Source organism: Peromyscus californicus, unplaced genomic scaffold, assembly GCF_007827085.1.
Source record: "Peromyscus californicus insignis strain IS unplaced genomic scaffold, ASM782708v3 Scaffold_23__1_contigs__length_62951481, whole genome shotgun sequence".
Lineage (NCBI taxonomy): Eukaryota > Metazoa > Chordata > Mammalia > Rodentia > Cricetidae > Peromyscus > Peromyscus californicus.
The window spans coordinates 4,909,367-4,981,455 of NW_026294534.1; the positions used below are offsets into that span (position 1 = coordinate 4,909,367).

The window sequence follows — 72,089 nt, forward strand, 5'->3', positions numbered from 1 at the left end:
GAGAGATAACTTAGTCTTGTTTATTTCTTAAGAAATTCAATAGCCATAAATGTACCAGACTTTCTAGCTGTCTTTGACCTCTGTGGAGGTGGTACAAACAGTGGTGCCCACTCACCAGAGGCTCCCTGGTAACCTTTATTGGGCGAAGCTGCGGCCATTGATGCACAGTGATGCCACTTCATGAGCCAACATTGGATACTTATTCTAAAATGACCTAAACTCAAATTGGTCTGGGCTTTCTCTTGAGGAGTGTGGCTATGAAGCTCTTTGCCCAGTGGAGCAAAGAAGGCAAAGGATGCCCTTTAGCCGAGAGAGATAATTCCCTTTGGATAATTATGCAGGAAAACATGGAGGAAGGTGCTGCCTCTTGCTCTTGTGCTCCTTTGCATCATTTCATTTCTGTGTGTAATTAGATAATGTTAGGACATGATCGAGGTATGTGTTTGATTTTGAAACAGGCTTTTACTATGGAGCTAAGGCTAACCTTGAACCCACAGTCCTCCTGTCTCATTCTCTCTTGTGATGGGATTACAGTCCTATCATTCAGTCTCAAGAATGAGACTTAATCTCTTTCAGTTTGAGGTCTTTAGGGAATTCCCACTTTATACCAGGGGTCATTAACCACAATGCTTTACTCTGTGACCTAGAACATGGTAACACAAGGATTGTTTGATGCCAGACCTAAAAAATGTCACACACATACTTAATAGTCTACTTTCACTTGAGAGATTAGAGAACAGCTCATTTGGGGGTAAAGATTGCAGCAACTGTTTAAAGCAAAGTTCTGTAGAACTCACAGAAGTGAAAAGAAGAGAAGATCCCAACACAATGAAAAAGACGGATAGCATCTCTTGGGAGTGAGACAGGAAATGACCACAGAGGGTACCCTTTGACACCTTGCAAAAGAGAAAATGTGTCTTGGTGGGGGAGCCCCTACAGATGGTACCCATACAAAAGTACCAGTTTCAGAACCGACTATAAGAGCAAGAACACTCCATCTGTGGTTTGAAAGGAATGGATAAGAAATGGAAGCATGGTGAATGTGATCAGTTGATACCTCCTACCTTTTCAGCAGCCCCAGGGAGGCACACTGTCATCATTTGGTGTTACACAAGAAGAAACTGATCCACGCAAAGGTTCTGTAGTTGACACAGGGAGGGCAAGAGGCAGAAGCAAGGTTGGTACCTGAGAAGCCTACCTCTGGAGTCCTTGCCTCTGCGCTCTTTTGTTTCTGGGACTTCCTCCGGTTACAAGGGAAGGTATCATGAGACTTGGCAGTCAGGTTGAGGTGAATGGTGACTCTGCAGGCTTCTGCAGGCTTAGTGAGTGCTCGGTGGCCGATGCTGGAAGATGAACTGACATGGAGGTACTGGGTCCCCAACCAGCCTTCCAGACCAGGAAAGACTGAAATGAATTCGCAGTGACTGCATGTCAGCAAGTCCAGCCACGGATTCAGGTCATTCCGTGTCCACACCTGTGAAACTAGTACCATCAATGTGGAGATTGAGCATCAACTCCTTGTCACAGTTCATGGGGGGACAGAGTCTCAGAAGGCAAACGGGGAGCCATGCTTCCCGGTAATCCACCCCACGTTTAAAGAGCCCCCAGGATGGCCTTAAATAGATCCCTAGCATGTTCTCTATTGTGCTGTCAAGATGAGTGCGGAGAAGTTCGGGGGGGAGTTCACTCTGCTCTGTGGCACTTCATCTTCCACTAGGGAGACGTTACGTTTGTTGTCCTGCAGCCAAGAGCAGTTCAGTGCTCAAGCACAGCTTATCTGCCTTGCACATTAATTATCCTTTATTACACCAGCAGGCCTTCCGTGTCCCTCTCCCCTTCCTTAGAACCATGTGGCCCAAGCAGACAGAGTTCTCAAGGGCATGCTGAAGGGAAAGCACCCTCAGTAAACTCTCTGTTAAAAGTTCTGTCTGGGGTGAGCCAGTCTGAACCCCAAGCTTCCCCCTAGCCATGTCAGAGGCCTCACAGCTCCCACAGCAGGACTGTGTTGAGGTGGCCTGAAACATCTTACAAAAACTGAAAGTGAAATGAGGAAGGCGGATTGAGCAATCCTTGGAAGGATTGCTCTGGTCAGAGCCAGAGAACCTACTTTAGGATAGCGAGAGATATAGAAGAAAGTCAGGAGAGCGCTCCTAGGGGAGCCTCCAAAGACACAGAGGACGGAAATGACCCACCCCTGTGGTCACTTACTCCAAAGGCCCAGACCTTCAAAGTGCAGAGACCCAGCCACCGCGCCTTTCTTTTTGCCCTGAGAAAGGAGAAGAAATGAAAGTGGGGGGTGTTCCCATCACTCCGCAGAAGGAGTGTGCCTGGGTCGCGATCTGCAGGGATGGGAGGTTGCTGGCTGTTACCCTCCTGCTGTCCCTGCTGTCCAGCGGCCTCACGGTGGTGTCCTTATACCGGTTTGCTGCTCTGCAAGCCGACCTGATGAGCCTGCGCATGGAGCTGCAGGGCTACCGGGGTGCACTGGCACCAGCCGCCCCGGGGGCTCCAGGGGCCACCGAAGCAGCCAAAGTGAGTTCACCCCTCCTCTGCCCACCAGGGAGCCCCGGGCTTGCTGCTTGCTGCCCGGCTGCACGTCCAATAACGGGGTGGGTGTCTCTCTTCTCAGCTCCTGACCCCGGCAGCTCCGCGAGCCCACAACTCCAGCACCGGCCACAGGAACAGACGCTCTTTCCAGGCTCCGGAGGAAACAGGTATGGCCGGGGGCACAGCGATGAGGAGCTGGGGTGGTTGTACACACCTGCAGCCGCCGCCACGGTGGAGCAAGCACTTTGTGTGGTTTTAGAGCAAATGCAGTAGGCTGCGTGGCGTGCCTCGTCCTCCCATGAGCAGGGTATGTGCACAGCCGGACGTCTGTGCCGCCGTGTGGGAGATGACGGAAGATAAGGGTGCAGGGATAGTGTGCTCAGCGGCGGAACTGGCTCTTCCTGTCACTTCGGAGTGACGTGTACACCTGCATCTCAGTCAAGAAGCCGTTCCCAAGGGTGTGCACGACACACAGAGATAGCAAAGACTCTTTAATGCACACCTTTCTATATGCAGTATAGTTTCCACGTAATCACTCTAGTGACTGGCGATTCTCCGTCCACTCCCTAGTATTTTGCAGAGTTGGGAGTTTACTAAAATGATCTAATCTCATTGCTTTGAGAGGGAACAGCAGCAATACATGTTTGTTAACAAACACAGTTTAACACATCCTTGCTGTTGTCTACTTTTAATTCATATGAAAACATTTGTCCTGATAGCTGGAGTTAAAAATAACTTAAAGTCATATAAACAAACAAACAAAAAAAGAATTACTAAATTGCTAAGTAACATGCCAAAGGGTATGAAAATATTACATTCATTGCAGTGCCAAAAATCTTCCACAAATTTAAAATTTACTGTATGTAATGTGAGCTTTCTCCTTCATTTTTTGCTGAAATAATTACAGCTTATGTACTCCAATGTATATAATAATAGCACATATGCCTTGGTGCATGTAATAACAGTACATAAAGCACAAGGCATAGGATAACAGCACATAATTATAGAGCATGTAGTAACATCCCATATATCATGGTGTATATAATAATAGCACATAACCACAGTGCATATAGTAGCAGTTCATGTACTATGGTACAAACAGTAACAGGATGTATACCTTGCTATATTTTGTTTATTTTACAATAAGTATCTCACCAACTTCTTTGTAATTCCCTAGTCTTACTATTCATTTTTAAAATAATTTTAATTATTACTGTGATACAAGATGCATAATTTTTTTTATCTCTTGTTTCTGTTGAATTATGCATTCGGCGATAGAAGCATACATTCATTATTCAAGTTCCTTATTGTGAAATCTTTGGGGCGACAGGTTTCTACATGCTCGCCAGCATTTCGTCTTTAAGCTTTCATTTTGATACTTTTATACCTTCAAATAGCTTCTCAAATTTATTTTGAATGTGGACTCTGTTTACTAAGTATAGATATTTTCCACTTGTTTATACTCTTTATTTTATCTTCTTTATTTTCAGTTTCATCTTTGCTAATTTTATCGATTGATTATCCTAACATTTTACAGTTTGACATTGATGTAAATACTTTCACTGAATCTTGTGTTTCCTTCAAATCTGTACAGAAATGTTGCATGTGTATTAACACGATTTTTGTTTCCTCTGGTTTACCAAGTCCAAGTACCCTTGCCCCTGGCTGCCTGAGGAGTGAGTGGTTTTTGTCATGACTCCGTGTCCCTTGCTGTGAACTCATTAATCCTTTTGCCTTTTGTTGTGGTAAAAACCTCTCACACTGTCCCTATTTCCTCCTTTCTTTATTTCCCCTCCAGACCATTGTCTCAGACAAAAGTTTGCAACCGTTCTCCATAACTCTTGTGCTGGTGAACCTGCCACGTGGAGTTCTTTATACCTGACTGAATTTATGTGAGATCACTTTGTCACCAGCTTATTGTCTTGCCTGCGTGTTTTGGATGGATTAAGTAGTTTCACATTTTAATGGACATCAATGCATAGTCGGTTCAGGATGCCACAGTCTTAGTCCTCTCTGCTACCCATCCTGGCTTCTAAAGACGCGTTTTGAAAATAAACCACAACTTCACCGGTTCTAAAGAGGACGTAGACTCATTTCAAGAGCTTTAAGAACAAGAGAATAGCAGAGAATTATGATGTATGTTTTAATCCCAGCACTTAGGAGGCAGAGGCAGGCAGATCTTTGTGAGTTCAAGACCAGTCTGATCTATAGAGTTCCAGGCTAACAAGGAAAAAAAAAGGAGAGAGAGAGAGAGAGAGAGAGAGAGAGAGAGAGAGAGAGAGATATTAGGGTTCTGTAATGCTATATTTTTAAAAAGCCTGCTATTTGCATATTTTATAGATTTGTGATTTTATGCATCTAAATATTTCAGATTGATGCAATTAGAAGGCAATTAATTAATAATTAATTGTATACAATTTAGAGAATAATATATTGTTAATATATGATATATGTTTCGTATTTTATTCACATATATTTTTCTTACATTCATAAACCCAAGATGGAAGGTTGCAGACATTGAGTCTCAGGGACGAGAAATGTCTGTGTTCCCTGCCAATTAAAATATTGACTGTTGTTTTATATATTATCCTTTTGAATAGGGAAATTTTATTTTGTTATCAGTTACCAGAATGATTACCTACACACACATGAAAGTTATCTGAAACACAAGGATTTTCAGTTGGTGTTTAATAGAGTCTCTCCCTCTCTCTCTCTCTTTTTTAATTGAGAAAATTCTATGTATTTTTGTAAATTTTTGTTACGCATTCTTGTTCTGATTGTTTTCTCTGGGACTTAATATCCTTGGGGTGTTCCTTTTGTTTTCTAAGTGTCCATCAAGGCTCTTCGGTGTGATCTGCTGTGTCTGTTCCTGAGCTACTGCTAGGTTGTGATATCTGATATCACAACAAAGGAGAAGGGAGGTGAGGGCAGCCCTGACCTTCGGTCTGCTCATCAGTCCTCCCAGTCCTCCAGGGACAAATATTACATTTTCTTAATCTTAAAACTTAGTATTTTGGCAAGAATTTTGTTTTTTCAGTTACTTTGAATCTCAAATTACATTTTATTAATCTTAATGTATTTTATAAGGTCACTTTTTATTACAGTATAATAAACAGAAATGTGGGGAAATCCAGGATTAAAAAATGGCCAAATAGTTTATCATAGTCAACAATTCACTTTTCATCCCTTAAATGTGTTTGGATATATTCTTAATTTAAAAAAAACCTTAAACAATATGATTTGAAAATATTACATAATCCAGTTTCCTTATACATGGCATCACATTGGCCTGGGCTTTGAGCCCTCACCAGCTATGATTTTATTCATTCCACAGTCCAAATAAAAGCATCTTTAGAGCCGAAAGAAGATGAATTCTTTCAAATAACTTGCTGCCAAACAAAACACTTGGTCAACAGGGCCTGTTGCATGGGGCTGTCTCCCCAGCTATTCTGGAGCCAAGGAAGGAGGATCACAGATTCCAGGCTTGCTTGAGCTACAGAGTGAGTTCAGTCCCAGCCTGCAGCAATTTAGTGAACCTGGCCTCAAATCAAGCAAAAACAGGGGACAGAGGAGGTAGTTCAGAGGTATAGCTTTCCCCTGGCATGCACAGCACCCCAGGGTCAATCCCTGGCGTAGAGGTATCTATTTTAGATTCTAGAAAGACAAAATTCTTTAAAGAGTAATTGTGTTGATCATTTTATGGATACCCTTTAACAAACCTGCTTTAATGGTAGAAGGAAGGCGGTGGAAAGATGAACAGTGCAGAGACATGAGCCAGCATGCAAGAACCAGAGGGTCCAAAGACCACAAGAGTGCAAGGATCACTGCGGTTCAAGATCTACAACCGCATCTCCAAACAGTTATTGGATAACTTGGGCCAATCTACTTCATTTTTACACAGACTTCTCAGTTTGGAACTGGTTTTGAATTGTGTAGGTTTGCAAAGACAGTCCAGAGACTCGGGGACACCTCTACCCAGCTTCCCTTAATTATGTGGCACCAGGCCACAGGAAGAAACCCAGGCTAACACTCATCTAGGGACTCAACGGCCCATGCGACCTGAGAGTTCAGGGTCCATCCAGAATGCTGTACCGCATTTAATAATCTTAAAATTTAGAAATTTGAGGGGTAACACACACAAACTTAAGACCTAGTATTTCCTTATCCAAGAACATGGGTATCCTAACATGAGGATTTTCTTGGATAAAGGTTTTAGCTATTAAAAATAAAAATGCCAATACTCTTTTTGAGTGGCCTTTCTTGATCTCCATGATCCAGTTCAGGGGAAGGAAAATTGGGATGTCTGCCAAGTTGGGAATGTCCAGTGTCAGCTGAGCCTTCCTGGCATAGCTGTGACCTGAAGGCCGCACGTGTGTATGGAGGATGCAGTGTAGCACTTCACCTCTTAGGTGAACTTGAACCTCCTACCAGGCAAAGGCAGGCTCTTTCCTAGAACAGCTGGCTGCTGTGAGGTGATCTTTGACCCAGTCTTCTCTTCAATGTTTTTTTTTTTCCCTCCTCTCCTCTGCTTCAATGGTAAGGCTCCCCTCATCCCCCACTATGTGGGTATGTGTTGCAAGAGCTGGAATCTGTTCAGTTTCCAAAAATGTCTTTAAAATTGAAAATACCGAGCTGATAACCAAAACTCTGAACCCTGTTCGGGTTGAGCTTGAAGTTTTGGGAAATAAGAGGTAGGAAGCCAAGGCGGTCAGCTCAGCCAAACATGGCATTGAGTCTGTTCTCCAGAGTCATGCATTGTGGGGAAGTATACACAGAAAATGAATGAATCGTACGTGTGATTTGTTATTATAATACTGGAAAATGGTCTGTATGGTGAAACAGTCGGTAAGACAGCTTTCTGAGTTATTGGAACTCTGCATATGCTGAGGCAGGCTTCCTACCTCTGCTTGAACAATCAGTGTCTCTTCACAGTTTTAGCTTTTGTACTTTTCAGATGCAAATAATTACTTTCAAAATGATCTCATAATTTCCAACGGTGTGTTGTTTGGATTAATAATTCTAGACGGCTGACATGTGGGTTAGTTGTGACAGTCAGATTGACAGGACCTGGCATCACCTGAGGAGAGGGACCTTTGAGGAGTTAGCTGGGTCAGGTTGGCCTGTGGGAATATCTATGGGAGAGTGTCATGGCTGTTAATTCATGTTGAACACCCAGTCCACTCTGAGTGGCGCCATCCCCTGGGCGGGAGGCCCTGAACTGTGGGAGAATGGAGAAAGCTCACACCATGAGCAAGCGGTCCAGGACATGTGTGTCCCCTCTCTGCTCTCGACTGTGGGTGTGTGCAGTTGCTTGGGTTCCCACCTGGATTTCCTCCAAACAACGGCATGTGACATGGCATGGTAAGCCAAATCAGCCCTCTGCTCCCCGGCATCGCTCTTTGTCGGGGTGTTTATCACAGCGACATCAGTGACCCCACGGCAGCTCGTGATATTTGTCTCTATGTTTAGTTGTTGTTTTTCTAGGTGAGCTCCTACTTCCAAGAGCTCCTGTGGGCAGGTGCAAGTTCATCCCAGTGGTGGTGGGGGGGTCCTTCGAAGGACACAGCTGTTTCTAATGAGCTCAAATCCTGTCCAAACAGATGGATAACCAATTGTGTTCATACGCCATTGTATAGTCACTCTAGAGTAAAGAGAGGAACAGACATGGCAGAGTGTGTTCCTCATGAAACTCTGCAAGGAACTTTTCGTTCATTAGGCAAAAACATGGTTTTCATTTGAAATTAAGAATTAATGTATATTAACTAAAATGACAGGTTTCATTATAATGGCTTCATACAGTATATAATATACTTCAACCCAATACATAACTTCCCCTGTTCCCCCATTACCATCCTTTCTGTGTTGTGTAACGGTTTCCGCTGAGATTAGAACATTCCATCCTGCAGAAGCTACTTAAACAGGAAGGTAAACATTCCAAATAACTTCAGGAAGTCCCTGGGACAGACCAAATTCAGTAAACCGCTCCCTGCTAGAGTAAGCAACAAAAACTCAGAGTCCCTCTCAGACAGAGGAAGCTGAGCTGCAAAGAAGACTCAGGCAAGGCCAGCTGCCTGGAAGAGGTTTGGACCAACTGAGTCACTTGGAAAAGACACTCTAACATGCTGAGCTCTCTGCAGGCTGTGCAGTGTGCTCCAGGTTCCCAGCTTTGTGAGCTGTCCCCCATGCTGGGGTAGGCTTTGGGGATGCAGCTGTCTGTGAGTCATTTCTGCTCCTCTGTGTGACCCCAATAAAAACTCTCATGGTTCACCAAGTTGGACTTCGATGGAATTCATACTTTGGTCTGTCAAGAGCTCTTTATCTGGGGTGAGTAGGCCTGTGTGTTCATCTCCCCAGGAAAAGTTTTGTCACATAGCACTATGTGGGTTCTTTCCTCTTTCCAAATAATCCCCCCTTTTGTGTTACATGTGTTTGTGTGACTGTGTGTTAAAATGTCATAGATGTGTGTTGTATATATCATGCCATACCAAATGTGTGAGCAAACACTCATCCATAACTTCCTGATTCTGTCATATTTCACTTAATGATCTACAGCCTATCCATTTTCCTGAAAATGACACAATTTTTCTTATGCCTGAATAAAACTTCATTGTGTACACATACCATATTTTTTAATGTTCATTTTTGGATGGACATGTAGGCTGAATTCCACAGCTAGCTGTTATGAACAACTGTACAATAAATAGGAATGTGTAGACTTCTGTGTAGCATGCTCCACTAGATTTCTTGTAAATATTCCCAGGAGAGCTAACACATTTTAGATGGTCAAGGGAAGTCCAGAATCAGTTGGAGGAACTGAATAAAGTTAGCACAGAGTTTAAAATAATAAATTAGCAATCAAATGAGTTCCTTATGTTTACTACAAAGCACCTGTAAATTTCAATATAATTTGGTTTTGATAACACCACAGAATATATGTTAAGTAAGGATAGAACTATGGTCTGTTGGTTATATGTTCTGCTTTTTTCAATTACAGAAGCTGTGTGAGCTCCACAATTGACAGTGTGCTGTGATTCTACCATGTGATGTCTGTCTCCTTGGCAATAACAAAAATAACAGGACTAGTTAGTTATTTGAGGAATCAGTAATTATTTTCAAATATAGACTTTTACTTCACAAACAGGAATAGACAGCTTCTGTAATTGTCCCAACCGTGGACAAGAATAGTTTTGTTGGGTTTGAGGATTGTATAGATTTGTAAAAATGCACTCAATATTCCAGGTTATAGGAATGAGAAAAAAATAAGATGCAGAAAAATTTTCCGAGCTGTTCATGTTTATAGGCATGGAAACACACACCCACTCCATCTCGTAAACACTGAATTATGTGGGTGCTCATCGGTGTTTTTTTCAAGTCTGGCTTTCCTCTGTGCTTCATGTGATGGCCAAAGCTGTTGTCAGGACACACTGTGGAAAATTTGTTATAGGAGAAACGCTCCACATGTGACCTTTTTCCTGTGAACCAGTCATAACCATCCACAATTACATCACTTGCTTTGTGTTTATTAGACTTAGCTTTGCTGTGGTGATAGCCAACCAGATTCAGCTGGAAGGGGTTTGATTCTAACGCAGAAAGCAATGGCACCTGGTAGTGGCTTCCTTCTTGTTTCAAATTCTCTCGACTAAGAAGTGTAAGGATGTTACATGGCAAACATTAGGTTTTAAACGTGGAGACAAGTTTTCCACACGAGTAACATTTAAGAGTCTTGACTTGAAGAGTGTTGGCATTCCTTCCACCAATACTAAGTGATGGTGTTGTGTTCATCCTTTGGGAATTTCATTTTGTAAAGCTATTTTCTTCACTAATGAGATCTTTTTCATGTTAGACATGTTATGAGTAAATATCTTTGAGATCTAAAATGTGACCATCCTCAGATCAGTCATCATGGTTTTATATATCATTATGGCATGATTTCTAGATGTAAACAGTGAGAAATATCTTGTGGGCTCAGAAAGGCTTTAGTGAGTAATAGTGTCAGCTTAGCTGAGAAGGAACCCATGTTAAACGTCTTACATAATTTCAGTTGTGTGAAAGGGAAAGGTATTTTTTAAATCCATGAAATAGTAAACACTATCAATGAATTTCACAGTTGTCATCAATATCTGTTTCTTTCACTAGACTGTGTATCTTTAAAATGCTGTGGCTAGATATCTACAGTATTGGGAAACACTACAGTTGTCTGAGTTTGGTTCACTGTGCAGCAAGTCTTTTGTTGAACAACTATAGATATTATAAAGTAAGAGCTGTATAGAATGACTCCCATAAAATAATCGGAAAAAAATTTAATGATAGATTTCAAATTTCTTAAAAGAAAAAATATATTCAAAAGGCCCAAAGACCTTCTCTAGACCAAGCACCTCTGACGAAGAAACACACTTGGGTGAAAGGAGCTGAGAGGCTGTCACGGAACCTTTTTGTTCTCCAAGGAGCAGTTGTTGAAATAATTTTTTTCTTCAAATGATATTTTCTTCTGAAAGGGTTAGATTTCTCATGCTACATGATTAAAAAAATTTTTTTCAATGTGTAGGCAATAGCTGAGTTTTATTTAGTTTGGCTAGAATTAAATTACGATATTTTTCTATCAGTTTGGTGGTAGGTTTCAACAAATGCACTTGGTAGAAACCAAATATTAGGGTTGTGGCAGTCTCCTGCTTAAAGAAACAGTCAGGGAAGAAGAATTGCAGTAGGAAGTTCATGCATCTGGCCTTTATTAGCTTCAGTTAGGATGACATGCTCTACCAGTGTCTTTCTAGCATGTTCTGAGGAGATATCTGACTGGATTCTATGAAGATCAACAGTGCTCACACTCCTGACAGTGGGACTCTGTAGTTGCTCTGTACAGGGCATAAATGTTAAGATTTCATCAGCATTGCTTCATTTAATTGTCATATATGAACGAGCACGCGTGCACGTGTGTGCGCGCACACACACGCACGCACGCACACACACACACACACACACACACACACACACACACACACACATACACACACACCACAACAACAATGGAAAGACTAGAAAGTTGGCCATTTGCCTTTGCCTTTGTGTAACACCCTCCCTTTCCCAGCGTGAGGCAAGGGTGAAAGCTGAGCACACTCATTTGGCACAAGTGCTGCCCAGTGCCAGCTGTGGCCACTTGTGTACAGCACCTCCCTGAGAACATCCTCTGGGAAAGCTAGGAACAGATTCCACAGTTTTGTATAACTTGCCTGGATTCTCTGTAGTTTGGGCTCAAGGGCGGTAGACACTGTTCTTCCTGTCTTCCCTTCTTCCCCGCTGTCCTTCTTCCCACCGACTCAACCTGCCATGGAGCTTCTCCATCTTTCCAGTGAAGAGCTGCGCCCCTGCAGTGAACCTGGTTAATCCCTCTTTCCCCCTGGTGCAGGCCTGATTGCTTCATCTCAAGGATAGAAAGAAGACAAAAACAAACAATTCTCTGCAGCAGTTCAAGTGTGTGGATGCTACTTTCCAAGCCTTGGTGCCTTCCAGCAGGTTTGCCATCTCTGCTATAATCAGAGTCGTCCCAGAACATAAAAAAGACCTTAGAGATGGGTGGTCCTGGCCTTTCGTCTGCACTCGGGAGGCAGAGACAGAAGGATCTTGAAAAAAATAAGTTACAAAGCTTCATGGTTATAAAGAAATTGTAGTTTTTAATGTTATATTTCCACCTTTAAATGCCAAGGGAGGATTTCTTTCTTTTTGTTTGTTTGTTTGTTTGTTTTTGTTTTTCGAGACAGGGTTTCTCTGTGTAGCTTTGGCGCCTTTCCTGGAACTCACTCTGTAGCCCAGGCTGGCCTTAAACTCACAGAGATCTGCCTACCTCTGCCTCCCGAGTGCTGGGATTAAAGACATGCACCGCCGCCACCACCTGGCAAGGATTTCTTAATGTACTTTTTTTTTTATATAATTGCACTTAGCTAATTTTTATTTCAAGTTTCAAATGTAAGAACATTTTCAATTCAACACAGAGAGGTAGCAAGCATTCCGTACCATGATCAGTTCTTAACGTGACCAGTGTGTTCATCAAGAAGATGGGAATCAAGTATTGCTTCACTCGGACTAAAGACCTCATATATAGTGAAACTCTAAACTATCCCTTAAAAATCAGACATATACAGTGGAGTTTTATTCAGCCATAAAGTGCAAAATTATGTCATATGCAGGAAATTGACAGAAATGGAGATCATCATGCTGAGAAAAATAAGCCAGAACCCCTCAAAGATGAATGTCATATTTTCTCTTATATGCAGAACCTAGAATTTAAACACACACACATACAGACAAGCGTATGCACATAAGTAGAAGGGAGACTAATAGAGAAGAGGAGATTGACTCATAAGGGGACAGGAGAGGGTAATGAGGAGTGAATGTTGTCAGAGTGTGTATATATATAATATTCAATATTATATATATATTGAAGAAAAATACTTTATGGAAGTCATCACTTTGTACAATGAATATATATGAATAAAAAGCTTTATTATTAGGTATTTTGAGAAGGGGGGTCTCACTATGCAGCCTTGACTGGCCTACAATGCATAGAGATCACCCTGCCTCTGCCTCCTGGTACTTTTTATTTTTTTAATTCATGCTTTGACTTAGGAATTGCACTTGCACAGGCATTTACTGCTTCTCGTTGTTTTTTTAACATGTCAATGGAAAGGCCATCTCTGTTATTTCACATTTGTTCTTTGTTCCTTGGCCATGTGTGCTTGGACCTGGTGATTCCAGGAGGTCTCACTGACGTGTGTGCAGCCTCACAGAACTCCCACATTGTATTTTTAAGGTGGTTTTTAATTTTTCTCTTCCATCCAAAATATTCTGTCAAAAAAAACCTTGACTTTGGCTGTAGAGGGAAATGACAGAATTTAAACTCTGGCCCCATCCCTGGCATCCGCGAGGCCCTGAACAAGCAGTCTACACTCTCTGAGGCTAGCCTTCCGGTACCCGGTTTTTAGAGTTCTTGTGGATATCGAAGGACAGAATGCCTTAGGATGCCATTTACTACTTCAACCTCTCAGGAGATTCTGACGGGTGTTTTCATTTCCAGTCACGGCGAAAGTCATGTTTTTGGTAGCTAGTCTTTATTTAATGTTAGATTTTTTAAATGAAAGTTATCTTAGACATCCTTATAAACCTAACTTTACAAGTGTACGGAAGATGTAAAAAACAAAGAGCCTGCACCAGGTCCTCAGCATATATGTAATGGCATCCGGTTTCGTGTTTTAGGGACTTCTGAGTGTGCGAACAAGTGGGCCTCTGACTCTCGTGCCTTCGCTTGGTCTCTTTTCCTTCTGTTGGTTTGTGCTGTCCAACTTCAGTGTGATAGTTTCTGTTTTATCATACTATATTTTATTTTGTTATATTTTTAGAAAATGAATGAATGAATGAATGAATGAAAAAACCTAGCCACCAAGGCAAAGGGTAACAACTGAGCTGTCATTTATACCTGTTGGAAGAGGGAAGACCAGTTTTCTACAATGGAGTGACCTGGGGTTCTTCAACCACTCCAGCACAGGCCTCAAGTTCAGGAGCAGTCAGCCAACATGTAACAGACGCCACAGTTTTTCGTGTGTTCTTTTATTTGGTTAAAGTTTTTGTTTGTTTATTTGTTGTTTTCTTTTTGGGTGTTGTTTTGTTTTCTTATTTTTGAGGGATTCTGTTGTTGTATTGGGTTTGTGTATGTTTTGTTTTTTGAGAAAGAAATTAAAGTTTGGTGGGTAGGAAAGGGGAGAAGGTCTGGAAGGAGTTGGAGGAGGAGAAGAATATGATCCAAAAATATTTAAATTTAGAAATTGTTTTAAATAATAAAAATATAATAAGAAGAAAACACCAAAATGAATACATCCGCCTTAGAAATGTTTCAAAAGAACTCAGACTGAATGTTACAGACGGCTGCTCACTCCGTTCTCCAAACACAGAAGGCTCTCCTCGGGTGTCAGGGACTTGGTGTGTTTAGATTCCAGCGAGTGGGCAGATCTCACAAAGCCACTTGAAGGCGCCGCTCTGCACACAGGGAGACACTGTCGGTGCTTCTGGGGAGGCAGGTTTGTGTCCTCTGTCTCCTGCCAATAACTAAAACGTTGTGTTTTTGCTTTTCAGTCACTCAAGACTGTCTGCAACTGATTGCGGACAGTGACACACCGACGATCCGAAAAGGTAATGCTCGGCCCTGCTCTGTGTCTGCTTAGGACTCAGTCCAGTGTGGCTTGTGCTTGTAAGTTTCCAGTCTGACGTAGTGTTTCAACTACAGCTCCCATCAGCCACCCTCCAGACTTCCTATCACAGGAGCCTCTTCAAAATGACTACGGAATAAGCACACAGACTAGTGTAATAACACAGTAAACACATGGCCTCAGAGACACTAATATTACATTTTAGATAATCAGAACAAATTGAGTTTTGCTTTTATTGTTCGGGGAAGTGTTGGCTTCTGTGAGGACAGGCGACCATCTTCATGAGTCAGCCTGTGATCCTTGGCTGGAGATCTAAGATGGGAACAAGGTTGCCATGTCCCCAAAGCTGTAATTTTATCCATTTTTAATGTCCAGCTAGTACTTGATGATGGATTATTTACTCTTAAGAGTGGAATGCTTTCAATTTTATTGTTGCTTCCTTGAAATTTTGATAGTTTTAATTTTAGGAAGAAAAAAAAAGTATTTTCTCTAATAGTGGCCAAACACAAGAATCCACTTTTCACCCCATTTCCCAAATGGCACCACCCACAATTTTGAGCCAGAGGAAGGTCTGTGATGCAGGACTCTGTTGATAAACCCCTTGGAAGCAGCTTTCTGCTCCTTCCAGTATTTGGGGGACACACAAGGCTCTTTATCACATCACTGAACCTGATGCCCTGCTCCAGCAAAATCTTTTCTCTCCCTAATTTAGTCCGGTTTTTCATAGTCATGTGACCAGGCCACTCTTGCATGCAGCAGCGCCCTGAAAAGTCAAATATTTGGGGAACATTGATATGTTGCAGCTTTTGAGAATGCAAGATAATCAGTGGGCAAAAGCGTTCAAGAAAGGAATGCTGCGTCTGGTCTGCATGTTTTATCTGCAGTTAACTTGTCATTAGGGCGTGAAGAGATGAATCCTCAGTGACTTTCACACACGTATGTCATCGTGCTTTGCTCTCCCCCTCCCACTGCCTTCCCTACCCTCCCCGTCCTGCTTGATCTGTCCCCCCCTAAGTCTTCTTGCCTCATTTGCCTCTACTGGTTCTCCTCTCCCTTCCTAAAGACCTCCTCCTCCTTTGTAGTCCCTTTATAGTCTCATACATTCGACATGCATGCGCACACACATGCAAGTGAACATGTGCACACACACACCCCCACACATGCACACATGACTGCACATACATGCCACACATGCACGCCAGAATCACACCGTGTCTGTCTTTCTGGTCTGTGTTTTGCTTAAGACAATGACCTCCAGTCCCATGCATTTTCCTGTGAATGTAATAATTTCATTCCTCCTACAGCTGAAGAAAATCCCATTCTCTGCACCACACCGTCCACTCATCTGTTGAGTTTTTCACTTTACATACACTGATGAATAACATACAATGACTGAATCACTGAGGATACTGGAATGTCTGTATTGAAGAAAATATACACGTGTTTTATTTTGAAGATGTTTTACTGCTAGTGGGGAGAAAAGAAAAAAGAGGAAAACCCCACAAATTAATAGGTAAAGAATGTAAGAGGACAACTTGGAAGTAGGGGGAAGAGAGCCAGCTAGGGCTTGGGGATTTCTGAGTCCTTGGCCCACAGTTGGAGTTTGAGACCACACTTGATGACCAGGAAAAGAGAAACAAACCAGGACAGATGAGTGCAGGTTGGCCTCTGCGGTGAGTCTTGGTGTCATTGTGCATTTATACTTCTCTACTTAATAGTGTTAAATGCCAAACAAATATGAGACCATCCGAGAAGCTGTGATTGTTTATGGATTTCTGTTTCATGTCTGTAGAATTTAGAAATCAGCAACCAATTCCCTAAGACTAGAACTCAAGCCAGAAGAGCTTCAGAACTAAAGACAACATTTAAAACAATGCTTGGGAAAGATTTGCTGTACACATTTGTCAAAGGGAAAAAAAAACCCAAAATCCACATGAAACACTGCATTTTCTGTGCATTTATGCCACGGACATGGCTATGCCGGCCTGGGCTACTGCCAGAACTTCCTGGCCTTTTGCCTGCATGGGCTGATCTTGGCTGGCCATCTGAGAACAGGAACAAACACACGAGAACAGTATCTAACTGTGGCGTGCACTGGCATTTTAGTGAGGAGTCAGACAGACCCACGTGAAGAAAGTTTGCATGCCATGAACCACTGCCCCTTGCAAGGGGCAAGCGAGTCTTTCCCAAACAGATAACATATTTTTATCTCATTGCTCAGTGTATCATCTGGGGTCTTAGGTGAAGTCTCGTTCATGCTGGAGAGCCCAAAGAAAGGGATGATTTGCATTCAATGTGCTCACCATCGGTGATGACTATGTTCTGCTGATCTAAAACACCTCAAAAGGAAGTCACATTTATTCTTATTCCAAGTATGAGTGATGGTGGACCAGGAGCACAGATCCAAGCTGCCCCGAAAAACGTTTCAATATCTACAGAGCAGAAGAAAGTCACAAGTCAAAGCATTTTTCAAATGCATTGGTGCAAGTATCAGATGGTGGCGAAGAGGGGAGAATTGTCTGTTGATAACTGACTTTTGGGTTGGTGCAAAGAGTTATATGTTAACACATTCTACAGGTTTTTCCTGAGAGCCACAAGGCTGTGGTTTAAACACAGAAGTGGGGGATGAGTGAATAAAAGGGACTAACCAAAACGTGGTTTATTTATTGTTGTTGCTTTCCTGTGAAGGACCTCATTATAGTGCTGATTTACATTTCCCTTTTATGATCTTTTTTTTTTTTAAAGATTTATTTATTTATTATGTATACAGTGTTCTGCCTACATGCATGCTTGCAGGCCAGAAGAGGGCACCAGATCTCATTATGGATGGTTGTTAGCCACCATGTGGTTGCTGGGAATTGAACTCAGGACCTCTGGAAGAACAGGCAGTGCTCTTAACCGCTGAGCCATCTCTCCAGTCCCTTGAGTTATGATCTTAAGCATCACTCCAAATTCTTACTGAATATTTGAGTATCCTTTTTCGGGAAAATGTCTACTCAAAACCTTGACTACTGTACACTTTTTAATTGAGTTATTTTTCTTTTTGGTGTTGAAATATGAAACTATATTTTAGATGACACACCTTGACAAAAGTGCTTGGTTTGCAAATATTTTCCCTTACTTTGAGGATTGCCTGGTTTTTATTCTTTTGTTTTATCGAGACAGTGCCTACTCATGAAGTCTGAGATGGCTCCTGAGTGCTAGGATTATAGCCATTGTGTCACCATGTTGGTCAGAAGTACTCAATTTGATGAAATTCAGTTCCTTTACTGATTTTTCTTCTGTTTCTCATGCTTTGGGTGTTACTGTTGATGAATATGTCAACAAACTCAGCAGCACAGTTGACATCTTTGCCTTCTCCTAATGATCATATATTCCTATATTCAAGTCATTTGTATCAGCACTGAAGTCACTGGATTATTTTTGTCAGTTTTGTGTATGTTTTGGACAGTGGCACAGCACCACCCATAATATGTAGATATTCAGTTATTCTAACATCCTTTGTTGGAGAGGATCACACAGACTTGGACACTTGTAAAAGATCCAGTTGGGACTAGAATCGTGGCTTTATTTTTGCACTCAATATTCTGTTAGTTTATAGGCCTACATTTATGACAGAACACGACAGTATTTTGCCTACTGTAGCTTCTTGTAAACTTTAAAGTTTCGAGAGTTAACTCTTCGATATTGTGTGTCATTTTAAAGACTGTTTCGGAGACTCAAGTATCCTTGTCAATAATAAATGAACATCAGGTTGTCTTTTCCACTTAGAGAAAAAAAAAACCTTGAGTTTGTAGATAGAGAACCTGTACTGACTCTCTAGGTAGCATCAAGTAATATTGCCATGGTAATGACACCCAAGGTAGACTCCATGGACATGAGGCATCTTCTTACTTATGTCTATAACTTATGTCTCCTGTGTTTAGCAATATTTTATAACTTTTATCATTTATGCAGTAGTATATTGAGTGAATTTAATTTTAGGCATTTTATTTGTTTGAATTCAGTATTAGTTCCAGTAGATATAGTAAATTACCATAGACTGGATTATTTAAACAGTGAATTGTTTTCTCCCAATATTGGGGGCTAGAAAAGACCAAGACCAGTTGCCAGGAGATCTGTTAAACATATATTTGTGTTTTGTGGTGTTTGTCTTCTTTCTTTTTTTCTCTTTTTAATTTCTTCTCTCATACATTATATCCCAATCCCGATTGAGGTTTCCCCTCCCTCCACTCCTCCCAGCCCCCCCACCTCCCCTCTCCCCAGATCCACTCCTCCTCCATTTCCCTTTTATTGTGACCTTGCACAATGGATAAGAGAGCCAAGAGTAACTCACACCAGTACCATTCATGAAAACTGAACCTCTGTGACATAAAAACTCCTGGAGTTTCTGCCTCCCAACAGCATCGCTGGGACATAGGACATATGGACATATAGACATAGGACATAGGACATATGGACATATGAACATAGGACATAGGACATAGGATATATGGGTTTGGGGAAGACTTGAACTCAGTGCATAACAGATGATGTTAAAGATGGAACTGTGTTCTTCAATTCCACTTTTTCCCTTCTTGGTTGAAATGAAAGTGACTTTGGGGAGCTGACCCTGTGTGACACAACTTAGTTAAATTCATTTATTAGCTCTGCTGGGTTGATATCTGTTCCATAGATCACTGTTTTGTGTGACTATAAATGGTTCTACTTTACTCCTTCCAATTGGATGCCTTTCCTTCTATTCCCTCATCTCCTAGCTGCTTGAGCTAAAATTCCAGTGCACTGTTGGGCAGCAGTAATAAGAGTCCTGCCCGTGATCTTAGCATCATGCCAAGGAGTGTTGCATTTACCCTCATGATTAATGTTTGATATGGAGTTCATTGTGGTTTCTGGCTTTGGTACCAGGGTGATTCTGGTTTCACATCATGAGTTAGTAACTATTCTTTTTTTTTTTTTTTTTAGAAGAATTTGAGGAAGTTATTGGAAGTGTCTGTTTGTTTATATGTCACCATCCTGGTTCCCTTCAGTTGCATAAACATGTTTAATAGTTCCATGTCTGGCCTTTTTCAGGGATGGTTTCAGTTAAGGTCTATTCTCTCCTGTGGTTGGCTCATGATTTCCTTATATATTTGTATGTATTTTGACCTATTCTTGAAAATTAGGCAGTTTGGAAATCATAATTTGTTGATTCTGGAAATAAGGTGCCCCACCCATCCCAGAGTTTTCTGTGGTTTATTGTGATATTGTCAGAATAGTCATTTAGTTATTCAGTTACTTTTCACCCATCTATCCATTCATCCATTCATCCACCCATCTACTCATCTACCCATCTATCCATCCATCAACTTATCCAATCATCTACCCATCCACCAACCCACCTACCCACCCAAGCATCCATCTACCCATTCACCCACCCACCTATTCACCCATCCACCCACCCATCCAACCATCCACCCATCTACCCACCCACTCATCCACCCATCCATCTATCCATCTATCCACCCATCTACCTATTTACCCATCCTTCATCCTATCCAACCATCTACCCATCCACCAACCCACCTATCCACCCATCCACCCACCACCCACTCACCCACCCATCCACCCATCCAACCATCTACCATCCATCAACCCACCCATCCACCCAGCTATCCATATACCTATCCACCCAGCCACCCAGCCACCAATCTGCCCACCCATTCATCCACCCATCCATCTACCCACCCATCCACCCATCTACCCACCCACTCATCCATCTACCCACCCATCCATCCACCCACCCACCCATTCATCCATCCATCCACCCACCCACCCATCCATCCATCCATCCATCCATCCATCCACCCACCCATCCATCCATCCATCCATCCATCCATCCATCCATCCATCCATCCATCCATGTATCCATCTATCTATACATCTATACACACACCATATTGGTGAAGTCTGTTCTGCTCTCTGCAGTCAGCCTGGCAAATGCCTCCCCTTCTGTAGTCCTGGTCTTCATAGTTATTTATCATAAACACTGGAAGCCTGAAGTAAAATGAAGCCATTCCCCCGATCTTTACAAACTGGCTTTGAGCCTAAGCATCCCTCTCACCCTAACCATTTGGCCTTCACCGTCATCTCCTGCTGGCACAGAGCCCAAAGGTCAGCGAGAGGTGTGGGATGATTAGCTTTAGTCGTCACCTAGAACCCCTTGGGAAGAGAGTCTCAATGAGGTGTTGTCTACATGATGTAGAAAGACACAGCTCCATGTGGGCAGCGTCATTCCCTTAACAAGGGGTTTTGAACTAATAAGAACGAAGAATTTAAACATTCAATCAGGGAAGCAAAAAACATGCATGCACATACTGTTCTCTTTTCTTGAGTGTGGATATAATGGACTAGTTGCTTCAAGCTGCTGCCGTTATGACTTTCCTACAGAGGTGGGCTATAACTTGGAATTTTATTTGTTTTTTGTTTTTGTTTTTGTTTTTTTGTTTTGTTTTGTTTTGTTTTTGTTTTTTAGAGAGAGGGTTTTTCTGTGTTGTTTTTGTGCCTGTCCTGGATCTCACTCTGTAGACCAGGCTGGCCTCAAACTCACAGAGATCTGCCTGCCTCTGCCTCCCGAGTGCTGGGATTAAAGGCGTGCGCTACCACTGCCCGGCTTAACCTGGAATTTTAAATAATCCATGAAAGTAACCAACTTCAACATAGTCAGTTTTTGTTTGTTTGTTTATTTGTTTGAGGCAGAGTCTCTCTATGTAGCCCCGACTGTCCTGGAACTTGCTATGGTAGACCAGACTGGCCTTGAACTCTCAATTTGGGAACTAAGAGGTGTACACCACCATGCCCATCTAGTAACGATTTTTACATTATTTCTTCCTCAGGTTCTTTAGTACTCGGTGTTTTAAAACTCTTTGGGTACTTCATGTCACTTAAAGAAAATACAAACTGATTCATCACAGACTTTTCACTAGGATTATGTTGCATACAAACAGAAAAGAAAGCTTGCCTTTACTATTTTCAACGGATGTGACCTCTGTTTCTTTGAGTCTGTCATCTTAATTATCACAGAGGGATTTTCGTTTAAGAGAATCCTTGAAATTGTCTCTTAAGAAGAAAAGTGTGGTGATCAGTCCTGCCCCACCTCAGGGGAACACCACTCTTGGAAGCACATGCAGTGGAGGTGACTCCAGGGAGTGAGTCCACACACAGACAGGCTGAAGAGAAAGAGGACCATGATGCTTCTGTACCTGTCTGCTCCTCTCCAGCACCACCACCTCCCTCCCCACTCTCCCCAGCCGCCCCAGCATCTTCCCCCAGCCCCATCTATCTGTGGTAATGCTTACTTGAGGAGCCGACTTAATGATTTTCACTCACTATGACCTCAGTTCACAGTGGCATCTGCCTTGTTTTACTGCTGATGTCTTTTAACGCCTTTAATTAGTGCAGCCATTGTAGAAAAAAAAATGTGGAGTAGAGCTGCTGTATGAGTTAGCAAACCCACTTCTGGGTTTATAGATAAAGAAAACTGAATCAATCTGCTAAAGAGACGCCGGTTCTCCCGAGTTCGTTGCAGTACCTGTCACAGCAGCCAAGAAATCAACTGGCTGTCCATCAGCAGAGGAATGGTGATGTGGGGCATGAAGCGATGGGTACCACGTGGCTGTAGAAAAGAAGGGGGTACCCTGTCCTTTGTCACAGTGTGGGTGAACCTGTGAGACAGACGCAGTGATATAAAGGTGAATACAGTGTCTCTTTGGGACTCGTTTGACTGGCCTTTGACGGCTCCCCCTTTATTTTTTGCTGACAGAGGTGATGTTTAAGGCTGAATCACTGTTTCCCGTTGTACATGAACGTCCTGGCATGTTTAGACTCACACCACGGCATTGCTTACTATTCTGTCCTCACTGTGCCGTGGCCCCGATCTTCTGCCAGTTGCTCCCCTTCATTTGATTTATAGCTCTTCTCATCATCTAGCTTTGAGGTTCAGCCTAATGCTGATGTATGCACAATGCAGCTGTGCACACTCCTGTATGAGTAAGCTTTTCCTAGGAAATGTGTGCTCACACTCTCTTCCTGGGTGTGAGATCTAGGAAGCACCCTGCTCCATCCTGGCCCAGTGGCTTGGTTCCCTTGCCTTCTGCTCTGTCTGTCCTTCCTGTCTACCCTTGGTACAGCTTTGAGCACACCATCTCTGTATCACTCTGGAGAGGATGAGGAGATTCCATGGCACTAAACAGAACTGCCTTCAGCGTGTATGTCCTCCTCTTGGTACGCTGGTTCTGAGTACTTCCCAATGCAGGGTCCATCTCAGTTGCTGTCTGCACTTCCTAGTTGTGTTCTGCTGCCAGCTTGCGGTAGACTTACTTCCTCTACACACATTTCGCTAAGTTCTTCACCAGATCACTCAGGAGCTGGAAGAAGACACTCTCCGTGTGCTGTGCGAGGAAAGTCCATTCTTTCTTTCGGCCCTCCCCACCCAAACCAACCTTTGTAAGGAAATAGCCAATATACAAAACAAGGAAAGAAAACCCAGACATTCCTGTGGAGCGAGGTCTGTTAGGTGTCTCCATCTGAGGTCGCCCATGCTAAAATATGTAACGGCAGCTAGCCCAGTGGAGAACAGTCCCTTTTCTTCTTCTTCTTCTTCTTCTTCTTCTTCTTCTTCTTCTTCTTCTTCTTCTTCTTCTTCTTCTTCTTCTTCTTCTTCTTCCATTTTTTAGAATATACGATGTGCTATTTCAAATTTAGTAAAAAGGAAAAACCGCTTTTTCTCGGTTGACTCCCTTACGAGTACTTCTCTCTACTGCAGGATCTTACACGTTTGTTCCGTGGCTTCTCAGCTTTAAAAGAGGAAGCGCCCTGGAGGAAAAAGAGAACAAAATAGTGGTGAAGCAAACAGGTTACTTCTTCATCTACAGCCAGGTAGTGTCACCCCCCCCCCCCCTTCCTGGCCCAGTGCTTTCACAGTCTCGCACATCTGACAACACCCTGGCTTGTTTCTCAGGTTCTATACACAGATACTATCTTTGCCATGGGACATCTCATCCAGAGGAAGAAAGTGCACGTCTTTGGGGACGAGCTGAGCCTGGTGACCCTGTTCCGATGTATTCAGAATATGCCGAGAACGCTGCCCAACAACTCCTGCTACTCCGCTGGTATGTAGCTCGCCTCAGGCTCGCTTAGCAGAATAATGTAGACTGTGTGCTAGGGAATCAGATCCCCCAAAAGTAGTGCGTTGTGGTCTTCATGGAAAGACCTTCTGCTGTGGACTGTGCTGTTTATTTTGCCGTAGTTGGTGTCAATTGAGAAAACCGATATCATTACTAACGGTCGAACCATTTTTATAAAAATTGGGGTTGAAGAGACAGCTCAGCAGAGAAGAACACTTGCTACTTTCCCAGAGGACCGTGGCTTGATTCCCAGCACCCACGTGGCAGCTCACAACTGCTTGGAACTCCAGTCCTAGGGGACCTGATACCCTCTTCTGGTCTCCTTAGGCATTGTACATGCATAATGCACATATTGTCCACAAAGGAAAATACCAATACACATGAAAATAATTAAATGAGATAAATGTGTTTAAAAAAATTAGGAATGAGTATTACAGAGCTTGACATTGGAACAATTCTTATTTTTCTTCTCTTCTGTGATGAAGTCATGCATGTCCATAATGATTGTTAGTTCTTACCGCTGTTACACTTCTGTGGTTTCCCTTCTTCTTCTGAACAAGCCCCCTCCTGCTTTCCTGTCTTTTCCTGTGTTAGCCCCACTGAGCTTGGTTGTGGTGGCTTCGAGACCATGGGAGGGAGGTTATTTGCTGGAACCTCGGCAACTTTTTAGTAGTTAAACCCCTGAAGAAAATGGCACTCCTTCCCCAGAAGCCATTAGCTGTCAATAGTCTCTCAGGGGGAGGTGTGGCTTCACAAGCCCCTCCCTAATCCCCGAAGCAAAGCTGAGGGTCCCGGTCCTGTTCTGGTCTTGTGCAGGTTCACAGCTGCAGAGAGTTCACGAGTGGACGGTTCTAAGGCAGCTTTCCTTCCATCCTTTTTAAATCAGCGACAGGAACGATGCCTACTCCCTGTCAGATATAAAAACCTGAGAACCCTCTGGGCTTTCCTTTTCTGTTCAGTCCTCTGGCTGCTTCACCATGGGCCACCCAGGCTTCCTTACTCTTGTAACCTCATCTCAGGGAGAATCCAAGCCACGGAGGTAACACAGTAACTGCTCCCAAGTGCCTCAGTCTCAAGCTACAGCACGCCCGGCCCCACAGTGTGAGCGTGTGATGGAACGAGACGACCCCAGTCAGTCCCTCCTGCAAGGAAGGGCATATTGCAGAATGGCGGAGTTCGTTCTCATGGTTAAACAGGTGGCCTTGTGCCCATGGCGAGTTGTGAACTCAAAACTGCAGCAGCAGCAACAGCTTTGCATTGAGCTCAGGGACACAGAGGCACAGGCGAAGGCCGACTGTAGTTCCAGCCTGTCCATGCTGGAACTGCCAACATTTTCCTCACTGTGTTTCAAATTAATCAGCTGTTGGCCCCCTTACACACTTGTATCTCTCTCTTTTGGTCTTGACAAATCTATTCAGAACCCAAAGAATGTCTTTAGTCTCAGACAGTTACAGCAAACAGCAATGTGAAACCCAGGATTGTGAAATACCTCTAAAGTATTTCAAAGGCCTTTACAAACAAACACCCAATAAATCAGCTGGACGCAGAAGAGAACACAACCCCATCACAGAGGCCATGCCACGCTGGCCCCTAATGACTTCAGTGCCCAGGAGGAAGTCTGTCATGTTCGAAGTCCCTAATTTTCATAAAGGAGGCTGCCTCTGTACCCAGTGCTGACCAGCGTTTTGATATTGCAAAATATTTATCAATGGAAAAACCTCCACTCTGTTGCTGGCATTTCCTATAGAATGCCTCAGCCAATGCTCCCCAAAGATTCCAAATCACTTGGTTTCCTCACAGTTCCTTCTCGTGGGTGGATTCTGACAGACTCCCCAGGTCCCTTACTTTTTAAAGGCTAACTCCTTTGATGTTGAAGATACGTCTCAGTATCAGTAGGTCAGCGCTAGACATGAAAACCAGCTCCAAGAAGTCTCAGGCTTACTACTTTAATTTTGAGTTTGTGTTTTGATCCTATGCTAACTCGCCCAACCTCAAGTGGTGAGCTTGAGACACCCAGCATGGTACTGAGGAACGTTTGTATGTACTAAGATGAACCATGGCTTTGTTGGTGAGTTGAATAGGCTTCTCGTAGGAAAAATGTCACAGCTGATTTCTCCAGCCTGGAGGAACTAAAGTAGCCAACGACTCAGTGCTGGGATTTGAAATAGGAGCCAATAGCGGTTCACACTCATTTCTGTCGTTTGCCACAGTATTACACCAGGCTCAGTATCCAGGGCCGCCACAAATCCTTGCAACACACATGCTCTGAGCGCTTTTCACACTTTTTTTCTTTAATTCATAAGGTAACTAATCCGTTAATGCTTTGCCAGTTTCAAAACACACAGGCATCATGTACAGCGTGTCCATGGAGCATTGTCTGTCTGTGTCAGTCACCTGACAGACAGAATGTGGTCCCTGGGCGGTCTTTTACACTTCCAAGTCACAGAATACGTTGTTACAAATTAGGCGCCAACAGATATGTCTAACATTTTAAGGAGTTTATTACTTTGTTTCTTTTGAGCATGAAGAGAATCATGGGCTGTGAGGAGAAACCCCAAGTATAGAAGGCTATGAGGAGAAACTGTGAAACACTATAGATTGATATTAAATAAGGCTTTTTTTTGTTGTTTTTTTTTGTTTTGTTTTTTGTTTTTCGAGACAGGGTTTCTCTGTGTAGCTTTGTGCCTTTCCTGGAACTCACTCGGTAGCCCAGGCTGGCCTCGAACTCACAGAGATCCACCTGCCTCTGCCTCCCGAGTGCTGGGATTAAAGGCGTGCGCCACCACCGCCCGGCAGGTTTTTGTTTTTAGATATTTATTTACTTTTGGCTTTTTGAGACAGAGTCTCACTCCGTAGCCTGGGCTGAATTTTTTAATTCAGTGTGCGGTTTAAACTTATCATCAGGAGCTGGTGAAACACCTCAGTGAGTAAAGGCACTTGCCGTGTGAGCACGGCCGTCCGAGTTTGACTCCAGAACCTGTGTAAAGGTGGCAAGGGAAAACCAGCTCCCCACGCTGTGACATGTGTCTGTAGGCATCATGCATTCTCACTTGATAATAACTAGTACAAATTAATAAAAAGGGGCTACCATAATGCTGGGCTTCTCTCAAGCTACAAAAGGGTATTTTATATATATATAATATATATATATATGTGTGTGTAATTTTATTTTAATATTAGATATTAAGTATAATATATAATATATATTAAATATATCTTATATTTTTAATATTAGCAAAAGTTTCCTTTAGTAGCAAAATTAAGCAGCACCCACCCGTGATGATATGATAGTCTCTCAAAGAACAAGGTTTGATCCACCTGACACTGACATTTGCCGCCGGAATCCCCGTCTACGCACAGAGGACACACATCTGGAATCTGCTGTTTCTCCTCTTGAGGTCATTTTATTAATTTAAAAGCCAACAGAGTCATGACCAATTGAGAGGTCCGCTGTTGTGAGTGAGTGTGAACACTTGTGTTGACTTTGTGTGATAGCTTCCTTCAACGTGCCCTACTGAAAGCTCTTGTCACCCCCCCGCCCCAGGCATCGCCAGACTGGAAGAAGGAGACGAGATTCAGCTGGCCATCCCTCGGGAGAACGCGCAGATTTCCCGGGACGGAGACGGCACCTTCTTCGGGGCCCTGAAACTGCTGTGACCCACTCGCTGGATCGTGTGGCCCCTTCGCTCCTCTCCTCCGTACCTCCGAGGGGAACGTGAACAACTGGAAATACCAAAAGAGGGGGAGCCACCACCAGACCTTTGCTTGTGAGCTGTTTATTTTGGTTCACCGAATCTGGTCCAACCCAGGACATTTGAGAGACAACCACAATCAAAGTCTGTCCTGTGAATGACGAGAAATGGAGCCCGCACTCTTAAAGCCAGGACCCGGGAGGCGGGCTGTGCTCCGCAGTCTAAGCCAACACGCACCATGCCCTCGGGTCTTCTCTGGAAACACACAGTTCAGAAGGCCGGGAGATTTCCTTAGAGGTGGGCTTTCGTAATTCGCGGTGAGAAGAGGGTCCGTATCTGTGGGTCACTGAAACATTCGTGCAAAGTCTCAGGATTTATCTTCTCTTTTCACATTAAATAGACTCTTCTCTTTTCCAGTTAACACTAGGGAAAGTTTTGTTTGTTTTTGTTTTAATCTAGGAGTCTTGAACTAGTCGTAGACGAAAATACTTAGTAGAAGTTCAGTTTTTGTCAGTTTAAAATAAACTTAATTTAAAATGGTTAAGCATCCAATAATTAGAAAAGAACCGACTATTGAACTTTTCTTGGTTCAGGTCAAATGTGCAATTGTTTCTGACATCAAAGTCTTTTTCATGGGAGGAAAGGATTCCCTCATTTTGGATCACATGTATATTTTCTAATAACTTCCAGTTGCTTTATACGATGTTACTGCAGACACATCTGACGTGTGCACAGAAGCCACTAATGCGAAACTGTAGTCGCACTCACATAAACCCCACTTTGAGCATCTGTAGCAGGGGAATACATTTCGGTTGTGTCCAGTTCCACTGCCTGCTGCCGCGGCTGCAGGTCAGGCAGTTCAGCCCTGCAGGAAGCGTCGGCCTCATTTGCTCTACAGTAGTTGAGGTTTCGGCAGAGGTCATAGCATCTGGTGTCAACGCAAGGCACACACATGCTCCCCTTGACGACCACGAGGACACTGCTGCCCATGCATATTCCACGGCGTCCGTTTCCTGTGTATCATGTCTTCTGTGTTACTAGCTGACCCCACTAGATGCTTTCCTCCATTCAAGAGGAAATGGAGGAAGAGACATTTCCCTGTTTGCCTTACAGTAGTATAAAGATGACACTGTCACACACAGGAAAGCAGTCATTTAAATCTGTGTCACGAATCTAATGTTGTTTAGCTCTCTGCTTTCTGTGTCAAGTGAGGTTTTGGGGTTCAAGTGAGATGGACTTGGAAGTTTATTTTGTTTCATAAAACAATAATTAAGAGGCAGCAGTGGGAGGTAGGGAAGAGCATTGACCCGGAGGAATGGCTAGGGACTTCCAGAGTACCGCTGCTAAGGTTGGCTGACAGATAAAACCACTGTGCCTTCTGCCCCAGCGCCTGAGTGAGCCTGTCTGCCAACACCCACCTTTGATGCTTCTCTGTTCAACTGTAACTTTGAAAAAATCAGGTGAGAGCATTCCAGGCACTGTAAAATAACATGTCAGGGCAGTAATTGTAAAGTGTGGATAGTTTACACATCTCCAAGGGATCTTCTCATGTCAACATATCACCATTATTTCTTAGAGAATACAGTTCAGCAAAAATACTGGATTTGAATAGGGGTGTTTTAGGGAAACTCCCAAGTCTGGTGTATGTGAGTCATAAGACACCCACTTTGAGTATTCTCTGTAACCTGCACACTGATTTCCATAGTCTCTAGACTAGTTTACATCCCTGCCAGTGGAGAGTTCCCCTCGGTACACATCCCCACCAGTGGAGAGTTCCCCTCAATACACATCCCCACCAAGACTTGTTTTCATTTATCTTTTTTGACTAGGGTGAAATGGGAATCTCACTGTGATTTTTATTTGTATTTCCCTGGTGGCCAGTAATGTTGAATGTTGTTTCATGTTTATTGGCTATGCCTGATTCATCATTTGAGAACCTCCTGCTCATTTCATTAGCCCATTTATTGTTTTGATTGTTTGGCTTATTAGTACTTATTCACTTATTTTTGTTTGAGTTCTTATATTGTAGTCTGAGTCTGGAGCCTTTAGCTGCTAGGGATCTTGATACCTGAGTTCTTAAATATTCTAGATAACAAACCTCTGTCAGATATAATGACTAGCAATTTTATTCCCTATTCTGTAGACTGTTTATTCACTGGATATGTTGGTTTCATTGCCGTGAAGAAGTCTTTTAACTTCATAAAATCCCAGTTTTTAGCTGATGGGCCATTTCCTAAGCAACTGAATTCATGTTCATAAAGTGCTTGCCTGTGTTGATATTTTGAGGTGTGTCTTCCAATTTTCCTCTATCAGCTTGAATTTTAGGTGTCAACGTAATAAAGGGTACATGACAAACCTACACTTAACATCATGCTAAATGAAAAAAATAAAGGCCAAAGCTAAAACACTTTCAAAAACTCAGGCAAAGAAAATATGTCCACTTTATCCATACCTATCTAATATTGTACTTGAACTCTTAACCAGAGCAGTGTGAAAGAAGTGAACTGTCAGGTTTTATGTTAGCGAGCTATCTGAAAGTGAAGTTTGTGGGAATTTGAAGAAGTTTTGGGGTTTGGGCGTAAGCTGTTCCCACTCAGGCTCCTGTGCTGAATACCTGTTTCTCAGCTAGTCATGCTATTTGGGGAATTTGTGAGACCCTCAAGGTGGAGTTTCATTGTAGGAAGTGGGTCACTGGGGCTGGTCCTACACTGATTCTGGCCTAAATCTCCTCTTTGCTGAGATTTGAGGCTCTGAAGCCACACTCTAGTTGCCATGAACTCTGCCATACCTCTGGATGGACTTTGCCCTCCAGAACACTAGCCCAAATGTGTCCTTTCTCCTTCCTCTGCTTCTTCAGTCAAGAATTCAGACATAGATATCAGAAAAAATAAGCCATCTTGGGGGGGGGGTCGAATATTGCCTTTGGGCACCTTCAGTCACCTTGGGTAAGGAAGGGGTGGGGAAGGAGGGGATGGTGGGAGACAAGGAAGGGGAGAGGCAAAGCAACCTCCTGGTTCCAAAAGATCTCGCCATCTTCACGGAAGCGCAAATACCAGAGAATTGTCACCCATGATTAGGCTCACCTGAGGGCCCCCCTTCTTGTGATTGGCCAGATGTGGCGAGGACTTTGGTGTGTAGGTCAAGGGTTGCTTGGCATTTAATCTAATGGAAGAGAAAGAGAAGAGGGATTTTGGCATTGAGTGACAGCCACAAGTAAAGAACACACTGGAGCTGGAGGAGGAAAAGATGTCCAGGCACAGGGTCTTCTGGGGACTAGGGACTGTCCATATGGGACCAGCCTGTGGTGTAGGACCAGGACAAGGAATGTGCGCAGGCCTGCAATGCCTGAGCTCACCCCGACATGCCCTTCCCCAGTCTTTCCTCCAGATTAGAGGAATCCCCCCAAGTCTTCCTGAGGACTCTCCCTGGGGAGGGAGTGTGTGTTGGGGCCCAGATCACCAACGGAGTAGGGGCCACACTCCGTGAGAACCTCACAGCAGGGAGGGTGGGAAAGTAAGCTCATCCACATTAAATTCTCATTTCCAATAAAGTTATTGCACAATATGTTCGGTGTGACTCCTGGAAATTAAAGAGAAATAGTTTATTTTTTTCCCCAAGTAGAAGCCATGAAATTAAAAGGGCTTCCAGACCCTCTTCCAAATGTCACAGTAAAAACAAACAAAGCATTTCTAAAACAATGTATCATCAAGCAAGGAATCCCCTTGGCCAGCCACAGAAGGCTGCCATCAAGGATTGGCGTGGAGACCTGCAGAGGTCAGTCTGTTCATGAAGTGTGTGAAACCCTTATCCCCTGGGGGAACAGGGACATGGTGGCATCTGTGGAGTCTCATCTCACCAGATTCCAGATGCTGCTGCATCTTCATATGCTCCTTACTAATTATACAGTGTGTACGTGTGTGTGCATTGCCTGTGTATGTGTGTGTGTGTGTGTGCTGTAGGTGCACAGTGTGTTGTGTGTGTGTGCATGCATGTCTGCACTGTGCGTGTATTGTATGTGTGCATGCGTTGTGTGTGTGTGCAGTGTGTGTATACAGTGGAAGTCACAGACATCTTGCCCTTAGAACAGGGCAAGTTTTACTGAGAAATCTCAAAATGTGCAACTCTTGTCTTGATGACTGGCAAGATGCATCCTGCATTCCTTCTGAGGTGTGTGGTCCAGCCAGGACAGTGACACTGGAGCCCAAGCTCAGACAAGCAGGGAACATAGCAGTGATGGGGGATGCTGAGGGTCCAATTCAAGCCCTCCCTTGTGCTAAGCGGATTTTCTGCTACTGAACACCCCCAGCCCCAGATGCTAAACATACTGAAATGTGAATTTGAAGCAGATGCTAAACATCTTGAAATCATGTAGTAAGTAGATGTTTGGATTGTGTGTCCACAGTTTAAGGTCAGCCCACCCTATCATATTTCTGTTCCTGGCACTCCTTAGCAAGAGGCAGCAGTGGCTTTCTTTCATCTACTAGAAACCAAAGGACTTCAGCTCTGGGACACAGAGTTTCTTCAAGCACTCAGACGTGTCTAAGAGATAATAACACGAAAGTGAAAGGCATGGAAGCTGCCCGATCATGGCGTGGAGGGTGCCTGGGAGCCATTGTGTGAGGAGAAAGAAGGGCGTCTGTAGCATCGCTTCTGCTGGCCACGGCTTTTGTGTTGCTGTGACACAAACACAAGACAAAACCAAGGCGAGACAGACTTGTTCTGGGGACAGCTTCAGAGAACTTCCACTGTGGTGGGGACATGAGGACAAGGGTGTGTTCCTTCCCAGTGAGTACAGAGACCATAATTGACATCGAGCTCTTGGTTCCTGAGGGATTTACATTTACCATGGTGGGCAGGGCATGGTGGCTCCACTCCCTGCTGATGTGTGGCTGAGCAGGAGCAGAGAACTGGTCTGCACCAGAAGAGAGTGGAATCTTTGAAGGCTGCAGTCCTGCCGGTCCTAAAGGCCTCACCACTTAAAGGTTGCACAGCCTTCAAAACGGCACTGGAAGCAGGGGAGTTAGCATTCAAGATATGAGCGGGAGGGGGCACCTTTCAGATTCTGGCCATACTCTCCTGCCCCGTGCCTCTGAAGGCTCATGGTTGTCTGATAGTAAGAAGTTCAACTAGTCCAGATTTGTATTAACTACTCCAACTCATCCAAATACCCAAAGTTCAAAAATCTCTTCCGAGTCTCAAGGCAAAGTCTAAGCTATGAGACTTTGCAAAATAACCTTGCGGTATACAGGTCTGGGTGGATCGTATCTTTCTAAAAGGGTGGAATTGGAGGTAGCAAGGAAACATTGGACCAAGCAAAGAGAAAGCAGGACACACATTAACCCTTGCAGCCCCAGGTCTGGTGTCTGTGGCACACGTTAGCCCTGCTGCTGTGCGGCCCTTGCTTTGTGCAGCATGCTCAGCTCCCTTGGCCGAGCTCCACATGGCATCTGCAGCTTTCCATGGCAGGTATTGCACTTTGCCAGCATCCTCAGGTCTACATCGCAACCTAGATGGCATGGGCAAAGCTTCATGAAGATGCCGCACAGGGACCCCGGATGTAGGGACCCCCACTGCTGCTGCACACTGCCTGAAATTACGGCTTTTTTCTTGACCCAGTACCTCTAAGACTCTGTAACTTACCTCTAAGACTTGCATTCAGCGTGTCTGGAAAGCCACACACACAGAAGATGCCAGTTTCAGCTGCCATGCTGAGATGCAGCTGGTCCCCGTTGGATCGTGGCTGCACTGGGCTGAGTGCCTGTGTGTCTTCTGTCGAATGGTGCTGATCTCTCGGTCAGTTAAAGCCATTCATCTGCTCTTGTTTTGTCCACAACCTTCAGTCACTCTCCTCTCCTTGCCAAACTGCACCTTTTCCAGATCCTGTTCTGATCTTTGGTCCTGAATCTCAATGTCAACCCGGTTTAGAGCAACGAGAAGTAACAGTGCTGTAGCCTACAGACCGTGCACTATCAAACTTCCCTCTACAAAATCAATTCATTCCTTACATTTGAGTTCATAGTCACTCAGCTTTGAGGACTCCAGGCAACACATAGCTCGGTTCTTTGCACAAATGTGGCATGGTATGGGCTATAGTCCTGTCTCCAAGAAAGCTCTGTTCCCGCCTGAAGCCTCCTGAGTGCTGTCTTTGGGTCCACCTTTCTCCAGGCAGTCTGAGATTCCAGCCTCCCAGCAGAATCTTCCATTAAGTGGAGCCTCGTTTATCCTAGGACACCTGTAGTCCCCAGCTGCAGTCTCTCCCAAGTGCCTCCTGAACATCGTTTCCAAAGGTCTAGACATCTCATGGTCACGCTTGTTTTTGCAACAACCTCCCTTTTCTGACATTAATTTCTGTGTTAGTTAGCCGTCATCGTGGTGACAGAATGCATGGCAGAGACTACTTAAGAGTGGAATGGTTTATTTTGACTCCTGGTCGAGGAGAGACTTCAGTTCTTCATGTTAAAGGTGTAGCAGGGAGAGGCTGAGCGAGGTGACTGGTGCTCACACAGCACAGGCCAGCAAGCAGAAACCCTGGCCCCAACCAGGGCGCATGGCCTGTAAAGACCCAGCCCTAGTGGCCTGCTTCTGTCAGTCCCGTCTCCCTAAAGGCCCCATGACTTTCAGTATAGGAACCCAAGCTGTGGACAGTGTTCAAAACATGGGATGGAAGGCACTTTACAGTCACACCATGATGCCTGAGCAGAGAAACCAAAAGGGAAGGAGAGGGGAGGGGAGGAAGGAAGGGAAAGCATGTTCAATATTTAAAGAGTGAATTAGGATCGAATGTAAAATCAGCAGAGGAAGACAGAACCTCCAGTCTTTTTTTTTTCCAGAATATTTCTTGGAATACAATATAAATCCCATCACATTTTAATTTTAAATTTAATTTTAATATATGTGCCGTGTTGTGCATGATGCTACATAATTGATTTAAAGTACTCAGGACTTAAGGTCAAAGTACAGGATGGGTAGGGATATAGAGGAAGATATTAATGAAACTTTTGTCTTTCCTCAGATTTTGCACCTTCAGTTTTTTTTATTAAATTTTTAAAATTTATTTTACACATCAACCACAGTTTCCCCTCCCTCCTCTCCTTCCCTTCCCTCCTCCCACCTTCTTTCTACTCGTGCCCATCCACTCCTCAGAAAGGGGCAGGCCTCCCACGGGAATCAACAAAGCATGGCTTATCAAATTGAGGCAGGACCAAGCCCCTCCACCCTGCATCAAGGCTGAGGGAGGCATCCCACCATAGTGAGTAGGTTCCACAAAGCCAGCCCATGTGCCAGGGACAGATCCTGGTCCCACTGCTGGGGGCCCCCCAAACAGACCAAGCTGCACAACTGTCATCCACATGCAGAGGGCCTAGGTCAGTGCCATACAGGCTCCCTAGCTGTCGGTCCAGAGTCCATGAGCTCCCAGGAGCTCAGGTCAGCTGTCTCTGTGGGTTTCCTTGTCATGATATTGGCCCCCCTTGCTTATAGAATCCCACTTCCCTCTCTCCAACTGCACTCCAGGAGCTCGGCCCGGTGGTGCTTGGTTGTGGATCTCTGCATCTGCTTCCATCAGTTACTGGATGAAGGTTCTATGATGACAGGGTAGTCACCAGTCTGGTTATAGAAGGCCAGTTCAGGCACCCTCTATTGCTAGGAATCTTAGCTGGGGCCATCTTTGTGGATTCCTGGGAGTTTCCCTGGCACCAGGTTTCTCCCTAACCCCATAATGGTCACGTCTATCAAGATATCTCTTTCATTGCTCTTCCTCTCCATCCCTCCCCCAACTCAGCCATCCTGATCCCTCATGTTCTCATTCCCCATCCTCTCCCCTCTATTCCCCCCACCCTCAGTTTACCCAGGAGATCTCATCTATATCCTCTTCCCAGGGCGATCCATGTCCCTCTTAGGGTCCTCCTTGTTAGCTAGCTACTCTGGAGTTGTGGGTTGTAATCTGGTTATCCTTTGCTTTGCATCTAATATCCACTTATGAATGAGTACATACCATGTTTGTCTTTCTGGGTCTGGGTTACCTCACTCAGGATGATCTTTTCTAGGTCCATCCATTTGCCTGCAAATTAGATCTTGTTTCAGCAGCACACATACTAAAGTTGGAATGATATATAGAAGATTAGCGTGGCCCCTGTGCACCTTGACAGTTTTAAGGCATGGTGGTTGGATGTTTTGTAGAGTGGGAGAGTCAGGTAATTATTTTTTGTAGTTATCATGTGGCTGTGTCATACAGGTCCAGTGCCCTTTTTATCATAGCAAGCCAAGAAAAATTACCTGGACGGGCAGTTTGCTATATTCATGTGAAATGACTTAATTCTATTATATTATTTTTTCTAGACATGAAACTATATCCATGTTACATTCACTTGGGGACAAACTCAGATATGCAAAGTAGTTCCTTCCTTTGCCCTGTTGCACACATGTGCAACCACTAGAGGGCAGCATCTGAACACCTAATGGAGCCATCTGCATTATTAACTACAATTAGGCAAATGATAGAAACTATAAGACTACAGAAAAGAACAATGAACCACTAGATAGACACCATTAGTGTTTCTTCAAAGCGTATTCCACAGGCACTGAAAGTCTGAGATGTCGCCACAGCTCTTACTTGTGCATTTTGGGGGAAGTTCTATTGTATCAAACCACTTAACATCCCTGGAAGTATACACAACCATAACCTCCAGTGCAAAGGGAGTGTGACTGAAGCTTCCAGACATAGATAGATAGATAGATAGATAGATAGATAGATAGATAGATAGATAGATAGATAGATAGATAGATAGGTAGATAGATAGGTAGATAGACAGACACACAGATGATAGATAGATGGATAGATAGATGATATATAGATAGATATAGATAGAGAGATAGATGATAGATAGGTAGATAGATAGTTATAGATAGATAATATATGGATGATAGATAGGTATAGATAGATATATAAATGATAGATGATAGATATAGTTACAGATGATAGATAGATATAGATAGATATAGATGATATAGATAGATAGATAGACAGACAGACAGACAGACAGAAGCCACTCCTGTGTTAAAGGCCAAGTGACTAAACTTTGTGAGTATTGACATTTAATACTCTGCAGACCAGGGCAAAATTATCTTCCACTATTTCATCACACAGGAAACATTCATTGCCCACTCCTGTGTGTGACCTCACTCTTTGTGACTATAAAAACCTTAAACATGCATTCATAGCAGAGTATGAGCTTCCACCAATACAAAATTAAAACTAATGTTTCTTAAACTAGATCAGTTTCCCCTCTTTGCCACACTCTCCCATCTGTGGTCCTCACCAAGGCAAATGCCTTGGTTTATAAATGCCTTGGTTTGGCAGCTAATAGCATCCACAGTGGGTCATGTGTAAAGCAAACCTCAATGCTCTCTCTATATCAATTTATTAAGGGATTTTATGGGGATAACAGACTCACTGATACAGGATAAGGTAAATCCAGTTGCAGCATCCTTGGAAAGCTGGGGACCCATCACAAGCTGCTTCACACCACCTGATCCGGTCTTCACCACCCAACAGAGTGACCACATGCACCCTCCTCAGATTTAAGCTGTCACATAACCAGCCAAGAGGCCACAGCCAAAAAGTTGGTACTCCAAAGCTATAGGGGGAATGAATACCCACTACAGTCATGTCCATAGGAGTGACCCAAATTAGTATCTGTAGGCCATGGTCACTCAGATTGTACTTCTTAATGGACTCTTTCTTACTCCTGTTGAGGCTCATGAGAGCTATGATGTCGTCCATGCCTCTTGACCTTTTCACCTTTTAATGGTTTGTTCTAAAAGCTAGTTAGATCATCAGTCACAGTTTGACCTGTGAACATGTGAGCCTCATGTCTCTCCTTCCCACCCTTCCTCATCGGTCCAGTACCCAGGACCCCAGGACAGCACCTCCTTCTTAAGATTCTCTTCTCTGTAGCTGACCACTACCAAGCACCTAACACTTTTTTTTTTGCACCAAAATATTTCTGCAGTGTATCATGAGATTGATTTTTCCAGTTCCAACAAGTAATCCTGGTAGACAAATATGCATTCACACATACATCATCTCCAGGGAGCAAATATTAATGACACTTCTATGTGGGAAAGGTTGTCATGAGCCTGGTTTATGGGTGATGTAACATTTGTGGTTGTCTGCTGTGGGATGGTCTGTATGTCAAGTGTGTTGCTGATTGGTCAATAAATAAATCACTGATTGGCCAGTGGCCAGGCAGGAAGTATAGGCGGGACAAGGAGGAGAATAAAGCTGGGAAGTGGAAGGCTGAGTCAGAGACACTGCCAGCCGCCACAATGACAAACAGCATGTGAAGATGCCGATAAGCCACGAGCCACGTGGCAAGGTATAGATTTATAGAAATGGATTAATATAAGTTGTAAGAACAGTTAGCAAGAAGCCTACCACGGCCATACAGTTTGTAACCAATATAAGTCTCTGTGTTTACTTGGTTGGGTCTGAGCGGCTGTGGGACTGGCAGGTGAGAGAGATTTGTCCTGACTGTGGGCCAGGCAGGAAAACTCTGTTTTGAGGTGTACACTATATATCTTGAGATTGGTTCATCTTTGTCCTTCAGGAAATCACTTGCAACTGTGAACATGTGGATGAACCTCAATAAGTTACACTTCCCGGAAGTCACAGGCTTTGGCCCACAGTTCCCTGTCTGAGCCCCTTGAGGGCTCATTCTGGCTTGGGGTACCTATGGATTATTATTTCTCTTCCTGAGCATCTCCTTCATACGTCTGTTTGAAGATTGTTATCCCTCATAGAGACACAAAGTCAATGTCTAGGGATGTTTGAAGTTCTCACACTTAGGCAAATGCACTTACTATATTGATATATACTATATATATCAGAAATAAATTAAATACGATATAAACATCTCCCCATTATAAAGGACTCAGAAGGTCCTTTTTATTGACTATACACCACACAAAACAATCTGAGTAACCAATATAACAATATCCTCATATTGTGGACAGTTAAACATGTTCATCCTGCCATGGATATGAGTTGTTTAGATAGGAAGTATTTCTCCATATGATCTTGCTTACCTCACGTGTGAAATTTCAAAGTTGGTTATGCTAGAGGATGAATGTTTAATGACAGTTATCAGGGGCTGGGAGAGTAGGGCAGAGCTAGGCATGGGGAAGGCTGCTCCAAGGTACTAATTCACAGGTAGACAAGAGCAATAGACGTTACAGTGTGCACAGTAGAGTGACTTGTAGCTAATAATGGTCTATGGAGTATTTCAAAACATCTACACAAATAACAATCACACAATAAACATATGAACACAGTCATACACAGAGAGAGTTTGATTCAGGAAGGGGGAGCAAATGGGACATCTCAGGAGGGTAGAGGCTACGGGGCTCCATGTAAGATAATGAAGAGGGACTGTGAGCTGAATCTCCGGGTAAAGGACTTGTTGCCCAGCCCGACAACCCGAGTTCAGTCCTAGGAACCCACACAGTGGAAGGAGAGAAAAGATTCCATCATGTTCTTTTCTGACCTCCGCATGTGTGCCTTGGCACCCCCCTCACCCCCGCACACAATGAAGAATAATAATAATAAGTAAGGAAAATAAAAGGGACTGGGCATAGAACTGAGTATGAAGTACCCTAGAGTCACCTGCAGAGAGTTGGTGCGGTAAGCAAGCATGTGGAAGAGACAGAAAGAGCTCCCTGAAGGTGAGAGCTGACCACACTGGATCCAGGGCAGATGGCCTGATGGCCGCCAGCCTTCTGTTCCCTGATTGTAGATCCTGGCCCACATCGCCCCATTTTGCTGTCCGTGCTTCCTGTGGGTTTTGTGCCCAGCTGTAGCCCCGCCTTCCCTTCATGCTCCACCTTCTTCCGGCAATGGGATCTCTCCTCCCACCGGAGTCCTCAGCTTTCCCCACACAAGTGTCTCCTGGCCTCCACAATGCACTGTGAGTCACACTTCCATGGTGGCCTTCTGTAGCACTCCCCACCACTAAGCGCCTGCTGTATACCTGGCACTGGTCTGCTTCCTCGATTCAGCCTGTGAAGGAATCCACGGCTCCTCTCTCCTGTAGAAGCACACTTTTCTTCCTGCGGTGCAGAGTCTGGGGTGTTCTGGCCTTTGTGCTCTTAATTCTGTTTTCCCAGAAATTGTGCTGAAAGTCCAGAGCCCTGGTGGTCTGGCAGGCAGGCCTTTTTCTAAATTTCAGACCATGCAATGAAAGATTATACAGGAGAGGACGGGTTTAATTTTATTAATTCTCGAGGATGTCATACATGCCAACAATGTACTTTGATCCTATTCATCCCTACTCCTCTTCCCAACTCCTCCCAGATATACCCTTGTCCCTCCCAAATTAGTGTCCTTTTGATTATTTTATTTGAAAAAATTGCATCTTAGTCTTACAAGTGTTTTGCTGGCATGTATGTCTGTGCGCCACGTGTATGTCTGGTGCCCACGGAGATACAGACAGGTGTGAGTCTCCATGTGGGTGCTGAGAATCAAACCAGGGTCCTCTGGAAGATTTCTGGTCAGGACTGACTTGATTTATTCCTGCCCTGTGACCAGTGCATGTAGTGTTGTCAGCATTGGGTCTTACCATCGAGTTGTGGAGGGCAGTTAGGAGCAGTGGTAATACCCTATACTGTTTGGGGTATCTCTGGGATACCCCTGACCAACAGCTCAAGGGGAGGAACCCCACACTGGGCCTTTTATTCAGCAAGTGTGGTTTGTGGGAGAAGCAATATCCCTTGTGTGGGGTAACGCCAATTAAACTCTTTTTAAATGTATTACTGATACACAGACACATACATGGACTATATAATAATGATGTTGATATAAATACGTGTTATAACAACACATGTGCTTCATGAACATATAAATATATATTTATATGAAGCATATATGGCTTATAAAATGGTAATTTCCACATGTCTTTTGAAATATCCTTAGTGTTAATAATCCTTTATTTTGCTAATAAAATGAGCTATAATGAAAAGAAATAATTTTGAATGTTTCCAACACAAGAAACAGTCAATACAGAGACACTGGAATTGTTATTTAACCTGATTGAGTCACACACACACACACACACACACACACACACACACACACACACACACACAAGTGATTACATGTCAACTGGAAAGAGTGAGATATAATATGACCTGACGACTTCCTAGCCGTTACCACCCACTCTCCCTCTCCCGCCCTTGAGCGACCGTCCCGTGAGGACAGTCCCCAGTGTCCAGAGCCTCATTTTCTGCCTCTTGAGGGGTGACAGCGTCTGGACCATTGTTCATCGCGGAAAGAATCCAGGGCAGGGACTCAAGCAGGAATCTGAAGCGGAAGGCGTTTAGGAATGTTGTACATTTGTTTGCAACTCATGGCACAGTAGAGTACACAGCTCATGCTCAGTCTGCTTTTGTAAACACCCGGGACCATCTGTCCAGGGCGGTACTGGCCACAGTGGGCTAAGTCCTCCCTCATCAACAATTGTTCAAGAAAATGAACCACAGCCTGTTCACAGGCCAGTGGATGGAGACCATTTTTCAGTTGACATTTTCTCTTTCCAGGTGACTCTAGCTTGTGTCAAGTTGACAAAAACTAACCATTACAGCTCCCAAGTCTCACGGAAGCTCTTGAATGTGATGTTCCATGCATGATGACAGTCTTGGCTTTATTTTCTAAACCAAACTACCTCCGTTCATGGGGGAGGGTGCATCTACACTGCCTTTTTTTTTCATTTCTAATTATCTTTTGGGTTTAATAATAATGAATAAAGTTTAATAAGCCTTGAGCCTTAGAGGCGGCCCCATTAAATTCACTCATTGCTGAGATAGGCCAGCCAGGCGGGGCATCACTGGGGTAGAAGGATTCATCTGGGCTGTGAATTGACATAGACCAGAGCCATCCTTCTGATTCTTATTAACATATAGGACTATGTTAATGTTAATGACTGTGTTATTCACATTGACCTTGGAGCTGAAATCCATCAGTTCTCTTCTGGATGGATGAATGTACCAGACCACAACACTGTGAAAACCCAGGCCTGTGCTGTATTTCAGGAACTGTGCACATCTCAGATTTCAGCTAGGAAAAGCTTTCTGTAAATCTTCGCCCACACACTCTTCCTTGACCCACAAGCTGTAAGCTGGTAATTATAGAGAATGTATGTATATGTAACTGTGAGGTGGGAACACTTCTATTTTGCCTTCATTGTCTACGATGGGATGCCAGCATTTCTGCTTATATAGGCTCTCTCTTTGCCATGGAGATTTTGCAGATCTCTCTATTTAGTGTTGTCCATCTCTCTGTTGGAAATACTTATAATCTGATGTGTCTCACGGTGTGTCCTTGACAAACAAGGAGAGATGGTCCTGGGACCCAGAGTCCTGGGAGCTGACTGAGATTGCAGCTGTGTTCTTTTTAGATATGTGTCTTACTCACTTGGGCCTGAGTTATCTGATGTGCGGAGTATGGATGCTCATGTCGAGCAGGGTTGATGTGAGAAAAAGATAAGTAGAAAGAGCCGCTTCCATTGTGTCCGTGGTGGTGTGTGACAGGTGTCCATACAGCTGCGCTCACCTTCGCCAGTGGACTGGGGTTGATTGGGCAGACGAGGGTCCACTAAGGCCAAGGCTAGTTCCAGCGCAGTAGCCCCTTCACAGTCTCCATTGCTTAGCTCAGGCTTTGGCACAGAAGAGTTATTAGTTCATGTTTCTCAGTTGAGAAGTTGCTAAATAAATAACCTATTTCACAAACTGTGGAGGCCCACGAAGGTTTCCTAGTGAGATCTGAGCTTGCTTTACCCAGCAGAGCTGCACTAGAGGATTGCTTGACCATGTGCGTGGTTACTAGGTGATTGGAAGGGTCAGCACCTGGCTGAGCTAGGGGACGGTCTTTGCTTCTTTAGAAGAGACAGAAGGGGCTGGTGGCTAAGGATGCAGACCTTCCTAGCTATCCTGTGTGTCTATCTGTCTCTCTCCCCTCTATCCTTCTATCTAAATATTTCTCACTTCTCCCTCCTCAAGAGTACCCTGGGGTAAAAATGGGAGTGGGTCTCCCACAACAAACCCAAGCAAGATAGCTGGGGTGGGGCTGGGAGGTGGCTTAGATGATAAAGTGTTGTGTGCCAAAGAGTGATGACCCAAGTTTAATACTTAGTATCCACTTAAAAATCTAGGCATGGCTGTTCCTGCTTGCAGCCCTGCACTGGGGCGCTGAAGTCGGGTAGACACTGAGATCCCTGGCCAGTCAGCCTAAACCATCCAGTGTGCAGGACAGTGAGAGACCCCAGCAGGAAACGAGGTGGGCAGCTCCTGGGAGCAAACCAAGGTTGTCCTCTGGCCCCATGTGTGCATGTGCCCATGTGCCCAGGCACGTGCACACACACAGAGACACACACATGTACAAGAGAACTGGGAAGCTATGTGTCCCTGCTTTGGTCCCCTGTGCCGGTTTCCTCCTGTTTTGTCACTAGAGAGAACCTTTTTCCTTCACACCATGTCGGCGGCTCCTAACTACAAAAGTGAGGCAGAGACTGAAAACACCCACAGTTGATGATGTGCTGAGCATCCTACCTGGTGATGTGCGTGCAATCCCACTGTGTGCACACACCAACCCAACATCATCCTACCTGGTGATGTGCGTGCAATCCCCACTATGTGCACACACCAACCCAACATTAACATACCTGGTTATCTGCACGCAATCCCACTGTGTGCACACACCAACCCAACATCATCATACCTGGTAATGTGCATGCGATCCCCACTGTGTGCACACACCAACCCAACATTATCCTACCTGATGATGTGCATACAATCCCCACTGTGTGCACACACCAACCCAACATTATCCTACCTGGTTTTGTGCATGCAATCCCCACTGTGTGCACACATCAATCTAACACCACTTGCTGCCCATCAGCTTACTAACTGAAAACAATGCCCACTGAGCACAATGCAGGTCACAGCAAATAACTGTAATGGTGACGTTTCTTCATGCCTCGGGTAGGGTTTGTGAAGGATTGTGACCTCTATTTTGATACATATTATGTATGTTCTAATAGCATCCACATCTACATTTAATAAGGACAACTGTGCCTTTCACTCCGGTTCTTGGATCTAAACATCACAGAACAAGGCTCTGGTAAAGCAACAGAAGCACCTGCTTGTTTGTGTCATTGCACATTCTCAGGGTGTGAGCGTCTCACTCATCTGCAGAGTGTACGTCATCTTTCTTGGTGATCTGTAAGAACTGGGAGTTGGACACTGGAGTGGGAGTTGGAGAATGGCCTGCAGCAACCCCTATTTTTAGCATTACTGAGGTGCACTTACTCTTGGGAAATGTAGCATTACTCTTTGGGGAGGCTCTGGAGAACTGAACCTGGGCAGGCAAAAAGAGAACACATGGGGGACCAGAGGGTGAGGACACAGAGGCAAACCCTTTTTGCATGGGCAAAGGGAGAGAGGGACCGACTCTGTAGTGGTTTTCTATTGGGGTAAGGACGGGGCATGCCCTTGTATCTCTACAGAACCAGAAAAGCAGCAGTAAGACAGGACTTTGGAAGAAATCAGTAGACCCTTGGAGAAGCTTGGAATCTTCTGCTTGAGGGCATCCATGGCTGAGTCTCGACTCATGCTAAGGGCAGACCCCAACCACAGAAGCTAAGGCCAAAGTCTCCAAGCTAAGACCTGAGCCTCTCCTGAGAAACTGGGTTATCATAGCTCCATACACTTGCAGGAACCCTCCAGTCTGCATGCCCACACCTCGGAACACTGAGGCACCGACATGCTGCTTTCAAGAAAGAAAGAGTTGAAATATTTATGTGTAATACATAATTTGTCTGCCTTGTAGACCTACATGTTTTTAACCAAATGTTCTATTATTTAAAAAACAGACATCTTTCAGGAATCAAAAGCCCTGTTTATCTTTTTAACCTTGAACTTTCCATTCTGTGTTCCTGTGGGTTAAACATTTATTAAATTATCTTTATGTCTCTGTGTATTTGCGTTTTCATCCATGGGTGTTTGACACACTTCTCTTGGGAAACAGGTAGGCTTTGCTCTTCATTTCTGAGTTTGGCTGTGTTTCCCTCACTGTCCAACATCAGCATATACAACCTTTTACCTAACTGTCCAGTGGGTTAGGTCATTTCTGACACGTGGCTGCCTCTGCTGGAAACTGGCATGGCTGTGTGTGGTGCCTCAGTGGTGATTCCACTCTTTGTGGCAACATCATTGGTTTCTGACAGTTAGAGGTGGGCATCCCACTGCTGCCACCACAGACTTGTGACATGAAGGAGAAACGCTGGAGAGAGAGCTATGCTCCCAGGCAGCCCCACAGCCACTTTCCTGACGTCGAGGTCACTCTGACAGGTGCTTACGTCCAAAGGGAGGCTGCACTAGTGTTCTGAAGTCTTGGGCCGTGGGATGGACCCAAGATGGAGACTGCTGGTCAGCTTTTGGAAAGTTAACTGAGTGTCTATGCCAGAGTGGAGGGACGTCACCTGTACCGACCGCCATTCATTGCTCCAGCGTGTGCTCCATCCCCTCGAGACTAAGCAGCTATCTTCCAATACAGCGTTGAGTTGACTGTTCTGAGAGTTTATCATAGCTTCTGGACTCTGGAACATAGACCAGATAGGTCAGTTTTCCACCCATGATTTCTTCCAAACTCACGTCGCCATCCCCGGTTATAAAGGAAAGACAAATTACACACACATGTGCTTCACGGTCTACACAACATGTGCCAAGGGAAAAACAGATCACATCAGAGAATTACCAAACGACCCTGTGTGAGAAGAGCAACGTGTAAAGAGTCTTTGACTTCGCAGCAGGCTGGCAGCTGACTTCCTGAGAGAGTGAGGAAGATGAGTGGAGACAGCATTAGAGGCTAGTGTGCTCAGAAAACCTTGATTGGAAGCACAGCACTCAGAGCGGGAGATGTTACACGTTCTGGTTTCACTCTGTCGCTATGACAAAAACTCCCCGTCCAAAAGCAGTATAAGGGCATAAAGAGTTTGGTTAATAACTCCTGGTCACAGTCCATTATTGCAGGGAAGTAGTTACATTTACCACACCCTGGTTAGGGTTTGCACAGTAACAAAATCCCCTTGTTCTAGGACAGGGTACAAAGGATATCTAGGTAGGAGGAGAATTTGGTTTAACAAAGGCTAGCTCTGGGTGAGGAATTCCCTCACGATGTCTTTGTTTCCCTGGGGCAGAAAGGTGGGGTTTGTTCTGAGACAGTTTCTTTTTGTTTATAGACCCTCCATTTGCTTGGTAATATTTGAACAAATTATGTTAGCTCCGGGGAAGGTTGTTCGCATGTCAACCCTTTCAGGAGCCCCTCACACTCCTGATCCAGCCAATCATTCTCTTCCGCTCAGTCTCCAGACCTCTGTGTCCATCGCTCATGACCACAGGTGATTGGATCAATAGTGTTTAACAAAGTGTACACTTTGCCCCAGGACAATTAAATTAAAATAACACTCCCTTATTCTCGTAATGACAATTCTTCCAGTGTGCCACTAGGGTTTGTAATACCTTGTCTTTCATTATTCTCACATCTTTATCAATTTCTTAAATGTATTTTTATAATTGATTTGACTCTGTAATACACTGAAGTAGAAAAATTATCTCCCCTCCATATAATATCCATAAAAGTGCCCGGAGTATCACAATTACCAATGTTTAAGGACCTGAGTTTGTCTAAATATTTGTTGTTGCAAAGTAAAAAAAAAAAGCCAAAATAAATGAATATAAGTTTACAAAGAAAAGAGTGAGTAGAATCCTGTCCCCCAAATTCTTAGTAGCACTCAGATATTTTAACAATTTATTTAAGAAGCACTATGATTGAAAAAAAAAACATTTGCTAAATATTCATTTTCAATTAGGCCTTAAGTGGAACATCTCCTTCACCCCAGTTGTAGTGAGCCGAATCACTTTGGCTAAATTGCTTTCAGCCTAATCAGACGCAATTCCTTAATACAGAGCCTCCTGTAACTACGAGCAATTAATTGAAGCAGCCTTGAAGGTTCTCTTTCATTAGAGAGATTGTCTTCAGGGATCAGTCATTTTTATGGAGTCTGTGAGTAAAACAGAATACAGAACAGTTTCCAACTGTCAATTGTGGGGGCAATCCTTCCTTTCTGTTGCTTGTTTAAAAGGTCTTGGTGGGGTTGGGAATATGGCTGAGTGGTAGAGAGATTGGCTATCCATGTAGGAGCTTAGTAAATGTGTGTGTATGTGTGTGTGTGTGTGTGTGTGTGTGTGTGTGTGTGAGAGAGAGAGAGAGAGAGAGAGAGAGAGAGAGAGAGAGAGAGAGAATATAGAAAGCTGCTCAGAGCAAACAGCCTTGAGGATAAAGACTATTGACTATGAGTCTCCTTTCCAGCATTAGGGACTTATGTGAAAGCCACCTCTTCTCGGGAGAGAGTACTTACTTGTTTAAGCTCTTTGTGAGCAGTAATGCCCTTTGAAAATGATCTCTCATGTGATTTTAATATTACAAGAAACATTTTCTTTGCTAATCACGAGTTCAAAGCTTCACAGGATAATATTCTCACCACTAAAAAGCTTGTGTAATTTTCTGGTGCCTTAATTTATTACCGGGAGTGATTAAGACCATGAAAACACTGAGCTTCAGTCCCATCCTGCTTCTTAAGGCTGAGCACAAAAGGCCACTCAGTTTCTTCGTGGTTACCACTAGGTGGCGACGGTGGCAGCAGCTGCTTCTGCATGGAGCTAAGAATAGAAAGCTTTTCTCGGATATAGGGAGGACCACAATCCGGAATGCGCCTGCTAATTGTAAGCCGCCTCTTTAAAAGAGGAATTGCATTTAATTACAGGGACCTCTTGCCTCCACGTCACCTGATCTGCTCTGGGATAGCCCGTTGCAGGTCCCTACACCTTCTTCTCTCTATTGCATTCATTCTTCCGGAGGAAAGCTGCAGATGTCAGCCGTGCTGAGGCGGTGGGTGAGGGCAGAGCAGAAGACAGTGAGAGAGTGGGCGATCTTGGAAGGCAGTAAAAGGAAGGAAGGGGAGAACGTTAGCAGCTCAATGCTTTATCTCAAAGATGGGAGAGCTGATGGTTAACGCCCCCAAGACGCATCTCAAGCTGTGTCTCTGTTGCCAAGAAGGGAAAAGACAAACACAGGAAGCCTGGGTAGGCACTTAGGACCTGACACTTTTGATGAGAGTTGTAGAAACACAAACTGACTTAACCTTGTTTTTATATGTTATGTGTGCCCCCATCCCGGGGTGTGTGTGTGTGTGTGTGTGTGTGTGTGTGTGTGTGTGTGTGTCTGTGTGAACATGTGTGTGTACACATATATGTGGGTGGGTGCCCAAGATGCCAGAAGAGGAAGTTAGATCCCCTGGAACTGGGGTCACAAAGCAGTTGTGAGCTGCCTGACCTGGCGCTGGAACCCCAACTTGGATCTTCTGCCAGAGCAGCAAGGGCTCTTAACTGCTGATCCATGTCTCTCACCTTGTCCACGTTGGTTTTGATGTGACTAAGACAAGGGCCCAGCAGTAAGAAGACTTCACTGTGCAGTCTGCGACAGGCCAAAGATGGTGGTCACCTTTAAGAGTTCTGGTTTCCAGAATACCAAAGCTGATGATTTTTGACTATGGACTTCATAAAAAATGTTGTTCTCAAATTTTTACATATTAAACATTGTGAACATTATAACTGCTTGAAAAAAACCCCACTATTTCCGTCAAGAAAATTGTATGAAGCATGGTTCTTTACAGCTGTTAGAAAACATTTGTTGTGGGCTGGGCTTGGTGGGGGGTTTCTAAGCTTCTCAGTTAGAAGACAGACTTAGCACTGGAGCAATGGCTCAGTGGTTACAAACAGTGGCTGCTCTTCCAGGACCAGGCTTAAGTTCCAAGCATCACCCACACAATGGCTTACAAGTCCCTGGAACTCTGATTCCAGGGGAATCCAAGCCAACACTCTTCAGGCCTCCATGTGCACCAGGCACATGATGCAATACATCCGTGCAAGCAGAACACTCAGACATATAAAGTTAAATGAATCTTACGGCATTTATGGCTGAATGGATTGAAAGATTCAAGGTTTAACTCTTTAAGGTGAATTTGAGGAAGTCCACCATGCTCAGCTGAGAAGTAAGAGCATGGCTCTCAGAGTCTCCTGTGGACTGATGAACAGGCTGCAGCCTTGCGTTTTGTGGGTATACAATAATGAACCACATCTGTCTTTTACTGCCCATAACATTTGGGGTGTTTCTGAGTCTTCTAAAAGAAGACATAATCATGTTTTTACTCTAGTCCCCTGGAATGTAATCTTCTTTGGAGATTTAGAGATGGGTATTTACTGAAGCAGTCAAATCATCCTGAACTCACCAGTTTGACAGATCTTGATCTTGGAATCCCACGGGGAGAATGCCCTGCAAGCATGGAGACCCAGTCTGCAGTGAAGGGTCGAAGTATGGGGCAGTCCTTGCCTGCAGGCCTTCAGAGGCGGCTGGGGTGTGTTGACTTGACGGATCCCCACGGCCTCTACAACTGGGAGGTAGCAATTCACTTCTGTTCAGTCATCTAGTCTGTCTGCTTTCAGGGCAGCCCTTGCAGACTAATGAGAACCAGCAAGACTCATTCTGAAAACAGGGGTGTGGTGGCTTAAAAGAAAATGGCCCCCCAAGGGAGTGGCACTATGAGCAGGTGTAGCTTTGTTGGAGTTGGTATGGTCTTGTCAGATGAAGTGCGTCACTGTGGTGGTGGGCTTTGAGGTCTCCTTTGCTCAAGCTTCCCTCAGTATGACCCTGAGACCATTTTCTGTTGCCTTCTGATCAAGATGTAGCCAGAAGCATGTCTGCCTGCATGCTGCCATGCTCCCTGCCATGATGATAATGGATGGAACCTCTGAGCTGTAAGCCGCCACCTCAGTGAAATGCATTCCTTTGTAAGAGTTGCCGTGGTCATGGTGTCTCTTCACAGCAATAGAAGCCCTAAGACAAGAGGTTTGTGTTAAATGTTTCAAATGGATCCAACACAGGAAACCAAAGCTATGGGAATCACAGAACCTTCAGGGAGCACCCATGAGGAAGAAACATGGCTACTAGTCTTAGGAAGAGATCTGAGGCTGGCAGAAGCCTGGAGCCACTCATCTCTGATACAGATGAGCAGCAGGTCCCCACTGGCTGATGAAACATGTGGGCCTGCTCTCCATTGGGCTAATGCTCCCTTTTTGCTTCCACTGGCTTTCAGTGGGTGGACTCAGGAGAACACAGTGCTGGCAAGCTGGGGAGTGTGGTTTCTAGACTCCTATACCCCGTATATACAAAGAAGAAGTTGGAAGTAGTTAGGGACATTCCTGAATTGGAAGCTAGGGACATTCCTGAATTAGAAGCTTTTCTCTGTCCTGCCTGGTCCCAAAGCCACTTTTAAAATAATCATTCAGAGGGCTTAATATTAATTATAAATGTTTGGCTGGTAGCTAAGGCTTATTACTAACTAGCTCTTACACTTAAATTAGCCCATTTCTATAAATCTATATAGTGCCACATGGCCCGTGGCTTACTGGTTCTTTCACCTCTTGCTTCTCTGGTGGCTTGCAGCGTCTGCCTTGACTCCACCCTTCTCCCTCCATTTGATTGACCCACCTAACTTTATTCTGCTTGGCTATTGGCCAAAGCAGCAGTATTTATCAACCAACGAAAGCAGCACATATTCACAATGTACAGAAAGATCATCCCATAGCACATTCCTATGACTGAAACACAATATCCAACAAGTTGCTATTACTCACAACTAGAACCCATCATGCTTAGTGCATATTTTTACATGCATCACTCACAAACAGGTGTGCCCACCTTTATTATGTGTCCTTTTGGCATGTTTTACACAGTGTGGCTGTTAAGTTGTTATGGCTTGAATGTGAAATGTCTGCCATGGGCTTCTATGTTTGGACATTTGGTTCCCTGGTAGTGGCCCTGTTTTGGGAGACTGTGGAATCTTTGGGCCATTAGGGTGCCACTAGCAGTTGGGGACTAGGGGCCAGCCTGGGTATCGTAGCAGAGTCCTCCTTCTGGTTTCATTCTCTGCTCTCAGATCTACCACAACGTGAGGAGGAGGAGGCATCACCTCACACTCTTCTACTCTAGGCTGAGCCTCTCTGCAGCCACCACATCTTCCTGACCGTGATGGACAATTCCCTCTGAACTGTGTGCCTGAATAGCCCTTCTTCTTCCAAGTTGCTTCTGTGAGGTATTTTGTCACAGTGAGGCAAACGTCACAAGTCAATTTCAAGGGTATGTTGGGAGGCGTTGCAGTCAGCTTATGGTAGGGCTGAGTCCAGAGGCCGTGTTTCTTACTTACGTGGCCTGAGGATTGACGTGGGTGCTGTCTGCAGGCTAACAAGACTGTAAAATGCTGCCAACTTCAATGGGGCTGTTAACAATCACGAGGGTTAAGTAGCAGAACGTGTGCAGGCTGACTTCCCCTCCACCAATCCTTGGCTCAGCGTCCTTCAAACACCTGCAGGGCACTGTTAATCGCTTCAACACTCAGATGTAGAATTAGGTATTTATGTATTTGCTCAGTTCTGTGAGCTCAAGGTCAGGAACCTAGTATTTTCTTTCTATCTGACCCTAATACACACGTGGTTGGGACTTGCTAAATAATGCTGCTGAAGTTGTTCTTGTCATGTGACGTCTATAATTTTAAAGGATTCCAAGAGGTCTTGAGTCAGTTCTTGAGGTTAAAATGCCTGCCACCCACCCCAAAGACTACATTCTCTCATCTTTCTGTTCCTGTATGCAAAGACAGTGTGGTGGACAGGACCATACATAACTTGGACATGTAAGCCTGACTACCCAGACCTCACAGCAGGGGGTGGTGTGACAGGGTGAGAGGAAGCACTACAGGAGTCCTGGAGGGCAGGCAGAGCACACCAGGTCAAATTCAAGCCATGGGCTCAGAAGCAGCGGCCAGTGGAGGTACATAACCCACAGGGCGGACATAACCAATGGCAGACTCTGGTAGTCCTTTAGCTCCAGGGTATACTGAAAACAAAGAGCATGTCCGTGGGTGTGGCTTCTTTGGCTCATGCAGCGGTGTATACTCCCTTGACCATGGAAGGCTCTGTGCATCCATGAGGACCTAGGGAGGCAGACAGGCATCATGTCCACCAGAGCTCTCGTGTCTCTGCATCGTGTGCTGTTTCTTCCCTGGATCCACAGCAAGCACAATTGGAAACAACCTGACTCCATATCTCAGTTTTCACTTCCATCCCTCCAGAGCCCTGGCCATCGCTTGTGCTCGGTTCAGAAGTGCTCTTGTCACCTGAAAGACAGGCTAACACATCAGCAAACATTACATGCCTGGCCATCTCAGCCGTTGGGGTCACCATGCCTGAGCAGAAATAGTTTCACTTAATTCACTGAACTTGGCTGTGAAGGGAGGGTGAGGGGAGGCAGAGACATGAACTCCTGTCTCCCCATCTAGTCAGTTGAAATGCTCCTGCATCCCGATAGATGGATGGCTCTTTACAGTGTTCCTGCATCCTGATGGATGGATGGCTCTTTATAGTGTTCATTGCGTCCCATTGGATGGATGGCTTTTTATAGTGCTCCTGCATCCCAACGAATGGATGGCTCTTTATAGTGCTCCTGCATCCCGATGGATGGATGGCCCTTTATAGTGCTCCTGCATCCTGAGGGATGGATGGCTCTTTATAGTGCTCACTGCATCCTATTAGATGGATGACTCTTTATTCTAATGCTTTGCTATTTAACACACTGATTGCATGATTAAGTATGAAATGCTAATAGCCTTTGACTTTGTCTTGTTTTTTTTAATCATCAAATTACTTACTCTATAGCCACTGGTAATCCTAAACTATACAGAGCAATACTGAAAATTGAATTAAGATTTGGTCTTATACAAAGTCAACGTTGTTTTTGTTTGTTTGGTTTTGGTGTTTTTGAGTCAGGATCTTAGTATATAGCCCTGTCTTGTCCCATACTCACTATGTAGCCTATGTTGACCTCACACTCACTGTAATCCTTCTACCTCAGCCTCCGAAGTGTTGGAATTACAGATGTGCACCACTATACTCAACTGAAGTCAAGCTTCTTAAGTACATTAATAAGCTTTATTCTTTGAATTCTTTATAGTACTTATTTGTTTAGTGTTAGGGAACGAGGCTGCTCACTCAACAGGGCACATGTGGCATTCAGAGGACAACATGCGATTGTCAGCTTTTCCTTTCCACCGTGGGGGACCCTGGGATAGCACTCAGGTAGGGTTCTCACATGTTCTGTACTGTGTGCAGCTATCAACAATGCTATAGTGTTCTTTTTCTACTGTGCTTTTTCTGTCCCAGGAGCCCATCTAGGACATGCTTGTCTCACGCCATATTGTGCGGCTGTAACAGGACCACAGGCAGCCTGGTCCATAATGAGCAGATGGGTACTTGCTCACAATCCAAGCCTGAGAGGACACAGCTGCTGGGAGCCTTCTTGTGTGTCTCAGCATGACAGAAGACACCACGTGACCAGGAAGCACCAGTAAGAACGAGAGGATGGACTCATCTTTTCACCAGAAATCTACCCCAGAGGTAACTCACCTGGACGACAGTAGCATGAACACATTAGGAGAGCACAGCCTCTTGACATGATCTCTTAGAGGCCACCCTCGGGGAATGCAGTCAACTGCAGCATATCACACATGACCACCCATCTCCTTGAATGCTTCTTGGCCAGGTTTTTGGCTTCACTGTGAGTCAGGACCTTGAAAGCTTTGAGGAGTGGCCTGGATGCTTCATAGCATGGGCCTACTAGACTTTGATGTTCTCATGAGAAACTGGGACCTATAGGAAGGAAAGTTGCATCCAGAGTTCACAGAAACAGTATGACTTATGAGGGTTGACACTTGCTTTGAGTACTGCAAGGGAATCCATTGTGCACCACTGCTCAGGCCTGTGAAGACACAGAGCACTTCTTGGAGGGTAGGAGATTTTTCTTAATTGTTTGGGATTCTTCCACGTGGTAGATTGATCTTTTCTCCAATATTTGATAATCTATTCAGACATTTAGATCATGTGGACTCACACATATTTGGGTTATAACACTGTATTTCTTGTGTGTTTGCACACATGTGCATTCGTGTGTTGTTGTGTGCAGTTGTATGCCTATATGTGTGGAGGCCAGGAATCAACCTTCTATGTCGTACCTCAGGAACATCATACATTTAGTTTTTCTGAGACTGGTTCTCATCATGGGTCTTAATATTTTGGCTTGGCTGGATGGCCAGTGATACTGAGGGATCCACCCATCCCCACCTCCACAGCACTGGGACTAAAAGTGCATGTCACTTTGTCTGGCTTTTTAACCTTGGTTCAGGGGATCAAGCTCAGGGTGCCATACTGTGGAGCCAGTACCCCACTGAGCCACATTCCCAGCCCTTGTGAATTTTTTGTGCTTTAAATTGCTACACTGTTGGTCACTGGTAGCTCTTATGATATGCCTCCATTGAGGAGTATTTTCCTCAATTTTTGACTCTTTCTGTTTTTGATTCTCTCTCTCTCTTTCTCTCTCTCTCTCTCTCACACACACACACACACACACACAGAGTGCTCTTTTATGTATAATGATTTACTGTATATGATGGCTTGGCCCTGGGTTTTCTAGTGTCCTTTCTCACCTCTTATACTTGGATGTTGCCGGCACTGAGTTGTGTATCTGCCTGGTATGGACCCCCCACAGGTTCCACCTTATGAAGGAACTGATGCATTGGTTGGTATTCTTACTTCCCACATCTTAATATGAATTATATAAAGCAATTCATATTTAATTTGTCTCATTTAATATTTTGTGCTTAAAGTTCTACTTGTCAGGATCATCTACTTGACTCTCTTATTGATTCTATTTTCCTTCAGTGTGGTATTTTTTAGACCTGGAGTTCTTCCGTATTATTTTTTAGGTGAATTTTGTGTATATACCATGCAGTTGGCTCGCTCTTTGTGAGACAAATTGAAAATATTGATTTGACTGATCTCACTGATCTCAGCTTGGTCATATTATTATTGTTGTATGCCCCACTATGAAGTAGTGTTGCCAGCAGAGTATTTACATTGTTTTCTTTGTTCTTGGTGGTTTACATGGTATTTTAGAGGCTGTGTATAGTGATTTACAATTAAATGTTTGCTAGTTCCTGGTTGCCACAACTTTTTCCCTTTTAATTTCTTTCTATCCATGCTCTAAAAAATAAGCAAAATAGCTTTACCATGCCCAAACAGCTACTATATGTTAAGTTTGTGTGGGAAAATAATAAGGAAATTTAAATTTATCTGACCTTTGAAGAAGCCAGTTACAAAGATAAGCCATATTCATACCTCAATAGTTTGTTCTTTCAATATGAATATGCAAATCTAATAAAATTAAAATCAAACTTCCAAGAGAATTTATTTGGTTTGCGGTTGGATGAATGGTTTTAAAATTTGTGTCAAATGTAAGCCTTGGGGAAAAGCAAAGACATTCTTCTAAAATCTCTTTAGCAGATGTCAGCAAATACACTAAAGCTGCTGGATTGAACTCAATGTGGGGTTGGCACAAAGATAGATAAATAGATTTGTTTAACCACACAGTAAATCAAACAGCATTAACCACATAGAAGCCAGAAACAGGGTTCAGTTCCCACGGGGCGAAATATTAAACACAAATGGCAGTTAGCTCTTTGGGGCGGGATTGGCTTCTCTAACAAATGATGTCGGCCCTCTGCATTTCCATTCGAACAGGGACAGTAAGGCCTGTGCGGGAGCAGCTCTCAGCCTGGCCTCGTGGGTCTCTTCGCATGGGCAGGAAGGGAATGACAATGGTCATGGGGAAATTTTATTATATAGTGTAAAATTCTGTATTTGGCAAGCAAAGCATAAATTTAGTCTTGGAAAATTGCAGTGTGGTTGTTTGAATGTAATTGGCCCCCAAAATCTCATAGGGAGTGATATTATTAGGAGGTGTGGCTTTGTTGGAGTGAGTATGGCCTTGTTGGAGGAAGTGTGTCACTGTGGAGGTGGGCTTTGAGGTTTTAGATGCTCAGGATAAGACCCAGTGTCTCAGTCAACTGCCTGTGGCCTGTATATCAAGATGTAGCCCGCATGATGTCTGCCTGCATGCCTCCATGCTCCCCACCATGACGATAATAGACTGAACCTCTGAAACTCTGAGACACCCCAATTAGATGTTTTCTTTATGAGTTGCCATGGCCATGGTGTCTCTTTACAGCAATGGAAATCCTGACTGCAACATGGAGGATGCTTTTTGTGTCCCATTAAAAAGAAGAAAGATAACCGTGTGTATGTTTTAGAAAAAACACTGACCAGATATAAAGTAATTATTGGAGAAAATTAAGAGTTGAAGGCAGGGAGGTTGAGGTAGAGAGAAAAGCCCAGGTGTTTTAAGATAGGAGAAGGGTCCCAGTCCCTCAACTTAACTTCTCTCTTGACCCAGAGCCTTTCTTCTCCACAGCCGTTTTCCATCTTTCTTCTCCTCTCTGCCCTGGCTCTTTTCCATTTCTGGGAACAGACTCCCACTGTATATATACATCTTCCACCTCCGATGATTCCCAGGGGATACACAGCAGGTGTCAGTCGGGTGTAGCTGAAGACTGAGGTTCAAACCCCGCTAGCAGCTCCCAAAACGAAGGGATACTCATCGTGAAGACACTGTGTCAGCAGAAAGAGACATCAGCTGATGGACGGCATTACGTCTGCAGCGGCACGTCAGCTCTCAGACGTCCGGAGGGGTGAAGGCCGCCTGAGACACAACAGTGACTAACCAGGTGGCTGCCTTGAAAAGCTTGGAAGGAAAGACCAGCTTAGGTTTGTTTAAGTCCTTTCGAACCGTGGGGTACAAAATGTGTCTGGGGGGACTCGGAGCAGAGGAATCTGAAAGCAGGCGTGGACATACCTCCTTGAACTCCAAGACACCTTCTGCTTCCTGTTGGGCCAGTTCTTTCCTGACTGTGGAGCTGGAGGCGCAGCTCTGAGGAATCCTGCTGCTGATATCTCCATTGATTGTTGTGATTACATGTCCCATTCTTACAGTTGTTTAGTCAAGTTTTTGTTTGTTTGTTTGTTTTTTGGTTTTTGGGTTTTTTTTTTTTTGAGGGGGGCTGCTGAGACAGGATCTCTCTGTGTAGTCCTGACTATCCTGGAACTCACTCTGTAGACCAGGCTGGCCTTGAACTCACAAAGATCCTGCCTCTGCCTCCCAAGTGCCGGGATTAAAGCCAGCTGTATCTCACTGGCTAGTCAAGTCTTTTAAAATCAGTGTTTACCCTCCTTTTATTTTCAAATCATTTTGGTCTCAGACCGCTCCTCATTTTGTTTATAAGGACCTTGAGCTTTCCATAGGATTAAGTAATTTTCCCAGAGTCATACAGCTTGGAAGTTTAAAAAAAAATCTGTAATTTTACTTTTACAGATTGATTTTTATTTTGTGTTTTACCTGTATATGGTGGTTTGAAAGAAAATGACCCCCAGAGGGAGTGACACTATTAGGAGATGTGACTTTGTTGGCGATGGTAGAACCTTGTCGAAGGAAATGTGTCACTGTGGGGGTGGGCTTTGAGGTTCCCTATGCTCAAGCTATTCCCAGTGTCTCAGTCCACTTCCTACATATCAAGGAGTAGCTAGTACCATGTCTCCTTGTACATTGCCATGCTGTACCCCCTCCCCCCCGTGATGATGATGGATTGAAAATGTAAGCTACTTGTGGCAGTTAGCATGTAATTGGCCCCCATAATTTTGTAGGGAGTGGCACTATTAAGAGGTGTGGCTTTGTTGGAGTGGGTACGGCCTTGTTGGAGGAAGTGTGTTACTGTGGGGGCGGGCTTTGAGGTTTCCTATGCTCAGGATACTGCAGAGCATCTCAGTCAACATCTTGTTGCCTGCAAGATGTAGGACTCTCAGTCATTATCCCAGCATCACATCGGCCTGCACACTTCCATGCTCCCCATCATGGTGATAATGGACTGAACCTCTGAAATTATAAGCGAGCCACCCCAATTAAATGTTTTCTTTGTAAGAGTTGCCATGGTCATGGTGTCTCTTCACAGCAATGAAAACCCTAAGTAAGACACCTACACGTATGTATATGAACCATGTACATACCTGGTGCCCACAGAATTGTAGTTATAGACAGTTGTGAGCTGCCATGTCAATGCTGGGAACCAAGCCAGGGTCCTCTGCAAGAGCAGCTAGTGATCTTGCCTGCTGATCTCTCCAGTCCCCCAAGTTTGTCATTTTACTGAGGAGTGTGGTACTCCAAAGATGATCTACTCCTCACGTCATAGATCACCCCCAAATAGGCCCAACTAACTAGTTTAAGCAAAGAAGTGATATTTTAGAAAAACTTCTTCTTACTTTAATGCACATTACTTTGGGGCCTCTACACGTAATTTAGTTGAATGATTTAGCCAACAACTTTGATGTGAGCCTTGACTCTGAAGACAGGCAAGTGTGGTTCTGCTCTGGTGTTTTCCCTTATGCCCTTAGTGGCCAGGCTTTGGATACAATAGTCATTAGATAGCCATTTAGGAGACGCTGTTGGAGTATCTGACCCTGAGGGACATTTATAACATGGGGGCTTCCAGGCATTAAGTAAGAATAAATTAAACACAACTGAGATACGAACCACCAAGTGAGAGAGTCTAGATCACACACATGCTCTCAGAGCTCATGGGTTTAGACTTTCACATTTATGCATCCCATTTGAAATGAAGTCTGAGGTGAGGATGGCATTGGGCCCAAGGAAAATATGACAATGGGGCTTGAGTATCCAGATCAAGAAGGGGAGAGCTGTAAGCTCTTGGTACAGTCTCAAAGCTCTGCAAATTGATTCTATTTCTCTACAAGGTCCTGTAAAAACCTAGGTACTGACTGTAGTCACTAAGTCTGGTACCAAGAGGGGGAAGGGTGTTTATGTGGAAGGGCAACAGGACCTCACAGAAAACTTAAACCAATCCAAACATGAAAACAGACGAACACTATGAAGTGAGACCTGAAATGATGTAAACTTTCTGTTTAGGTTTGTCTTTTTCCTCCTCCTTGTCCCCCCCCCCCCCCCCCCCCCCCCCCCCCCCCCCGCTTTGAGAGTGTTTCTCTGTGTAGTCCAGAGTCACCTGGAACTTGAGGTCATCCTCTTTTGCACCTCCCCATTGCTGCTGGCATCACGGGCATTCACCACCATGCCTGGCTAAAAGTAAGCCATTTTGATAAAACCCTGTTGAATACTCGTGTTTAGTGCTGCCCCTCTAATCCTTGCAGTGGCAGTGATAATAATAACCGTCACCCTCTTGGTTCTGTGTGAACCCAGAAGTCACTGTGGACTCCTAAACTGCAGTAGCAGGGGTCAGCATGAAGACCAAGTCCATCCTTCCACAGGCAGGCATCCAGCTATGGCTGCTGAAGGAACAGACTGAGGTCACAGAGGATCCACTGCTCAGCATCTGTCTTCCCTGCACGCGATGACGGGCACTGTGATTGGTTGCCCATGGAAATTCTGCTGTTCTCCCCTTACAGATTTTGGCATGGTTCTGCCAGGCAGTAATGTACAACCCACTGTCATTATTCTTCCTCAGCCCCTCCTCTTTTCCTTTGGGGATATAATTCTTTAAAAGCCTGGATTTCTTTCTGCCAAATTTCAAGGACTCTGGAGTTTTGGGACATTGTACTTCTGGAATTTGTTAGGCTGACGACAAAACTCAATCTTGGCTGAGTGTACCTCTTTGTGCAGCAGTCCTGACTGCATGAGGAATGTACTTCACCTTCTCACGAGTGAGTCCAAGAGGTCGCTCAGCTGAGCAACTCTCTTATGTTCAGAGCGATGAAGGCAAATCTTCACAGGTCCTGGTGTCAAAGAAGACAAATGGTGGGAAGTTGCTGACATATTTTGAAATTCAACATAGAGGAAATAGCATAGTTTAAAAAAATGTCCTGTCATTAGGACAAGGTAATTGAAAAATCACCGAGCTGAAGTCTGTGCAGACAGAAAAACCGGACGATGAATGTCGTACCCTCTCTATCAATATGGTATTGACAGAGACGCTAGTGACACAGCCCTTGGGTGAAAAAATGTAAGCCAGGCTGACACATGCACGGGGATGGATACTGTTTGCTTTGTTAGAGTGGGCCTGCTGGGATAAGACACCAGCTTTCGTTTTCATATATATATATATATATATATATATATATATATATATATATATATATATATATATATATATATATATATATACACACATATATATATATTTATATTTAATATATATATAGGGTTAGAGTTTATATATATATATATATATATATATATAGGGTTAGGGTTATATATATATAAAATGGTTTTTTTTTTAAGACAGGGTTTCTCTGTGTAGCTTTGTGCCTTTCCTGGATGTGTATGTGTCTCTCTATGTGTGTTGGAATGTGCAAGCCATGGTGCATGTATGGAGGTCACAGGAGAACTCAGGGGAGTCAGTTCTCTCTTTCTACCCTGTAGATCTCAGGGATTTTACTCAGGGGGTCCCAGGAATTGAACTCCTGTCTTCAGGCCCCAGGCAGGAGTTTCCATCCATTGAGCCAAGTTGAGTGTACACTAGTTTTCTCCTAAAAGCATCTGGTCCCCTGCTTCTACCTTTTAAAGATTTTCTATGAGGAGGAGAGAGGAATAAAAAATATTTTAGATAGAGATACCTAGATGATGAGAGGAAAACAGAAACACAGGATAGCCTCAGGAGGGCCTGGGTCAATACTCAATGGCCCAGGACTTTATTCAAATGGGCTTTTTATAACAATGCCAAGGGGCAAGGCAAAAGACCTCCCCCTTGCTGGATACAGCCAAGTGTAGACCCTTCCAAACACCTCGTTCCCAGGCCCATGGTCCAATAGTCCTCTTATGCAGTCCTGATGGGAAAGCAAGCTCAGATCTCACTTGAAACCTCTGTGGGCTCCCACAGTTCTCAGCCCATCAGCAATCATCTAAGAGCTTGTAAGTCACATGGCAGAGCACACACAGCACTTCATGATGGAAACACATGCCTCCTCTCAGGGAACACTGTCTCGGGGATTACCAGGCTCCAGCTCTGCAGAACTAAGCTTGCTAAGCATTTGTTAACTTTCACTGGAGCTTGTGAATAAGCAGTGGCCAGGATCCATTATCCTGCAGGAACAATGCCTTCCTCAAGTTTGAGTCACCAGAAGGGACTGCTCACCCCAAGAAGGATGATGGCCCTGTGATGATGTTTCACAGGGCTGAGCAATAAGATGGCCATGGTGAGGACACCACACACCATCTTTAGCCATCTAAAGAACACTCATAGCTTGGGGTTTTTTGTAGCAATGGGCTCTCTTGTGCCTCCGAGTTTGAAATGGATTCTGTCAGTCATTGGAGCTGTCAATGTCACACACAGAAGCTCTACATGGGAGACAGTGGAGTTTCTGAATCTTCCCTTTTCCTCCTGCAGACCCTCTACAGTGTGTTCTCCATACTACAGTCAGCATGAACCTGTTAGAACAAATCTTGTCCTAAACTATAAATAATAATCCTGACTCAGGGCAAAAGCTTAAGTCCTGCAGGTGAGGGCAAATGAGAAAGGGAAGCCTCTAGAGGAAGGTCCGAGACTAGAGTCACTGCTGCCTGAGGTTGGAAGAACCATGAGGTGAGATCATGGAGGTGGAACTCCGGCATTTCCTCTTAGAGACAAGTTTCCGAGGCTAGTTTGATTTCAGTGGGCAGTAGAGCCATGGTCCCCAAACGAGAGTATTTGAGGAAATGAAATGGACTTATATACACCGAACAAGAAGTAGGATTTTAAAACACATTATCAGAAGAGAAGGAGGAGGGAGGACTGGAACCAAGGCTCGGAGAGCCTGGATAGCTCACAGTGGGGGCCATGTGAGATACTGGGTGCCAGGAAGATTTCAGGCTTTAACTTAGGGAGCATCTCCCTAGTACCACTTACAGAGAATGGCCTGGTTTGGTGCAAGTTAGCGCTTGGGTGTGGCTGCTGCATGCTTGGATGCTACCTCTTCATCCTATAGAAAGATAGAGGCAGAGAAAGGGGATGCTCCATCGCAGGAATGTTGCTCACATCAGCAAGGGCACTGCCAAGGAAGTGGAAAAGTATTTCTATGTATATTGATATAGGAAATGCGTTTATTGACTAGATTAAAAATGTAGGAAATATGCATTACATGAATTGACGGTACAGATATATATTTACATAATCAACAGAAGTATTTATCCACTATCTGACATTCACCTATGTTACATATGGCATCTTTGAGATCATTAGTGCCAACCGTGAGAACCTGGGGTTGACAGTTACACTTAGTCATAACAGTAGACCATTTAGAAACTTTAACACCCGCTTCTCTAATGGTACTTTGCTGTCACTGAGGCTTGAACTCAGGACCTTCTACATGCCAGGCAGACTCCCTACCTACCCTAAGAATGTTAACATCAAATATCTCAAAATATTGCTAATCTCTTAATAGCTATTGCCAATGCTTCTTTTAAATAAATACCTTGTGTTTCATTTAACATAAGTACTGCCTTACTTGTTTTGTGTGTGGATGTTTCTTAATCAAAATATTATTTATAGCTAAGATTTCTCAAATCAGATGCAGTAATCTGTGATGATGGTGATTTGTGTATAAGCAGTTAAGAACTTTCAAATCATTAATAGACATGTATAGGTAATGAAAAATGATTACAACAGAAACAAAAAGTCCATTACCTAAGTATTCACAGAATGTATTAAATTTTAAATAACAGAAAAACCTGTCAAGATAAAGAACAGATAATTTTCATTTTACCCATGTAAACTTTGGGGACTTACATCCAATATTCAACACATACACACACACACACACACACACACACACACACACACACACACACACACACACTTTAAAAGCTGCGAGGTTTTTTTTTTTCTTCTTTTTTCAGGTTTTAAAACCTGTTTTGGCATTTAGTTTTCTAAATAAACATCTTAATTAAACATCTTTGGAAATTCTGCAGAAGTGAAATGGAAGCAGAATGTCCACTTCATCACTGTAAAAACTTTTAAATGGGGAAAAAATGTCTAAAACTTACAGAAGACATCTGTGGTGCCAGATGTCTAACTCCGGCCGATACAGCGGTGCGTGGAATATGAATGACACAGAGAAGGAAGGAGGACCTCTGAGTGTAAGCTGCCCTGGAAAAGGAGCATCCATGCTGTGTGAAGGTGTCTCTGGCTTCGAGCCCTGGCAGGAACTCTGCTTCCCGTGACATGATGCCCCCCGCCTCCATCTTTGAGACACTTATAATTTTCACCCTGCCTATTTTATATATTGGATTTATTCCTATATGGAGAAGTTGATATTGTGCTATTGCTCTTGGTCAGTCAACGGTTTTAAAACTTGGACATCGGGGATTTTTGAGAAAGATATGGCTTTGTGTCTTTCCTGCTGTATGGACTCATGCATGTGTGTTTTGGGGGGTGGGGTGGGTTCTGCATCTGTATTTCTAGCGCTCAGTTTTCAAATAGAATCTGCTGTTATTTCAGATTTCTGACTCTTCACTGGTGAATCCCGCGACTTCCTCCCTTCCAACTCTCTTTTCTCATCCTGTCTTAGTTTTCATTGTTCCTTCCTTTTTTTCCCAGACAGCCCAGGCTGTCAGCTAAAGTCTTGTTTTGCACACAAGGAAGGATTGTATTTGCCCAGTTTCTCACAATCCGCCATCCTGTTAGACACCTAACAGCATCCAGCACGTGCTTTCTCGTGAAGCAATAGTGATGTCGGAATCCCCTTTCGTCAGACAAGGCCATGGTCCTACCTGTAGATGCCCGTAAGATTTGAAGAAAGATGTGACCCCTGACAGTACAACCCAGGCTTTAGTTTTTCAACATTTACCTTGCTATCAGTCCTCCAAAAAGGGAACTTACTGATTGAGAAACCAAACCAAAACCAAAAGGATGGAAGAACTGGGTCCTACCCACAGAAGGTCTGTAATGATATTGTCTCTAAAGGACTCTTTGACCACGGCCTCCTCTATGTAGAGTGTGGCATCCCAAATAGCCCCCAGGACAGCTGGCTGGAGCTCACAGAATCCACAGCTGTTCCAAGCAAACCTGTGATCCATGTCATCTGCATTCTGCATGATTGCTACCACAGCATGAGGCTTCTTGGCCAGCCCTGAAGTGCATTCGTAGGGTGGGTTCCATCAGGGGCCTTGGAATAGCTGTGAAAGCTCTCATTGGTAGTGAAGCGTGAGGAAGAATAGAAATGTATCTGAGCAGATGATTGCCAGGGAGATGTCAAGTACGCATAGCTTACTTGCACAAACTGGTAAAAACTGATGCAAAAAAATTAGAAAAAAACTGGGCAGAAATCTTAAGTAAATTTAGAAGTTGCATTTGGTCAATGCTTAAAACACTCAGCAAACAGGATCTCATGGAATCTTTGCTATCTGTAGTCTCAGGATACCACTGATTCCAACATTTTTTTCTCCTGGGGACTAAAGCTTACACAGGGCAATGTACTTACTCTAAATGACCCATCAGTTCTTGCAGATCAAAATGTAAAAATCACAAATACGATTTAAAACTCAAATTAGGATGAAAGAAAATTGATAAACAGCACAGCCCAAAAGAGATGCATCCATAGGGTGGCAACAAAACACCCAGTTCTATGTCCTGCCAATACAGGACAGAGTGTCACCTTCTGGCAGAAAGGCAGGGCACTGGCATGAAAAGCCCGTGACTGCAGAGTCACAGTGGCCTGCCTGCTTTTTTCATTCTCTAAATGGAGGTGCCACTGCCATTCTGTGCACCAACCACATCATGAGGAAATTGTTAGCTATAAATCACATACCTAGAAAGTGTGCTGACAGCAGTGTTTCGTGGTGTGTTCACACACTTGTGCATTAATTTCTGCTCATACTGTTTCACTGAAATGACGATGTATTCAACCAGGTTGGAGGAGGTGTGTCAAGTCATAAGTAGGACACACATTGTATCCAATTGCATCAAACACTCGTGTGTGTGTGTGTGTGTGTGTGTGTGTGTGTGTGTGTGTGTGTGTGTGTGTGTGTTTTCTGTAACTTTGGGGACTCACTGTCAACGCTGACCCAAAAATGTGTCTGGCAATGAACAGTAAAGCTCACTCCTCATCCACAGTATAATGTTGACTTGTGCCTCCTTGGTGGAAGTCCACCTTGTGAACCAAAAGGTCTATGGGGAAGTCTCTCTTATCGTGACCACCACCACTATCAACTTAAGACTCCATAAAGGAAGTCTACCCTGTTGTCAACACCACCATATGAGAGCCAGTGTGAAGACTGTGAACATGAGAGTTGACCAACCGTGACATCTCTATGCCCACCTTTCCCCCTTGTTAAACAGGAGATACAGAGTTTGCTCTGACTATTGTTAATGGTATCACAGTCTTAAGGCAGGATTTCAATACTTGGGAAGGAAACCTTGAGGAACCATGTGAGGGTTAGGACTTTCCACCCTCCTGGGGTTTCAGGATAGGCTGTGAGATTCCTGATGCCCAGTCCACCACAGACCATCTCAGTCAGAAACTTTGGTTGTGGGGCTCAGGCATAACTTCAGGAATACTTTATATACTTTCTAGTCATGCATTCTCCTAGAAGCTGCAGGGTGATCAGGAACCCCTGTATATACAAGGGCACAGCCTCTCCTCCCTCTTAATAACCAGTTTCTGAGCATAGAGGGTCTCCCATTACTTATGATAGGGCTGGATATTAGGGCTCACAGGCAGTCTGTATATCCAAAAATGACCCCAAGCTGGGCTATAGGAGGATTTCTGGTAATTAAATAAAAGCCAGCATTCCTCAGGAACTTGTGAAACATGTTTCCCATCCCCCTAAAAGGGGTCCTTTCCCTTACCTCTAGCAGAGGGACATATAGCTCTCTCATTGACATATACCTGTGGTGTCACTCAGCATATCAAAGCTTATGCTGGCCTCCAGGCTCTCTCAATATCAGAAGTACCTGCTATACATTTCAAAGTCCATGCTAGCATCCTAGACCTTCTCACCCACTCGCTCCTCTACCCCAAAGTCCCTCCAGCTCACTGGCTTCCCTCCCCTCAGCTACTCATCCTTACAACCTGGCAGGCGATTCTCTCTCTCCCTCTCTTTCCCTCCCTCCCTCTCTCCCCCCATCCTCTTGTGCTCTCTGTTCACTCTCTATCTCCACTATTTTCTCCTGCTTTCCCACGTCCATAGCCCTCATCATGCCCAGTGTGAGTTTCATTCTCTCTGCTCTGAGATTTTCCAGATGCTTCTGGATACCTTTCTCTCTCTTATTACCAATAAAAACCTCCTCACTAATAATAGAGCGGTCACGTTGGCAGTTTCTGTACGGTGCCCCCGATTACACTAGATGCCTCTGATCCAGGGCCACAGCACAGATGATGCTGCACACTCATGGGCAGTTTGAGAGTTCAGGTGGCGAATTGTAAAGGAGGCATAGTGTGGAACAACACATAGTGTGTTAGATAATATTAAAAAAAGATAAGTAAATACATAGGTGATAGACAGTAGATAATTGATAGGTAGGACCTTTTTATATGTGAATGTATTTGTGTATGTATCTGAAGTGTAAATTTTAAAATGGAAAAGATTTTTAAACAAGATTGCCAAATTTAAATTGGGGATCATTACGACATAAAATGTAGAATTCTGAATCAAATGTGAACTTGCCAACCATAATTGCATGCTTTTTCATTTGGGTAGATTTACTAAGCTATTTTTATTCCATAAGAAAAAAAATAAAGTTTTATTTTCTGGGAAAAATGCTTGTTTTCCTAACATACAAGGCTTGCCATAATCCCAGGAATTATCTAAAAGGTGCTTGAAAGAGGCTAGTTCATTTTTGTTGAGTCAACCTGCAGCTGCTCATCTATAACTACAGAAACTAACAGTGACCCATCTCATGTCAAGTTTTTGTGTGATCTGGGGGAATTGCTTGCTTGGTTGTTTGCTTTTTTTTAAAAAAATATGTGTTTTATTTATGTGTGCATGTGTGTACAGAAACCGGTATAAAGCATAGGAGTCTTCTGTCACTTTCATCTATTTCTTTGAGGCAAGGTCTCTCCCTAAACCCAGGATGCTGGGGTTGGAGCACTTATCATTGCTTTTGTGCAGCGAGTGCCCTTAACCACTGAGCTGTCTGTCCACCACCCCTTTTTAACTGAAACAGAACCTCAGGCATCCTCAGCCACACTCAAACTCACTATATAGCTGAGGATGACTCTGAGCTTCTGGTCCTCTGTCTCCCTTGCCTGGGTGTTGGGGGTTATAGGTGTGTACCATCACATCCGGTTTATGTGGTGCTGGGGATGCCAGGCAAGCACTCTACCAAGGAGTTTGTATCACAAGATTCCTGACAGTGCTGTCCATTCTTCCTGAATCTCTGGGAGAAGCACTTCAACTCGGACTCCACTTCTTCCCTTGTTAGGTTTCATTCATCAACCACAGCAGCAGTGGCACTCCTGCAAAGTGTAATGCGCAATAAACATAAACTAAGCATGCTGTAGGTGTGGGCACACAAAACATGTAGGCACATCACTAATCTTTTGAGTTTTGTTTTGAGAAATGCAAACAACACAGTCGGCGGAGTTTCAGACCCAGTGAGCCTGAGACCTCACTTATACAGAGGCATGAGGGATGCGACGATGCCCATTGGATCTATGTCTAGTCCGCATGCCTGAGCATTTCTCTGGCCCTAAAAAAGTCAGAGGAAATCATATTTTAAAAAGCACCAGCCTTGGACCCTGCAGCTGCTGGGATGCTGATGCACAGGAAGAACCTGTTGTAGAATATGATTCTAAGGTGTGTTATATTTGTTTATGAAGTGGAACATTTGTTTAATGATACAAAGATGTGTTGCATTTGTTTATGTTGCATTTGTTTAACTCTGTGAAGCTGTGTTACTGTGTCTGTCTAAAACACCTGATGGTCTAATAAAGAGCTGAATGGCCAATAACAAGGCTGGAGAAAGGATAGGTGGGGCTGGCAGGCTAAGAGAATAAATAGAAGGAGAAATCTGGGAAAAGAAGAAGGAGCGAGAGAACAAGAAGAGGAGGATGCTGGGGGCCAGCCACCCAGCCACACAGACAGACAGACAGACAGAGTTAGAGTGAAAGTAAGATTACAGAAGTAAGGAAAGGAAAAAGCCCAGAGGCAAAAGGTAGACAGGATAATTTAAAGTTAAGAAAAGCTGGCAAGAAACAAGCCAAGCTAAGGCCAGGCACTTATAATTAAGAATAAGCCTCTGTGTGTGATTTATTTGGGAGCTGGTGGCGGGTCACCCAAAAGAGCCAAAGAACAAAGAAGTAAAGAAAAAAAAAAACAATAACAAGAACCCACTGCCATCTGTGAATTTCGTTTTGATGAGGGAGTGATGCTGGCCAAGAAGGATGTCCGCATGTCCAAACACCGGGATCTGACAGACTAGAGTGAGTCCAACGATTATGCCATGAAGGCCGTTCCGTCACTCATGTCTTGAGGCTATGTGAAGAGGCAGTTTTCCCAGATACATTTCTGTTGGTTCCTTATCATCAAGGGTATTCAGTATCTCCATCAAAGTCTAGCTTCTCCTGAGATCATCCATGCCATCCTGTGTCCCAGCCATCCTGAGACCAGGTGATCCAGAAGGTGAGCAACCTGCAAGCCTCCCAAGAAGGGAGGGAGCAGACAAAGACCCCGGCAGCAGAACCAGCACTGTGCCTCCCGGTGCTGACAAGGAAGCTGATGCTGGTCTTGGCTCAGCAACTGACTTCCAGTTCAGAGGCAGCTCTGGTGGTGGAAGTGGTCAGTCACCTCTGAAGCGATATGGAGGTGTTTCATGTTGAATAAACTTACATTACAGGGGGAGGAATCCTTGACTGTGGTTGTGCAGGCCGAATACCAGCTACCCAGGAGGCTAGGGCAGAAGGATGGAAAGTTTAAGTCCCTGTCACACGACAAAGTGAGTTCAAGGCCGCCTTAAGGAGGACCAAGATGTGACTCAGTGGTAGAGCATCTGCCGAGCATGTGGAAAGCTCTAGTATTAGAGAGGAGAGAGGGAGGAGGGAAAGTAAATATGGTTGGTACTCATTTAGAAGATCCAGATCCCCTTAACCACTATAGCCCCTGGCTCTGATTACTGAGCTGACAGCATCTATGTTGTGGTTGTCTGCCTATCACTTCATTTGGACTGAACTAGTGCCGCTGTCCCCAGGCCCATTTGGTAACTCCCAGGGAAGCACAGGGATCACACAGAAGGGAGGTCAGTACTGTAATTTTCTCTAAGAAATAGACTGAACACAGAACCAGAGTTAATAACATTTTTGCCCACTAGCACAGAGGTCAACTGAGGCTGAGGAAAGCTGAAGTCAAGTGACATAAATTTCAGGAAGGATCAAAGCCAGAGATGACCACCAGAGATGAACAGAGGAGCCACAGGCAGGTGGGGAGTCCTGCTGGGGAGAAGTGTGAGACTACAGCCATATGCTGGTGACTATGTCAGGCCATCAGCTGCGTGTGAGTAAGTCTCACACCTGCCATGCACAGTGCAGGGGGCCACACCAGTTGCTTGACCTGACAGGTGGACATGACAGGCTGAGGGAACAGGTGCAGGGTCACTGAGAACAAGACAAGGCAGCTGCCCTCAAGCATACTGTCCAACTCTCCATGTGATACTCTTTCTAGAGCAAGATGCAGAGTACAGCAAGCTATGAGAACTATTGTTTTTCATATTCCTTCTGTGTCCATCCTACCACAATATTTATAGAAAATGGATATGATGTATATGTACCAATGTACACTGTGGGCTACATGAAAACATACTATTACCATTACAAACCCATGAAGTGGCTCAGCAATGTTTAAGTGAGGGGTTGACTTCCTTGTGTTATCACATACAAACCAGTGTCTGGGTTTGATCTTTGCCAGCCAATGTCCAGAGGCTCACAATTCCTTAATCTGTGCCTGCCTCAGTTTCTTCCTGAGGAACTCAGACTTGTTATTGCCTCAAAGCAGTGTATGTTGCTGCAAGGATTAAATTTTTAATTTTTAAGGAAAAACTCTTAACTGGAAAACAAGAATGGTTATTAAGTTTTCAGAAGCCAATTACACCACAGACTAAATGTTGATTGTCATGAAACTGTAGAATCATTAATGTTTTTTTTCCCATCCTGGCTGTCTTCATGGGATGAACTAGTTTAGGAGCAGATATCAAACTCTGTCAGTCTCAACTACTGGATTGAGCAATCTTGTGGCCAGGAAAATAGTAGTAACTTGAAGAGACTGAGTTGTCTTGTGTATTATGAAGAGGACATCAAAAAACTCTTCCTTTTAAGAAAACCACAACTCAGAGACATTTAAGGTAACAGAGACCTTGTGCCAACACCCCCACAAGTGGGTTGACCAGCATTTATAGAAAGGGAAGTGCATGCATGATAAGTATGCAGAGTGGATTTGTACAAAGTCAGTACATCCAGGGAGTCACCACCTGAGAGCTTGGGTGCTCAGATGCAGAGGCCCGGCACCTGCTACCAGTCGTGGGCTGCATGCTTCGCCTGAACAAACCTCTGAATTCCATCCTGAGCACCACAGGAAACAGGAATGGTGTCGCCATGTGTAGGTGGCATCTCTGCAGTTACATCACACTGATGGAAACTGGAAACGGGTCGATTGATGAGGCAACTTTTAAGTATATTGGGAATCATGGCAGCTAGTGAATTTACTTTGCATCTGTGAAATTGGTGAATTTTAAGTGTAGATCAATAAACTCTGTTGGAAAAAATGTGCTATAGATGTAAATCCGTATTTGAAAGTATTTTTGTATAAAATAAATATTGTCTCTTATGTAGTGTTCACAGCAAATGTTAACTATAGCCAAGTTATTGATTCTGAGGTAGGAAAAAGCTTCAGCTAGACTCTGGATGGGGGGCTCTTTTTATTTTGGGTCCCCATAACTCTGTTTTTCCATCAGACCTCAATGTTACTCATTTAATTGTTCATTTAAGGTTCCATCTTCAGTGTGTGGTTTTACTCAGCATTTACTTTACGGCTGAGAACACTCAGTACCTATGGGTATGATTACATATCCATCAGATTTGCTCGTTCAAACAGTTTCCTATTTTGTACTAAGTTGTTTACTTACCCCCAAGTTTATGAAAGATCCTCAGTGGTTCACATACAAGTCCTTTACTGTGTTTGAAGCTTGAAGTTTGCAAAGATCATGTCTTTCATGAACAAATGTTTTCAATTCAAATCAAGTCCCATCGAATCCTTGCTTATGCATTATGTTTTTGTTTCTATATTTAAGAATTATCTGTGTGGTGCAGTTACAAAGATCTTCTCAGTGTGTTTTTAAATACAGTCTTACCTTTTCACAATTCTGTTATTCATGTTTAGTTAATGTTTGGTGTAAGATGTGAGGTTCATTGATGCTGAGACAGATCTGCCATTTTCCCACCACTATTTTGCAAAGGTGAAACCTCAATCATTAATCAAGAAAATATCTCACCGACATGCCGACAGGCCAATCTAATGGGGGCATTTCCTCCGCTGAGGTTTCCTCTCCCAAGATGACCCTAGCCTGTGATAAGTTGACAAAAAACTAGCCATCACAGTGGGTATAGACCAAGCTGCTGTCGTTGGTGAAGAGACTGGTGACAGTAAACAGAAATGAGACATTTTGCCAGGGGACAATAAGAATGAGACATCACCCAGGGAAGGCCCCAGGTCACAAAATCACAAATTCTTTGAAGAAGAATAGTTGGAAATACAGTGTCTGAACAAAGAGTGCTGGGGAGAGAATTTCTAGCTGCAGCAGGGATACTGAAGGACATGTTTTCTCAGGCTCACTGATATGGTCTGTGATATGACTTGGTATGGTTTATGACACTGTTTTTTGCAGGATGCCGAATACAAGAGCAGTGAAGTGTTGCACCCAGGTTTTAGAGCAAAGCTGAAAAGATGGGGCAAAGGCTAGCAGAGTCAGTTCCTTATGTGGAGATACTGAGAAAGCTGTGCCTGAAGCTGTAAAGGCAAAGTCAATGTCGTTCTGGAGATCCCAGGGGACTGGACATCCCAAGGTTGGATAGCCAATGAACCAAAATGCTCCAGGCCCCAAGTGGAGCTGCCCAAAGGATAGCCACAAGTGCTTCACACAAGTACATAGGAGAAAGATGACCCGATCAATTCCACTGGTGCTCAGATTATTCCTTCATGACCTATAGGCTTGGGGTTTACCCTGGTGGGTCTCAGTGTTGTTTTGGCCTTTTTTTTTTTTTAATCTCTTTCTCCTTCGTTTTGGAGTGGATCTATTGACTTTGTGCCATTGTATATTGGAGATCTGTGACATTTTTGACATAACCGATGCTCACAGTTAAGAGAGTCCCTTAAGTCTCAGTAAAGACTTAGAAATTTGAACTGTGAA

At 44.0% G+C, this 72,089-nt stretch overlaps 1 protein-coding gene across 1 annotated transcript; it reads left to right on the forward strand.

The window, feature by feature from the left end:
- Window positions 1–2,193: 2,193 nt before the first annotated feature.
- Tnfsf13b (TNF superfamily member 13b) lies at window positions 2,194–30,015 on the forward strand (the record flags this gene model as incomplete). Its single annotated transcript, XM_052752832.1, has 6 exons — window positions 2,194–2,532; window positions 2,630–2,714; window positions 14,668–14,724; window positions 23,542–23,654; window positions 23,737–23,887; window positions 27,447–30,015. Coding segments are annotated over 6 exons (858 nt in total), but the record flags the coding sequence as incomplete, so codon positions are not given.
- Between the last annotated feature and the right edge of the window lie 42,074 nt (window positions 30,016–72,089).